At 41.2% G+C, this 60,948-nt stretch overlaps 1 long non-coding RNA gene across 4 annotated transcripts; it reads right to left on the bottom strand.

The window, feature by feature from the left end:
- Window positions 1-302: 302 nt before the first annotated feature.
- On the bottom strand, window positions 303-10,834 carry LOC103627046 (uncharacterized). 4 transcript variants are annotated; one of them, XR_002262374.3, is made up of 6 exons: window positions 9,646-10,834; window positions 2,694-8,680; window positions 1,832-2,494; window positions 922-1,743; window positions 784-846; window positions 304-704 (listed from the first exon to the last, which is right to left on the bottom strand). It is a non-coding gene; the product is annotated as an uncharacterized lncRNA (long non-coding RNA). The 4 variants fall into 4 exon arrangements; XR_002262376.3 differs by having other exon boundaries at window positions 784-1,743; XR_004849587.1 differs by having other exon boundaries at window positions 303-704; window positions 784-1,743; window positions 1,832-8,680.
- Between the last annotated feature and the right edge of the window lie 50,114 nt (window positions 10,835-60,948).

Below are 60,948 nucleotides of genomic sequence, written 5' to 3'. Positions count from 1 at the left end.
TAAGAGGATGCAGAGTCTTACTCTAATGTTTTTCTCTTTCCTTCATCACCATCTTACACCAAGAATTATGCATCATGTCATCATACCATTACACATCATAGCATTATGCATCATATTTTGCATCAAGTATCAAGTGAGAAGAAGGGGAGTTGCTCCCTTCATGTGCATATGAAAAAGAATTCTGAAGCAGCCTATTAAAAACGAAATAGACCAAACCTTTTGGTTTTATACATGATTTTTGAGAAATTATATAATGGAGGTAGAATGGCAAAGAAGGGGACAATGCTTCTGCTCCAGCAGCTGTAATATCTACGGTACTACACAACCTTCGACTGGAGAAGTTTTCCTTTATGAAGCGTGAAAAGAAGGGAATGTGTTTTTTCGCCTTCGGCTAAAAAATAGTATGTATATTTATTTCACGCTACATAAAGGAATAAAGTATAAATTGCAATTACTTGAACAATACAATTATTTTTACATAAACCAAGACATAAACTTTAAAATATTTTTACATACTTCCTAGACATAACATAGAGTTTTTACAACTCATTAGTCTTCCTTCAGAACTTTCTCAGCAGCCTCGTTCAGCAATGCATTGACAACTTCGTCTATTGCTGCGTTCACCGCCTTTAATTCATCCAGTATTCCCTTTAGTGATGGATCGGCTTCAGGATCATACTGTTATGGTGGCGGAGAAAGGTCCACTGCACAAATAACATCCCATTGAGAATTACAAAGGTAAAGTAATTATAAAGTCAAAGTTCAGCAGCTGAAGACACGAACCTATTCGTCTTTTTAGCTCCGCAGCCTCTTTGGCCTTCTTGGATTCTACCGAAGCCGATGAGTCTGAGAAAATCAAAATAGAGAATTAAACAAAAGGTAAACTAAAAAATTTAGTAAAAATTTTATATCTGAAATAACCTATTCTTCATTCTGTTTGATAGCTTTGTCTGCTATCTCTTTTCCACCATTAAGCCAAACTTCGGAATAAAACTTTCCTCCAAAAGCGGTGGCTTCGGCAGAGGGTTCTTTTATATCTTTAGCTGAAACTACGAAATCTGGTTGAATTACAACCTTTGCATGTTCACAGCGAGCCTTCTCAAGCAGTGATACTACCCCGCGGGCCCCTACACAAGAGCAAAAATCACCTCGACCAGTGTGGACTTCATCAAAAGCCTCAATTTCGTCGTCCATCCATCTAGTTGCCCCTTCAGCATCACTGTGGATAAATTTTTGGTCATTTGAAAATGCACCAACGTTGGCGAACATATTCTTCAGCTTATCACAGCACTGCACGGCAACAGAAAAACTTTGCTCTTTTGACAACTGAAGCTCATTAACGTTCTTCTAAACTCTGTTCCACTCAGTTTCGGCTATTTCACGTTTTTCCTTTTCAACTTCCAAATTCTTGTTAAACTCATCAAGCTTTTCTTCTAGCCTTGATACTTCAGATTTGTGTAGTTCTACATGGGCTGGCAGTGCAGATTCTAGATCTACAATACGCTTCGAATCAGCTTTCTTTTCTTATTCTAGTTTTGTAACTATCGAACTCTCTTTGGAAAATTTAGCCAGCTCAGTCTGGCTTTCTTTTTGTTTGATGACCAAAGAAAGCAAGATTTTATATTTCTCAATAGCCTCGTGCCGAAGGTTTATTACTTCTGAACGTAAATTTCCGAAGGCTATTCGAGTGCTTTCATCTTTAGCATCCTTCTGTGCTTTTGATGCTTTGCTCAGAATAAGCCCCTGGCGACAGTAAAAAGAAAACGAGTAAATAATATAGAAAAATACTCAAAGTAATCACCGAAGATAGAAGAGAAGAGTGAACACAAACCTTTAAATTATTATATGCTAAGCAATACGCAAGATGATCCTTCGGCATTGTGGATAGCCCGAGCTCAAGCTTCAGATAACCCATATTGTCCATCATCTCAATTCTCAAGACATACATCAATCACTTTATTATCTAGGAGACAGTATAGATAACCATCTTCATCATTGCCCTCGTATACTAAGGAACCTCGATGATACCTCAGCTCTCGAGCATAATATTGCACTTCGGCAATTTGTTCTTTAATCAGTTGTTTCCCCGAAGCATGGTGAATAATGTATTCAAGATCTTTATGTGATGCCACTTCGGGTGTTGGCAGCACTACTTTCTCTGGTAGGCTATCAGATTTCTGTCTTGGCAAAATGGATCCCGAAGGTCCATCTTCACCCAAGTAATGTCTACGTTGATAGTCATCTTCAGTTCATCGACTATGTCCCTAGAAACCTTTGGTGGTACAAGCGACACTATCTTCATAGGCCTCATGATAGCTTCTAGCACATTAGCCATTCTTTTTCCTTTCTTAGGAGTTTCTGCCAGGGCAGATGTCACCTTCGACTGCTCTTGCACCCCCATTTGCTCTTGCACCTTCAGGAGTTCTGGCGTCTTTGGCTCCATGTCAGCCCTGGATATTTCGACAGATGATTTCCTCTCGATCTTCTCTTGCTCCTGTTCAAAAGTTCCAAAGTATAATAAGAATGTCAACAAGTGTCACACCCGGGTTTTAGGGGTCCAAAGCCCGGGCGCGAACATAAACACCAGGTGTGCTGGGACCAAGTCTCACACATATGATGCATAGTGGCACAGGATCGAATGTCACATCTTTACTATATAACAGGAGTTCTATACAAAATAATTAAATAATTACATCATATGAGGAAACGATCCAGCAACCCAAAGTTGACTGGGAGACGACGGCCTAGACCACTCACGAACTCATCACAGCATCCTCCATGCGCCTCATCCTACGGTACCTGTTCTTGACCTGTGGGGGGGTGTGAGACAGCAAGAGTGAGCTCACATACGTTCATCGCTCAACAAGTTGTGGGGAATAATGTGCATGAACTCGCCAAAGGTGGGAGCTCACATGAAGTGTAAGGCTTTACCAAAGAGGATGGTTAGAGCTGAGCATTGCTTTTAAAGTTGGTCAAAATTTTATTAGCAGTTACTAAGTATAAGTAAATACCAACCCAATTAAATAGTAGAAACAAAAGTAACAACATCACCTGCGATGCAATGCATATGACAAATTGAATTTAAGTTCCATAAGTTAATCATGTGAGTGTCCGAGCTGCTCATGACCGTGAGCACGGCTAGTATACCAGTTTTACACTCTGCAGAGGTTGCGCATCTTTACCCACAAGTCATGTTACCCATCTGCCAAGGGATCGCGACTTCCCATACACCTCTACCGAGGAGGCGAGGCAGGGTAACACTACGAGGCCTTTACAAAGTTCCACTAGCTTCAGAAAACCCGCTACAGTTTATAGGAAGCTCCAATGCAGGAATCCCTTGCAGGACCGCCATCGCAGCAAAATCCTCCCGAGGGCCTCCCTACACTGACCACTCCCCTACTGCCCTTGCCCCTTTCGGGTAAGGTAGTCTTCCACTAGCTTTCCTAATTAATCGGCCAAGGGCGTCCCATTAAACCCTTGTGGTAGCACTGTTTTCCCGGGTGGTTCTCCATGTTCCAATTAACATAATGATCTTATCATGAACAATAAATAATAAACATATAATAAAAGTGTAATCATGAGTAATGTATCTTCATACCCAAAACCACATAAAGCACTAGCAAGTACTACCCAAAAAGTTCAGTGGTAACAAGGTATAAAGATAGACAAACTAGGGTAACCTATTGGGTCCCATCAAAATTAACCTATGCAGATCATTATGATTAATCAGAACATGAGTAGGTAAAAAGAAGTGATCAAGGGCACAACTTGCCTGACACTTGAGATTCCAATTACCAGGGTAATTCTTCGGATCCTCGTGACCTCACGCTAGTCGTAGCAATACAAACAGACATGGTATGGACAAAATTAACATCACACCAAACATAAGAACAAAACTGTGTAATAATCTACGCGTTTCTGCGAGATCGTGGGAACGAGAATCACTAAATTCGGAGCTACGATTATGAAGTTATGGTTTATGGAAGATAAATGTGATTTAAAATGTTAAACTATATTATAAATTGGTTAATATACATCATATGAGTTCAAATAGTTAAGTAAACTTTAATCCAGATTATAACCTGTTTATAAATCATATTATAGTAAAATTAATTACTGATATATCATCCTTGGATTAGAAGAGTTAGTCTACTAACCATAAGTTAAATAAATATCAAAGTATAAAAGTACCTGATATGCTACAAATAATGTTATTACTGCTTAGAAAATATTTTTATGAAACCAATGCAATTTGAATGGACTAAAACGGAGTTAAGATGTATTAGTTATGATTTCCCGAAGTCTTTATGTGCTTGGTACAAAATTAATTAAGTGATCAATTCTAATGTGGCTTCCATGTTAAAACAGAGTTACTAGGTGATAAACAATATTATTATAAAATTAATGCAATTGGAATGGGTCAAAAATGAGTTAAAATGAATTAGTTATGAATTAACCAAGTTTATGTAATTGTTTTCATTCTAGAAATCATTTTCTATTTTACATCTTGTATTCCTCCAACGATTATGGACCGCGGACATAAAAATCCGAGAGCACAGGGGCCATTCTGAAAATATTAGGACTTAAGTTTAATACCTTAACACTACCTCTAGTCTGCGGGTTAATTCGTACAATCTACAGGGGCTCTTTAGCAAATAGGCAACGGCGAAGAGGTACCGGGGACCCAAAGCCGTTGGATTAGATCAAATGGACCAGATTTAATGAAACACAAGCCACTCACAGCCCCACGATTTACGATCTACGGCATTGGATAAGTCCGAGCGAAACGTTACCTCGCCATATGATCAGAGCCATACATTTCTTGATCAACGGTCCATGAGTCATCTTCTTTCTTCCCTTTCCACCGGTCAGACCCAGCGATGCCAGAGCCTATGGTGGCGGCGCATCCATCCCCGCGATGGCGCCCAGGCTGAGGCTGGTATATACCTCATGGTGCGCTGGTGACACCCATGGTCCCCGATCCGGTGCGGGGCTCACAACAAGCACAATAGGGAGGGTCTCGCCGCGGCCATGAAGAGGACGAGGTGGAGCCACCACCGCATAGTCTGCAACGAGGTACGAGCCCAGTAAATGCTGGATAGTCGACGGAGACCCCAGCACGCTGGTCGGGGCAACGTATGGCTCCGACGCGCCTTGAAGATTACCCACAATGGCTTCCTGACCACCGCTGCAAGCATAGGTTCAACGGCGACGATTCTTCTCTCTCCCTCTCGATCCTCGCTGCCCGCGGCGGTAGAATTGCTGAGTCGAGGCTGGCTATACGTGTGCACCAGGGTCTTCATATTTATACCCGCGAGAGGATGCCGAGGTGAAGGAAAATCCTATAAGAATCCTAACAAATCAGGCGATTGTTACGGGATCCGTAACAATTCATGTGCGCAGTGCCCTTTCGTTTGCTGACGAGAGGATGATGGTTCTGGAATGTTGCCCACATGCCAACGAGCTACGAATCAGTATGGCTTATGTCATGGCTGACCCCATGATGATGCGATCAACAGCTAGAGAATGAATAAAAAGGAAAAAAAAAGAGCAAGAAGCGTGGGCTATATATTCCAATAGCTTGACGTGCTTGGTGCATGAAATAGGGCAATCTGGCCCAACCGGCCTACATGTTTCTCTTTTTTTTTTAATTTCAACTTCAAGTTTATGTTAAATTTTAAACTTAGGGTCAAATACACCAACGAAAAGATCAACATAAATGCAAATATGTGTGTGTGTATATATATATATATTTGTATTATTTACTTTATTAATTGATTACACAAATGTTTTCAAATATGAATACCGCACATATATTATTTATTCCAAGAGAACATCATTTTAAATGTATAGACAATTTAAATGTTTATTCAAAATTTCCATAATTATTACTAATTCATTTTAAGAGAAGTTATTTTCAAATTTCTATTGGGAGATACTTTAGTTTGATAGAATTTGCTAACCCCAAAATTAGGATTTTAGGTGTTACAAATTCTACCCCCCCTTAAAAATAATCTCGCCCTCGAGATTAGTAAGAAAAGGGATATAGAAAGATTGGTTTGCAATTGAGATTTTAGGTTCAAAATTTAAGGGTCTTTTTTTTGATTCTTTAATACTGATTAGCAGGTGACTAGAAAAGCATTAGCATCTTTTATTTCTAGCCATCTAGTAGACAAGATTTGGTTAGAGCAAGGATAGGTTGAGGCAAGAAAGGCAGGGCAAGAAAAGACTTCATCTTGGATGGTGGATCTTGATTCATCTGAAGTTCTGAGTCTATTCATATCCTTTCTTGTCGAGTTTGACCTTCTTCTTTCCTTTGGTCGTGGTATGATCATCCGAGTTAGGGATATGTAGTTAAGATAACTGTGGGTAGGATAGATTTCATGGGGTAGGTTGGTTAGAATCTCTGTTTTGTTGTTAGGTTGATACAGAGGGGTTATGCAACCATTTGACGGGTAAGGTAGTTACATATGGTTAGGTAGTTGTATATGGCCAAGTTAGTCTGGGGCACCAATTTTAGGTTAAGTCATGTTTATAGAAATAGGGTCTAATCTATGTCACCAGGGTTGACTAACCTGTTAAGTAATTCAATATAGATTGGGTCATATTATATTAGTTGGGTTCTGGATTAGCTTGGTATGGCAAGATTAGACTAGATAAGCTCTAATATTTTTTTGTGGGTTAGATCGTAGTTGTTACTATAGAATGGGATAAATATGCTTATTAGGGCAAGATGAATCCATAAGGATAAGGTAGAATCTCTTTCTTTTTTTTAGATCAATTAGATCTATTAGGATGACATGAAATCTTTTTCAAGATAGGATGATTCTATTAAGGCAATAGAGTATCTCTTAAGATAAGGTAAATCTATTAAGCTAGATTAGGATAAGTTAGGATCTTTTGGGAGGAGATGGATCTATGAGTGTAGGATAGAATCTTTTAAGATGAGATAGATATTGTTAGGCTAGATACTTTAATGAGAGATAATCTAGTTTGTCTAGTTAGTTTATAAGTATTATGTATATGCAGATGTAATTGTGGACATTACTCCACAATCCATCACACTCAATCAAAGATCCAAATCAGACGAGTATCATAAGAACAAACATTCAAGCATGCAAATATTTATATAAATATAGTTTTGTTGTGGTTCCTATGAATAGGTCTCCTACTCCAAAAAGTCACTTTAGATACAGGACTTCAAAGTGTGAAATCCACATTTGTCGTTAGAATGAAAAGGTAAGAATAATCAGAGTAAAGCGGAAATAGATGAGAAAAGATTAAGAAGAGTTTAGAAAGAATCTGAGTAGCAGAGGTAAGTAGAAAATGGTTGTCCAGTTCTATCTAGGTTTCGTCCTACAGTCAACATTCCTCTGATACCACTTCTGTCACACCCGGGTTTTAGGGGTCCAAAGCCCGGGCGCGAACATAAACACCAGGTGTGCTGGGACCAAGTCTCACACATATGATGCATAGTGGCACAGGATCGAATGTCACATCTTTACTATATAACAGGAGTTCTATACAAAATAATTAAATAATTACATCATATGAGGAAACGATCCAGCAACCCAAAGTTGACTGGGAGACGACGGCCTAGACCACTCACGAACTCATCACAGCATCCTCCATGCGCCTCATCCTACGGTACCTGTTCTTGACCTGTGGGGGGGTGTGAGACAGCAAGAGTGAGCTCACATATGTTCATCGCTCAACAAGTTGTGGGGAATAATGTGCATGAACTCGCCAAAGGTGGGAGCTCACGTGAAGTGTAAGACTTTACCAAAGAGGATGGTTAGAGCTGAGCATTGCTTTTAAAGTTGGTCAAAATTTTATTAGCAGTTACTAAGTATAAGTAAATACCAACCCAATTAAATAGTAGAAACAAAAGTAACAACATCACCTGCGATGCAATGCATATGACAAATTGAATTTAAGTTCCATAAGTTAATCATGTGAGTGTCCGAGCTGCTCATGACCGTGAGCACGGCTAGTATACCAGTTTTACACTCTGCAGAGGTTGCGCATCTTTACCCACAAGTCATGTTACCCATCTGCCAAGGGATCGCGACTTCCCATACACCTCTACCGAGGAGGCGAGGCAGGGTAACACTACGAGGCCTTTACAAAGTTCCACTAGCTTCAGAAAACCCGCTACAGTTTATAGGAAGCTCCAATGCAGGAATCCCTTGCAGGACCGCCATCGCAGCAAAATCCTCCCGAGGGCCTCCCTACACTGACCACTCCCCTACTGCCCTTGCCCCTTTCGGGTAAGGTAGTCTTCCACTAGCTTTCCTAATTAATCGGCCAAGGGCGTCCCATTAAACCCTTGTGGTAGCACTGTTTTCCCGGGTGGTTCTCCATGTTCCAATTAACATAATGATCTTATCATGAACAATAAATAATAAACATATAATAAAAGTGTAATCATGAGTAATGTATCTTCATACCCAAAACCACATAAAGCACTAGCAAGTACTACCCAAAAAGTTCAGTGGTAACAAGGTATAAAGATAGACAAACTAGGGTAACCTATTGGGTCCCATCAAAATTAACCTATGCAGATCATTATGATTAATCAGAACATGAGTAGGTAAAAAGAAGTGATCAAGGGCACAACTTGCCTGACACTTGAGATTCCAATTACCAGGGTAATTCTTCGGATCCTCGTGACCTCACGCTAGTCGTAGCAATACAAACAGACATGGTATGGACAAAATTAACATCACACCAAACATAAGAACAAAACTGTGTAATAATCTACGCGTTTCTGCGAGATCGTGGGAACGAGAATCACTAAATTCGGAGCTACGGTTATGAAGTTATGGTTTATGGAAGATAAATGTGATTTAAAATGTTAAACTATATTATAAATTGGTTAATATACATCATATGAGTTCAAATAGTTAAGTAAACTTTAATCCAGATTATAACCTGTTTATAAATCATATTATAGTAAAATTAATTACTGATATATCATCCTTGGATTAGAAGAGTTAGTCTACTAACCATAAGTTAAATAAATATCAAAGTATAAAAGTACCTGATATGCTACAAATAATGTTATTACTGCTTAGAAAATATTTTTATGAAACCAATGCAATTTGAATGGACTAAAACGGAGTTAAGATGTATTAGTTATGATTTCCCGAAGTCTTTATGTGCTTGGTACAAAATTAATTAAGTGATCAATTCTAATGTGGCTTCCATGTTAAAACAGAGTTACTAGGTGATAAACAATATTATTATAAAATTAATGCAATTGGAATGGGTCAAAAATGAGTTAAAATGAATTAGTTATGAATTAACCAAGTTTATGTAATTGTTTTCATTCTAGAAATCATTTTCTATTTTACATCTTGTATTCCTCCAACGATTATGGACCGCGGACATAAAAATCCGAGAGCACAGGGGCCATTCTGAAAATATTAGGACTTAAGTTTAATACCTTAACACTACCTCTAGTCTGCGGGTTAATTCGTACAATCTACAGGGGCTCTTTAGCAAATAGGCAACGGCGAAGAGGTACCGGGGACCCAAAGCCGTTGGATTAGATCAAATGGACCAGATTTAATGAAACGCAAGCCACTCACAGCCCCACGATTTACGATCTACGACATTGGATAAGTCCGAGCGAAACGTTACCTCGCCATATGATCAGAGCCATACATTTCTTGATCAACGGTCCATGAGTCATCTTCTTTCTTCCCTTTCCACCGGTCAGACCCAGCGATGCCAGAGCCTATGGTGGCGGCGCATCCATCCCCGCGATGGCGCCCAGGCTGAGGCTGGTATATACCTCATGGTGCGCTGGTGACACCCATGGTCCCCGATCCGGTGCGGGGCTCACAACAAGCACAATAGGGAGGGTCTCGCCGCGGCCATGAAGAGGACGAGGTGGAGCCACCACCGCATAGTCTGCAACGAGGTACGAGCCCAGTAAATGCTGGATAGTCGACGGAGACCCCAGCACGCTGGTCGGGGCAACGTATGGCTCCGACGCGCCTTGAAGATTACCCACAATGGCTTCCTGACCACCGCTGCAAGCATAGGTTCAACGGCGACGATTCTTCTCTCTCCCTCTCGATCCTCGCTGCCCGCGGCGGTAGAATTGCTGAGTCGAGGCTGGCTATACGTGTGCACCAGGGTCTTCATATTTATACCCGCGAGAGGATGCCGAGGTGAAGGAAAATCCTATAAGAATCCTAACAAATCAGGCGATTGTTACGGGATCCGTAACAATTCATGTGCGTAGTGCCCTTTCGTTTGCTGACGAGAGGATGATGGTTCTGGAATGTTGCCCACATGCCAACGAGCTACGAATCAGTATGGCTTATGTCATGGCTGACCCCATGATGATGCGATCAACAGCTAGAGAATGAATAAAAAGGAAAAAAAAAGAGCAAGAAGCGTGGGCTATATATTCCAATAGCTTGACGTGCTTGGTGCATGAAATAGGGCAATCTGGCCCAACCGGCCTACATGTTTCTCTTTTTTTTTTAATTTCAACTTCAAGTTTATGTTAAATTTTAAACTTAGGGTCAAATACACCAACGAAAAGATCAACATAAATGCAAATATGTGTGTGTGTATATATATATATATTTGTATTATTTACTTTATTAATTGATTACACAAATGTTTTCAAATATGAATACCGCACATATATTATTTATTCCAAGAGAACATCATTTTAAATGTATAGACAATTTAAATGTTTATTCAAAATTTCCATAATTATTACTAATTCATTTTAAGAGAAGTTATTTTCAAATTTCTATTGGGAGATACTTTAGTTTGATAGAATTTGCTAACCCCAAAATTAGGATTTTAGGTGTTACAACAAGACATTTTAGAGTTGAATTAAAATTAAAAATCATTACCTTTGAAGGCAAAGTACACACAACCTTCGTCTTGCTAGCTTCAACAGCCGGCAAGGCAGGCAGTTCTGCTGCTCTCTCCATATAATATGACCTTGGCCGGTGGGTTAATTTTTTTTACTTTCTTTTGTTTCGGCGCAGCAGAAGAAGTCTTCAACACACTTTTTCTCTTTAGCCCCTTTTTCCTAGCAGGGAAACAGTAATCAGGGTAAATAAACCCAATTGCCTCAAAAACTCTATTTAATCTTCTTCTTCCTTGGGAACCAAATGCAGCATTCATAGCTTTGTCCTCAGCCTTGGTATAGGCCCCTAACAACTCATCACTAGTTGCTTCGATGGCGTCTAGCCATTCATCGTCTGGTTCACCGAACTGATTTCTGTAATGTTAAGTATACCTCAGATATATCAAACTACTTCTTTTAGCACTTTGACTCGAGCCAGCCCCAGTGTCCTTTGGCATTTCCCAATCAGTAGCTAGGGGCCATACCTTAAAGGCTCTGTGTTCCTGCACTAAGTCTCTAGTACTGATGTAGCTACACACAACGTTAAACACTATCAGGCAAGCTTGGGATTTTTTTGTGTTCACAATAATTGGTCTCTTTATTCTGAAGCAGGATTGGATAGACCACTGGATCACATCCATAATATCACTTCTCTTATCCAAGTCGTTCTTCACGTAAACCACTGCTTCATCCATGAGCCTAGCCATTTTTTCTGAAAAGTTGTCACGGGTTGCCTAGCATCTAACCGGTATACAAAGGTATAACAACCAAAGTTATTGTGGTACTGCTCTTTCCTAGTAGCCTTCGTTTGATAGGACACTCATGGATATTGCAAAAGCAATCGACATCTGGTTCCAGTCCTTAGCTCCTTATTGACCAGATGAAGACTCTAACTCTAATTAAAGCTTCAGGAGTGAGTTGATGAAGAAATATTTCAAACTTTTTTAGGACTTCAACCAACATCTTGTTCAGGGGGAAGCATAGCCCGACTTTCATAAAGCTTCGGAAAACTACCACTTCATCTTTCTCGGGAAGAGGAACAGAATGGTGTTTTCTCCTCCGAAACTCACTATAGATACATCATGAAAATACCTACCCTTCATGGCCTCAATATGCCCTTTCTTCACAGTAGATTTCCCAAAGTTCACGTGACTTGGCCTCCATGACCGATCTTCGGCATCTTCATTACCACTATCAACATCGAAATCTTCTCTGTCTTCAGAATCATCAAGCAACCCAGCCAGAATCTCATTTGTTATCTTTTTAGTATTGGACCTTTCCGTAGCTTCATAAAATCTAGCCAGAGCAAGATCCTCACTTTTCTTACCTTCAGCCATCTCGGTCTAGACTAAAGGAGCAACCGAAGCTAAAAACAAATGCAATTCAATGGCATAAAAAGCAGCAAGGAATCTCAATAGTATGTTAAAATATTTTATGATGACCGTCATATTTAAACATGAAATACCACTCCAAAGTGGCCCCCACAACTCAGAAAGTTTCGCTATTCTAGCGACAGGAATGTGATTTTCGAACCTTCAGCATAAGGCCTTCGTCCATTTCATAGTTTGTGTTTGTTACAAAGAAACAGACTAATACTACAAGGGGCTACTGTTGAGGGCCTTCGTCTGTCAAAGGTCCTCAAAAAACACGTTTAACCATTGGCTGTAAACATGTTATTAAGTGTTGCAGGAGCTTCAGCGACGAAACACCTTCAATGCAGAACATGGAGAAGGATGAAGAAGCTAGCTTCGTCATAACAACACAAGGAGATGATAACAGGAGAAGGTGTTTTCCTGAATTTGAAGCTGAAGGTAAAATTGTAAATTCATTATATGAAAAGGGAGAAATGTGATATTAAGATTTCTAAGAAGAGTCAACATGTTCAACTGCTTTACGTTCCTTGTATATTCATCTATATATACTGTTAAAATGATCTATGTAATTAAGATCCCAACCTTCATCTTCGAAGGAGTTATTCCGAAGGAATAGCTATTTTGGGACGAAGGTTGTTTATCTTTTTAACATTGTGTTGTCTTGTTTTCAACTATGGCTGACTAATTAGAAAAGCTGGTGGAGGACTACCTTACCCGAAAGGGGCAACCATTGTGTTGTCTCAGGACGATCATGCTGCGATAGCTTTTTTGGATGAGGGATTCCTATATCACCCCCTTTTTGCATAAACCGTAGCGGGTTTTCTAAAGCTAGTGGAACTTTATAAAGGCCTCATAGTGGATACCTAGCCATTCACCTCGGGAGTGTTTAAGGGCCTTGCAAACCCTGGCTAGACAAGATACACGACTTGTGGGTAAAGGTCACAACCTCTGTAGAGTGTAAAACTGGTATATCAGCCGTGCTCCTGACTCAGGACTCCCGCATGATTAACTTATGGAATTAAACTTAATATATCATTTGCATTGCATTGTTGGATTTATTATTAATTGTGATCTCCTATTTAATTGGGATGATATCTACTTATACTTAGTAACTGCTAATAAAATTTTGACCAACTTGTTAAAAGCAATGCTCAGCTTTTACCATTCTCTTTGGAAAGCCTTACACTTCATCTGAGCCCCCACCGTAAGTGAGCTCATGCACATTATTCCCCACAACTTGTTGAGCGATGAACATATGTGAACTCACCCTTGCTGTATTCACCCTCAGGTCAAGAACAGGTACCGCAAGATGAGGAGCATGAAGGATGCTGCGATGAGTTCGTGAGAGATGTAATACCCAAAAATGTATACAAAGACAATAGAGTTGATCTCCTTATTCTGTGTGCCATATATTTATCATAACAAGAGCATACATATAATTGAGAGTGATTAATTAAAATAAATGACACTAAAATGGAATATGCATCATGTTGAGGTTTTATTTGGTGTGCAGTTGGTGACAATATAAAAATAATGTAAGAAAAATATGTTAAATATCCAAGTTTGAATTTAAGCTCTAAAGGAATCCTAAGATTTGAGAAAACAGAAGCATTAATAATCACAAAATAAATATTAAAGTAGATAAGTTAACCCCATGCCATGTTTGCGTTAGACATTTAATATTAAAATAAGCGTATCACGAAGTTGAATTTAAATGGGAATTCAATTTGGGAATTTGAAAATAAAAAGGAAAAGAAAAACCAGAAAAAAGGAAAAAAATAAAGAAAAGAATTGCGCTTGGGCCTAAATCTTCACAACTCGGCCCATTACCCCCTCCTAACTTTTCTGTACGTGGCCCATACCGAGAACCATACACGGTGTGCGTATGACAAGTGGGCCCTACTTGCCAGGACTCCTCTTTAACACCGAGTACACTTCCCATCTTCTTGCTCCGCTGCGGGCCCACACCTCAGTCTAGGCTATCCGCGCGCGCTGCTCGTGCGTCTCACGGGTTGGTGGGCCAGGGTCGTCAGCCCCAATGACGTAACTACTAGCGAACCTGCTGCTGCCACTTTTACCGCCGTCCGGGTCTCACGCCAATTGACTAGGCTCGGATGGGGCGATAAGAGCTCGACCACGGGTACCTCGAACCTCCTCCGCGCCACCTTCTTAGCAACCAGCACCGAGAGAACGCGCCTGAGAAGAGGAAAGGAGTCGACACCACTCACCACGGTGTTCTAGTGCCTGCGCCGGTGATTGGTGGCCATGAAGGGACCGTGGGTCCTCGACATCGTGCACGGAGCGTGTGTGTGGAGAATCGCCTCCGGAGATCGTTCTGGGCGTCCAGGATTGCTCGCCGGTCCGAGCCCCACCGCCGTGCCGCGAGACGTCGGCAATAGGACTATGCGCCACACAATGCCTCGGTAAGAAGCCCCTACCGTACTCACTAGTCCCCTAGCTACGTTTGGCACCTCGCGGATTAAGGATTCCGGCTGCTGGGACCACTCTGCTACTGGCCGGTGATGGCGCCACCGTGGGAGACTAGCGCCGTCGCCGTGCTTGGCCTGTAATTAGGGTGTGTGATCTCGGCCATCGATCCGACGGTGGATGGCTGAGATTACAAGCTTGGGTACCAGTTCGGTTGCGCCTGATTTGGTCCATACGATCCGGATCGGACGTGCAGTGTTGATGCCCGTGAATTTAAATCCGTGACGTTAATCTTGGATCCAACGATGGAGTACGAAGCGAGTGCGGGATCAACCAGATTTAATCTAGGGCCTAGTTTATAGGTCGAACGGCCAAAAGCCCGTCATACCGTTTTGGCTGATTAAATTGTAAAAGAGCCCCTCTAAGATCCTTAAAACAACCCGCGGTCTACATCGGAGAGAGACTGAGTCTGGGGAATTTTTACAGGTTAGAACCCGAGCTTTTTATTAATTGGTGCCCAGTCCAGAGAGTTATAAAATCAGAATAATGAATAAGAAAATGAGTTTTCAATATGAAAATAATTCCTAGAATTTGTATAATTCATAGAAAATGCATATTAGGTCCAAATTGATTCATTCCAGTTTCTAAAATTTTGTAATAATATTATTTATCACCTAGAGTCTCTGTTTTGACATGAAAATAGTAGTAAAATTAATTTCTCAATTAATCATATATCAAGCACATGAAACCTTTGGAAATTCAAAACTTAAAATCTATAACTCCAAAATTAATGATTCCTATTTTTAGGATCTTATTTTAATTAGTAGATTATTATTATGTATTTTGTTTACATGTTTGGTGTGATGTTAATTTTCTCTATATACTGTGCTTATTTGTATTGTGGTGAGTAGAGGAGCCAGTGGCTGAGGATCCAGAGGTTCAGTATAAAGAAGTTGCTGAGAAGGAGCTCATTGAAGGCAAGTTGTGCCCTTGATCACTTCCTTTTTACCTAGTCATATTCTTATTAATCATAACGATCTGCATAGGTTAATTTTGATGGGACCCAATAGGTCACCCTAGTCTGTTTATCCTTTTTACCTTGTTTACCCCTGAATCACTTGGGTAGCTTTGCTATAGCTTTATATGGTTTTGGGTTAATATTTCATTACATCCATGTTCCAATTATTCTGTTATGTTATTTATGTTCATGATAACATTATGTTAATGGGAACATGGAGAACCACCCGGGAAAACGTGCCACCACAAGGGAGGAATGGGACCCCTTGGCTAACTAATTAGGAAAGCTATTGGAAGACTACCTTACTCGAAAGGGGCAATGGCAGTAGGGGAGTTGCATGCAGGGAGGTTCTTGGGTTGATTTTGTTGCGATGGCGGTCAGACCGGGGATTCTTGCAACTGCTCTTCCCATAAACTGTAGCGGGTTTTCTGAAGCTAGTGGAACTTTGTAAAGGCCTCGTAGTGTTACCTTGCCTCGCCTCCTCGGTAGAGGTGTATGGGATTGGCCGTCACTTTGCAGATGGGTAACATGACTTGTGGGTAGAGGGTACAACCTCTGCAGAGTGAAAAAACTGGTATACTAGCCGCGCTCACGGTCATGAGCGACTCGGACACTCACATGATTAATTTATGTAACATAAATTCAATTTGTCATTTGCATTTGCATGGGATTATTTGTTAATTTTGTTCTATTATTTATTATGGTTTGGTATTTACTTACACCTAGTAACTGCTAATAAAATTTGACCAACTTATTAAAAGCAATGCTCAGCTTTAACCCTTGTTGATGATCAGCCTTACACATCACATGAACTCCCCCCCTTTGGTGAGTTCATGCCCACTAATTTCCCCACAACTTGTTGAGCTATGATCATGTGTGAGCTCACCCATGCTGTCTCACACCCTCTCATAGGAGAAGAACAGGTGGTTCAAGAGGAGCCACACAACGAGGAGTTTGATCTGATCTAGGTGGCGTCTCCCAGTTGACTTTTTGGCACCAATGATGGATTTAGTTCGTTTTATATTTATCTTTTATTTTTGAAAGACTTCCGCAATGTAATAAGTACTCTGAAGTTATTGTGACATTTATCTCTATACACTCTGTTATTATATATGTTGTCTTCTTTGGCGCATGTATGAGATGCACCCGACTTGTTCCTTAGAACCAGGAGTGACAGAAGTGGTATCCGAGCAAATGTTGACTGTAGGACGAAACCTAGATAGAAATGGACCAAACCCTTACCTACTTACCTTACTCTGATTCATTCTATACTTATCTTATCTTGATCATGTCTCACCTTTTGCTGTCATACTCTGATTACTCTTATATTTTTCCACTCTAAGACAAGATGGGTTTCACACCTTGGAATCCTACATTTATGACATTCTTAAGAGATAGGGAACCTAAGATGAATTTAAAACTATTTTCTCTATTTAAAAATGTTGGTTGATTGTTCTGATGATAAATGCCTGATTTTCTTCTTTGATTGATTGAGATATTATAAATGGACATCTTAGCATGTACCACCATAAGGTAATGAATTAGCTTTGGTAGGTAAAACATTAATCTGCTTAGCTAATAAATCCCCCATAGTAACATGCCTTGTAATTACCTGCCTTGTCTACAATCCTTTCTCTCTTATCATATGTTTCTAACTCAGATGGTCAATACCAGGAAGGGTGGTGGAATAGATCTACCTCCTAATCGACACACTAGGAGGATATTTAGACAACCACAACCACAACAACCTGAGATGGATCCTCCACAGCCTCCACCAGTCAGAGCTGATCCTGCAGTTGCAGCCTAGATGCGGATAATGCAACAGATGGCAGACACCATGGCGGATATGCACGCGCAGATGCGGCAGGAACACCAGGAGATGCACCAAGAGTGAGAAGAGATACGCTAGGAGATGCGCCAAGAGCGAGAGGAGATACGCCAGGAGAGAAGTGTGCAACATCAACAACAGCAAGCACAACTGCCTCCACCCCCACCACCAGTTCCACCCCGAGATAAGCACCGGGAGTTCATGAGCCATAAGCCACCGACGTTCGCTAGTTCTCCTGATCCACTGGACGCTGATGATTAGCTGAAGTCTGTAGAGAAGATGTTGAATATTGCCCAGTGCTCTGGCCGGGAGAAGGTTCTATATGCTTCTGGTCGTCTGATAGGTCCTGCTGCTGATTGGTGGGATTCATACACTGCTGCCCACGATGCTGCTGATACTATCTGTTGGGACCATGCTTCATCGCCGAAGGTCCTGCAGAAAGAAACAGCTGCGGCTGAAGCTGCTCGTACGTGACGACGAAGGTATCATTCATGAAGCTTCGGGATTACAACATATCCGAAGATGAAGGGTCGAACCGACTTAAAGATAGAATGACCTTTTAGCCTATAGGGGTCCGAGTCATTGTTGTAAACTTTTATGAAGGGCATGATTGTAATTCCTCACAGGCTGTGTCCTGTGCCTATAAATAGTGAACAATATTCCTTTACTGTTCACACATTCCTGTAATTGCAAGTGCATCACTCGGGAATTATTGCTTGTCAAGGCGAAGGTATAAACATACCTTAAACATTGTATTCAAACATTTTAGATTCAGATAATAAAATATATGAATGATGCCATTTATCTCCAACATATTTATCTTTAATGTTCTACATTTTACATCGCTTTATATTATCTTTGTTACCTTCGTAATATTATGTTTGTGGCCTTCGTCCGAAGATCATTAAACCCTTAAGGAGATAATGCTTCAGCGGACGAAGGGCATTTGATATTTAACATCTTTTGTGTTGCCTTGTTCTTGATTCGAAGCATTTGAGAACAAGTCCCCAACATTGGCGCCCACCTCCGGTCAACTCGCTTCCACTTTTTTTTGAGCTAATGGCTTCGTTCAACGATCAAGCTGGAGCTGCTTCGGCTCTGAAGCTGGTACTCCCCATAACAGGCGGTTCATGCTCAGAGCCAGCTAACAAGAAGCAGAAGAAGGAGGCGCAGAGAAGGGTATAGCATGTCGGGGTGCAAGGCCCCTTCATCAAGTCAAGATGGTCTCACATTCCAATTACCTTCTCTCAAGAAGATCTTCAACTCAAGGACTACCCACACAACGATGCTATGGTTATCTCTTGTGTGATCAAAGGATTTCTGGTCCATAATGTTTTGGTTGATACAGGCAGTGCAGCAGATATCATATTTGCTAAGGCTTTCAGACAAATGCAAGAGCCCGAAGACAAGATCCATGATGCTACGCACCCTCTTTGTGGCTTCGGAGGGCGGCAAATTGTAGCACTTGGGAAGATTACCATGCCAGTAACCTTCGGATTTGTCAACAACACAAGGACTGAGCAAATTGTGTTTGACATTGTTGACATGGAGTATCCTTATAATGCTATCATTGGTCGTGGTACTCTCAATGCCTTCGAAGCAATTCTTCATCCAGCTTACCTTTGCATGAAGATACCTTCGGACCAAGGGCCCATTGCTATTCATGGAAGTCAGGAAGCTGCCAGAAGGGCCGAAGGAAATTGGACAGATTCAAAAGCAATCCATAACATAGGTGGAGCTGAAGCCTGTGAGCAGTACAAGTTCAGAAGGGAAAAAGCTGCTTCGGCTGATCAGCCGAAGCCCATGCTCTTATGTGAGGATATAGCAGAGCAGAAGGTACTATTGGGATCTCAATTGTCCGAAGAACAGGAGAAAACCTTGATAAGGTTTTTGTTCAACAACAAAGATGTCTTTGCTTGGTCAGCTAATGATCTTTGCGGAGTTAACAGGGATGTTATTGAACACTCACTTAATGTTGATCCATCATTCAGACCCAGGAAGCAGAGGCTTCAGAAGATGTCTGATGATAAGGCTGAAGGTGCTCGGAATGAAGTGAAAAGACTCCTCAGTGCCGGAGTTATCAGAGAGGTAAAGTACCCAGAATGGCTGGCTAACATTGTTATGGTAAAGAAGGCCAATGGTAAATGGAGGATGTGTATCGACTTTACTGATCTCAACAAGGCCTGTCCGAAGGACAAGTTTCCATTGCCGAGGATAGATTCCCTAGTTGATGCAATAGCTTCATCAGAGCTCATGAGTCTGTTGGATTGTTATTCAGGCTATCATCAAATCTGGATGAAGAAGGAGGATGAGCCGAAGACCAGCTTCATAACCCCTAGTGGAACATATTGTTACCTTCGGATGCCTGAGGGGCTTAAAAATGCTGGAGGAAGCTTCAGTAGAATGACAGCGAAGGTTCTCCATTCTCAGATAGGCAGGAATGTGCTAACTTATGTTGATGATATCATTGTGAAAAGCACGAAGCAAGATAATCACATTGCTGATCTGTAGGAGACCTTCGCTAATTTTAGACAGGCTGGTTTAAAGCTGAATCCAGAAAAATGTGTCTTCGGAGTGAAGAAGGGGAAATTTCTTGGTTGTCTAGTTTCAACAAAAGGAATTGAGGCTAATCCAAACAAAATCGAAGCTATCCTTCGAATGGAACCACCAAGTACAAATAAGGGGGCTCAAAGATTGACAGGAAGACTGACATCTCTCAACAGATTCATATCTAGATCAGCAGAGAGAAATTTACCATTTTTCGAAGTGCTGAAGTCAGCCGAAGTTTTTCAATGGGGACCAGTCCAGCAGAAAGCCTTCGAAGAGCTAAAGCAATATTTGATTGACCTAACAACACTAACTCCACCAACGCCAGGGGCTCCTTTGTTATTATATGTGGCAGCTTCGCACTCAGCGGTAAGTGCAGCACTCATTCAGGAGAAGCTTGAAGGCCAAGTCAAAAAGCAGGCCCCAATATACTTTGTATCCGAAGTTCTTAGTTTATCAAAGAAAAATTATACAGAATTGGAGAAGGTACTGTATGCTGTTTTGATGGCCTCCAGGAAGCTTCGGCATTATTTTCAAGCTTATAATATAATTGTTCCTTCTTCACAACCGTTGAAGGATATTATGAGAAACCAAGAAGCTACTAGAAGGATTGGAAAATGGGCTGCAGAGCTCAATGAATTTTGTATTGATTATGTGCATAGATCTTCGATTCAGTCCCAAGCGTTGGCAGACTTCATTGCTGACTGGACGCCAGGGGCTCAGGAGGAAGAAACGAATAAAGATGCCGAAGCATGGACAGTGTTTTGTGATGGATCTTGGGGAACCTTCGGAGCAGGAGCAGCTGCTGTGTTGGTTTCACCTTCCAAAGTTAAAACTTGTTATACGGCAAGACTTGATTTCAGTTGCACAAACAATATTGCTGAGTACGAAGCTCTGCTCTTGGGTCTTCGGAAGTTAAAGGCAATGGGAATCAGAAGGGCCATTCTTAAAACTGATTCCCAAGTTATTTCTGGTCATATTGACAAGAGCTATAAGGCAAGAGATCCGAAGCTTGAAAATATTTAGATACAGTCTGAAGGATTGAGGCTTCCTTTGAAGGATTTTCTGTTAAAAACATTCCTCGTGGAGAAAATGAATATGCTGATCTATTAGCCAAGTCAGCAGCACAGGGGCTGCCTTTACCTTCAGAAGTATTTTTCGAAACAATAAAAGCACCTTCGGTCGAGCTTCTTGAAAGAGCGGTCCTCAACATATCCCCTGTCTATAGTGAAGATTGGAGAACTGAAATCATCTCTTTCCTTCAGGGTAATTTTCTTTTGGAGGACGAAGCTTATAACAGGAGGATAGAAGCAAGAGCTCGACCATATGTCATTATAGAAGGGGAATTATACAAGCGTGGGGTCTGTTCCCCGTTGCTCAAGTGTTTATCCAGAGCCGAAGGCATAGAATTGATGAAGGGAATACATGCAGGCCTGTGCGGATCTCATATTGGATCTAGGCCTTTGTTGGGAAAAGTTTTTCGCCAAGGATTTTATTGGCCAAAAGCAGCTTCGGATGCAGCGGAACTAGTGCAAAAGTGCGAAGGTTGTCAAAAATGTGCAAGAGATCAAAAACAACCTTCGTCTCTAACTCAGTTAATACAACCCACTTGGCCGTTGCAAAGATGGGGCCTTGATTTTTTAGGTCCGCTACCACCAGCACAAGGAAATTTAAGATATGTTGTAGTGGTAGTGGAATATTTTTCTAAATGGGTTGAGGCAAAGCCTTTAGCCACAATAACTTCGGTCACTGTCCAAAAGTTTTTCTGGCAAAACATTGTTTGTCGCTTCGAAGTGCCGAAGGCCATCACTGTGGACAATGGAACGCAGTTTGACTCCGAAGCTTTTAAAGAGTTTTGTGACCAAATTGGCACAAAGATCCATTTTGCGTCAGTTTGACATCCAGAATCAAATGGACTAGTCGAAAGAGCTAATGGGATCATAATGACAGGAATAATGAAGTCAATCTTCAATCAGCCCAGGGGAAAGTGGCCAGAAGAATTAATCAAAATGGTGTGGAGCCATAACACAACAGCGTCAAGATCAACAGGCTTTACACCATTCAAACTATTGTTTGGTGACGAAGCAATAACCCCGGAAGAAGCCAAAGCAGGATCAATAAGAACAATAGCTTCGGCAAAAGGCGAAGATGAAGCTGACTGCTCTATGGAAAAAGATGCTATAGAGGGGATCAGGCTTCAGGCTGTGGAAAACATCAATAAATACCAAGCCGAAACAATAAAATTGTGTGATAGAAAGGTTCGGTTGAAGAACATTAAGCCAGGGCATTTGGTGCTTCGAAGAGTGGCCAACCCAGACACAGTAGGCAAATTACAGCTGAAGTGGGAAGGCCCTTTTTTGGTAGTATCTTCGTCAAGACCCGGTTCTTACAGATTAAAGGATATGGACGGCAACGACATTCCTAGATCGTGGAATGCGGATGAGCTTCGGCGATATTATGTTTAGCTTGATGTAATTTTTTCTATTCTTTTTTGTGGCACCCTTTTCCTTTCCAAAGGGGGAGAAAGGTTTTTAATGGGGCCACAACATGTAATTTTCCTTATTTCAATTCTATAAGAGTGATATCCCCCAGAAATGTAAATGTAAATGCAAAGGAAAAAGGAAAGAAAACAGGGAGAAGCTCAAAAGTCGTTCCTAAGGGAATGCAGAGCTTACAGCGAAAAATAAACGCTGATTCCGCTGAAAGTAAAAGGCGAAGAAGCTCCTAAGGGAGGCTTACAGCGAAAAGTCAACGCTGATTCCGCTGAAAGTAAAAGGCGAAGAAGCTCCTAAGGGAGGCTTACAGTGAAAAGTCAACGCTGATACACCGAAAAGTAAACGGTGAAGCTGAAAAGTAAACGGCCAAAAGATTTGAACCATTCCCAAGGGGATGAAGGGCTATGATTATGGTTTTTGAGTATGTGTTTTGATATTCATTTGCATGATACATTACATCATGTCATTCGCATTCATAAACATTCATTTAGACATATATAGAATCATCATCATACCACACAAAAAAGACAGATGCTTCGGCAAATGAGTAAAAATTTCGAAGAAAGAGAAAATTTTTCGTGCTTCGTTGTGTACGAAAAGAAGGGAAGGTGTTTTTCGCCTTCGGCTCAAAAAGAGAAGTTTCGTCCACAGCAAAGCTGATTGTACACGGATAAAGGAGACAGAATATATTACAAGGTATGTACAAATTTACATAAGTTTTTTCCATAGTGATATTACAAAGATCCCTTCACAATTTTTTGTAGGAAAGTCTATTATAGCAACTATCAAGCTTCAGCTTCGTCATACTTCAGCTTCGTCGTCCTGTACATATTAAGGAGCAGAATAAGAAAGGTGCAAATTTCAAGGAGAAGGTAAAAGTAACAAATATAAGTTTCTTACCGGCTTAAGGTGACTTCGAGCTTCGTCACCAGCCATCCTTCGCCCGCCATTTACCCAAATCTGGGTCATGAATCTATTCCCGATGCTTCGGGCTAGGCTCGGGATATCAATCAAGTCTGCTTCTGACAAGCTAAAGTTTGGTCTATTCACAATTTTCCCATGAGTGCAGCCGGCCTTCAGAAAAGCGGCAGCTGTGCCTCGAGAAGCTACCAGGGCGCAGAAATCGGCATGCCCCCCAATAACTTCGTCAAGAGCATCAACCTCGCCTTCAATATGTTCCAAGGTGCTGGGCAGGTTTTCGGCTGAAGGTTCGACTCTTCGGTGGTCCCGGCTTCGGCCCCGGTACCTTCGGCTTCGGCCCCGGCAGCTTCGGCCTCGCCGGTTTCAGCTTCAGTGGTTTCCACTGCGGTAGCTTCGGCTGCGGCGCCTTCGGCTTCGGCAGTCTCGGCAAAGGCAATTTTTGACACCGTCGCCGGTGGCGGCGTCTGATGGATCACATCTGTCACTTGAATGATTCTCCGTTTTTTGGCTTCGTAGGACTTTCTGCTGCCGAAGTTTTTTTGTCCTTCTGAAAAAACTTTGTCAGTTCCGGTGCCAGCGGACTTAGCTTGACAGGCAAAGATTCAGTCATTACCTTCAAAATTTCTTCTACTTCGGCAGCAGAAGGTGTCACAGACACTTCCTCATCTCGGACCAATTTCTCTAGTTCTGGAGACGCAGGCTTCGGAGATACAACTTTTCTCTTTCTTAGAGCAACTACTTTCAGTTCAAGCTTTTCTTTCTTCTTTTTTGGTTGATCTTCGTCGTCTTTAATTAAAGTGCTAGCCACTCGTTTTCTTTTCTGCCCTTCGGCACCCTTGTCTAGCCACTCGTAGTCAGGGTATTCAAAGCCTATAGCATCAAGCACTCTGTTTAGCTTTCGTTTCGGCCGGGTGTCGAAGGCTGCTGTCATCAATTGATCTTCTTTTTTAGAATAATTCCCAAGAATTTCAGTACTCATTACTTCGATTGTTTCGAGCCATTCTTGGCAGGGTTCTTTAAAATATTTCTTGAACTTGTAGTGGTACGGCAGGCGGACAAGTTCCCCCTCTTTCTTCTCTTTTTCGAGCTTCGGCATAGCCCATTCCTTCATAGTTGGAAATATTTTGAACAACAGAAATTCCTGCACAAGATCTCTAGTGCCAATGTGCTCAGCAATAGTCCTGAATTCAGCCAACGCGATTTGAGTTGGACCTTCTGGTGTCATATTGCAGTGGGGTCTGGTCTCTCCGAAGATCAGTTCAAGCGGACTCTGTGCTAGCTTCTCCTTGTCATCGTCAACTTTGACGTAGAACCATTCTGATTTCCAGCCTACCGGCCACTTGCTTCGGTAGCTGATCACAGGAAATTTTGTAGTCTTCCGATAGGCAAAATTATAACAACCAAAATTTTCATGTAACCCATCTTTTCTGGCCTTAGTTTGATAATGTAGCTCGTGTACCCGGCAGAAACCTTCGGCAAATGGCTCCACCCCTGGCTTCGGAGAGCCCAAATATAAACACTAAGTCTGACAATAGCATTAGGAGTTAGTTGATGAAAATAGATACCAAACTTCTTTAGCACATCGACAATCATCCTATTCAAAGGAAATCTCAAACTAGCTTTGAGGAAACTCTTGAAAATGACTATTTCATCTTTTTGTGGCTTCGGGGTAGTTTCTTCTCCACCGAAGCGAACCACCTTCTTCTCATCTTCGCTAAAGTAGCCCGATTTTACCATCTTCGGGAAATCAACCTTGGAGATGGTTGACTTTCCGAAATCCAGGTGGCTAGGCTTGCTTGGTATTGCGATATTGTGATCATCTTCAGAATTAGTCTCTTCAATATCTGCTTGTTCTGCTTCGGCAGCAGGGGTGTTCTCCGATGTCACCAACCCAGATCGCCTCATTGCTTCCGAGATAGGGACAGTTTCCGCAGCTTCGGCTTCGTCTCCTTCGCGCTCAGCTCTAGCAGTAGAGCGCACTCTAGCCATTTGATTTTGAATATCTTGAAAATTGCTCGGAAATTAATAACTTTTCTACTGAAGCCCTTCTTCTGACGAAGCAGACGCTAAACTAGAGCTTCGTTCGAATGCGAAAGTCAAGCTTCGGCTATGGTTAAAAATTTTGGCAGCAAAACAGTGCAATAGCAATGAATGCTGTGGTAACTTCACACCTACCCGTCTGTTTATATAGTGTTGCAGGAAAGAAGGTGAATCGTCAGGATTTTTACACCAAGAAAACAGTTGCTCGCACCCGCTGAACGGTGGGCCGCAAAAACCAGAATAGTGAACTTGCATGGTGGAATCGCTACGTGCTCGAAAACTGTATCGTTTCTCGACAACGAGCTCAGGGAAGGTGTTTTTCGGACCTTCGGCTTCCTGAAGCCTAAGATACTTTTTTCACGGATCAAGCTCGTTACGAAAAACGATCTAGCACCGCGAAGGGGCTACTATTGGGACCATGCTTCATCGCCGAAGGTCCTGAAGAAAGAAACAGCTGCGGCTGAAGCTGCTCGTACGTGACGACGAAGGTATCATTCATGAAGCTTCGGGATTACAACATATCCGAAGATGAAGGGTCGAACCGACTTAAAGATAGAATGACCTTTTAGCCTGTAGGGGTCTGAGTCATTGTTGTAAACTTTTATGAAGGGCATGATTGTAATTCCTCACAGGCTGTGTCCTGTGCCTATAAATAGTGAACAATATTCCTTTACTGTTCACGCATTCCTGTAATTGCAAGTGCATCACTCGGGAATTATTGCTTGTCAAGGCGAAGGTATAAACATACCTTAAACATTGTATTCAAACATTTTAGATTCAGATAATAAAATATATGAATGATGCCATTTATCTCCAACATATTTATCTTTAATGTTCTACATTTTACATCGCTTTATATTATCTTTGTTACCTTCGTAATATTATGTTTGTGGCCTTCGTCCGAAGATCATTAAACCCTTGAGGAGATAATGCTTCAGCGGATGAAGGGCATTTGATATTTAACATCTTTTGTGTTGCCTTGTTCTTGATTCGAAGCATTTGAGAACAAGTCCCCAACACTATCACATGGGCGGAATTTTCTACTCAGTTCAGAAACTACCATATTCCCGCTGGACTGATGAAGATTAAGAAGAAGGAATTTCTGTCGCTGAAGCAGGGGAGCATGTTAGTCAGCGAGTACCATGATAAGTTCATCCAGCTATCCAGATATGCACCGGATGAAGTCGCTAAAGATGAGAGGAAGCAGGAGCACTTTATTGAAGGACTCAATGGACCTCTGCAGTATGCTCTAGTGGCACATACATTCCCATCATTCCAGAGGCTGCTTGACAAGACCCTAGCTATTGAACACAAGTGTGTTCAGCTGGGAGATATGAAGAGGAAGGCCATATCCCACGGTCAGGGAAGCAGCAGCGTTCGTCCTCACTACAGTTTACCCCAGGGTACACCAGTCCGCACTGGAGGAGGCAAACGCCCAGCTCGGCACTCACCTCAGGGGACTCCACCGACTCGTCAGGCTATCCCCACTGGCACCCCGACGAAATTTTCAGGACAGAGTGCAGGCACTACTTGCTACAAGTGTGGGAAGACTAGACATTATGCAAATGTTTGCCCACATAGGATTGCTACTACCCCGGTTCAGAACAAGTAGTAGACTCCGAGATCTGGCAAAGGATTCTCTATTTCCAGGGTTAATCAAGTCATCACTGATGCTACTCCTGATGGGGATGACATCACACTTGGTATGTTTTACATTAATGCAATTCCTGCAACAATATTTTTTGATTCTGGTGCTACACATTCATTTATGTCTGATCGATATGCCAACACAAATGAGTTACCACTGAAAATCATGAAAACATCAATGATAGTAATTACACCCAAAGGGCCAGTTGAGGCAAATCATATGACACATAAATTGACATTGACAATTATGGGAAGAGAATTTGAGGCTACCGTTATAATATTAGAGGCAAGCAGCATAGATCTAATCCTTGGTATGTCATGGTTAAGAAAGGCAAAGGCCATTATACACTGTGGTAGGGGTACAGTAGAACTCACCAGCACTTAAGGAGAAAGATTTGACATTGAAATTACAATAACTACCTCTACCAGACGTGCGACATTCTTCATAGATATGGAGTTTGTTGGTAACAACATCCTTGTGGTTAGGGATTTTTCGGATGTCTTTCCAAAGGAGTTACCAGGGCACCAGATAGGGAAGTGGAGTTTGTCATTGATCTCTTACCTGTGACTGCTCCTATTTCTAAATGGCCATACAGGATGTCTGTAGAAGAGTTAAAATAACTTAAGAAGCAGTTAATGGAGTTACAAGAAGCTGGGTACATTCGTCCGAGTTCCTCACCTTGGTGAGTGCCGGTTCTGTTTGTACAGAAGAAGGATGGATCACAAAGGATGTGTGTGGACTATAGATCCCTTAATGATGTTACTGTGAAGAACAAGTATCCGTTACCCCACATTGAGGATTTATTTGATCAGATGAGAGGTGCTAGGGTATTCTCGAAGATTGATCTCCGATCGGGTTACCATCAAATGAAGATTAGGCCTTCTGACATTCCCAAGACGGCTTTCTCAACCCGATATGGTTTATATGAGTTCACGATTATGTCATTTGGACTAACTAATGCACCAGCTTATTTTATGAATCTGATGAATAAGGTGTTGATGGAGTATCTGGACAGATTCGTCGTAGTATTCATCGACGATATTCTTATTTATTCCAAGAGTGATAGTGATCATGAGGAACATCTGAGATTGGTGCTACAGAAGCTACGAGATAATCAACTCTACGCCAAGTATAGTAAATGTGAGTTCTGGATCAACGAGGTGCCATTCCTTGGACATATCATTTCTAATGGTGGGATATCAGTGGATCCTGCTAAAGTCAAGGAGATCATGGCGTGGAGCATACCCACTATAGCTACAGAGATTCAGAGTTTCTTCGGACTTGCAGGCTATTAACGAAGATTTATTGAAGGATTTTCTAAGATAGCTAAGCCTATGACCTCGCTTCTAGAGAAGGGAAGAGAGTTCAAGTGGGACTCAAAGTGCCAAGATAGCTTTGATTAATTAAAGATGAAATTGATGTCTCCCCTAGTGTTGGTTATGCCAGATCTACAGAAGGATTTGACATTTATTGTGATGCATGTGGCTAAGGCTTGGGATGTGTGCTTATGCAAGAAGGACACGTGATTGCCTACGTGTCTCGTCAGTTGCGGAAACATGAGTTGAACTACCCCACTCATGACTTAGAACTGGCAGCCGTAGTGCATGCACTAAAGATATGGAGGCATTATATCATGGGAACCAAGTGCCAAGTATACATTGATCATAAGAGTTTAAAGTATATATTCACTCAGAAGGATCTCAACCTTAGGCAACGTCGTTGGTTGGAGCTTATTAAGGATTATGATTTGGAGATTCACTATCACCCGGGTAAGGTGAATCTGGTTGCAGATGCCTTGAGTCGGAAGGAACACGTCCATGCAACTATTGTTGCCCAGATACCCAATGAGATTGTTGAGGATTTTAGGAGACTTAACCTGGGAATGGTTGCACATCCTGAAGGAGTCACTATTGATGTGGAATCTACCTTGGAACAAGAAATTCGTAAAGGTCAGGTTGGTGATGCTAAAATACAAGAAATCAAGGATCTTATTACTGAAGGTAGAGGTCTGGAATTCATGGAGGATGAGCAAGGCACAATATGGTTTAAGGACCGGATATGCGTTCCTGGTATTGATAGCCTTCTTGAGACTATACTAAAGGAAGCCCATGATTCTTATTACTCTATTCACCCTGATAGCACTAAGATGTATCAGGATCTGAAGCAAAAGTATTGGTGGTATGGATTGAAGAGAGATGTGGTTGCACATGTGGCTAAGTGTGATGTGTGTCAAAGAGTCAAGGCCGAACATCAAAGACCAGCTGGATTACTGCACCCGCTTAAGATACCCGAGTGGAAATGGGAAGAAATTGATATGGATTTCATTGTTGGACTACCCCGCACTCCTGCAAGGTATGACTCTATTTGGGTGATTGTGGACAGACTGACGAAAGTGGCTCACTTCATACCTGTGAGGACTAATTACACGGGAGCCAAGCTAGCAGAATTGTATATGACTCGGATAGTTTGTCTACATGGAGTGCCTAAGAAGATCGTGTCGGACCGAGGATCACAATTTACTTCTCGGTTTTGGAAGAAGTTGCATGAGTGCTTGGATACACAGTTGAATTTCAGTTTAGCCTACCATCCTCAAACTGATGGGCAGACCGAGAGGACTAACCAAGTGTTGGAGGATATGTTAAGAGTCTGTGCTCTTAAACATGGTGGTAGTTGGGATAAGAGCTTACCATATGCGAAGTTCTCTTACAATAATAGCTACCAGGCCAGTTTGAAGATGTCACCATTTGAGGCTCTATATGGCAGAAAATGCAGGACTCCACTGTATTGGGATCAAACTGGTGAACGACAGTTCTTTGGCTCTGAAATTATACAAGAGCCAGAGGAACAAGTACGAATGATAAGAGAGAATTTGAGAACTGCACAATCAAGGCAGAAGAGCTATGATGATACCCGGAGAAGACTACTGGAGTTTAAAGAGGTTGATCACGTGTATCTGAAGGTGTCACCAATCCGGGGTATGTGAAGATTTAAAGTTAAAGGAAAGTTGTCCCCTCGCTTCATTGGACCTTTCTTGATCTTAAAGCGAGTAGGAGAAGTTGCATATCAACTAGAACTACCCGATCATCTTGCGGATGTACATGATGTCTTCCACGTGTCACAAACTGAAGAAGTGCCTCAGGGTACCTGAAGAACAGCTACCGATGGAGGACCTTAGTGTTCAAGATGATCTGACTTATATAGAATATCCTATCAAGATTCTTGACACTTTGACTCGAGTTACAAGAAATAAAGTTATTAAGATGTGCAAAGTGCAATGGAGCCATCGTGGAGAAGATGAAGCTACTTGGGAGAGAGAAGAAAAGCTTCGCATAGATTTTCCCCATCTTTTCCCTGGTCCTTCCTAAATCTCGAGGACGAGATTCTTTGTAAGGGGGTAGGATTTGTAATACCCAAAAATGTATACAAAGAGAATAGAGTTGATCTCGTTATTCTGTGTGCCATATATTCATCATAACAAGAGCATACATATAATTGAGAGTGATTAATTAAAATAAATGACACTAAAATGGAATATGCATCATGCTGAGGTTTTATTTGGTGTGCAGTTGGTGACAATATAAAAATAATGTAAGAAAATATGTTAAATATCCAAGTTGGAATTTAAGCTCTAAAGGAAATCCTAAGATTTGAGAAAAGAGAAGCCTTAATAATCACAAAATAAATATTAAAGTAGATAAGTTAACCCCATTCCATGTTTGAGTTAGACATTTAATATTAAAATAAGCCTACCACAAAGTTGAATTTAAATGGGAATTCAAATTGGGAATTTGAAAATAAAAAGGAAAAGAAAAACCAGACAAAAGGAAAAAAAATAAAGGAAAGAATTGCGCCTGGGCCTGAATCTTCACAACTTGGCCCATTACCCCCTCCTAACTTTCCTGTACGTGGCCCATACCGAGAACCATAGACGGTGTGCGTATGGCAAGTGGGCTCTACTTGCCAGGACTCCTCTTCAACACAGAGTACGCTTCCCATCCTCTCACTGCGTTGCGGGTCCACTCCTTAGTCAGGGCTATCCGCGCGCGCTCCTCGTGCGTCTCACGGGTTGGTGGGCCAGGGTCGTCAGCCCCAACGACGTAACTAGTAGCAAACCTGCCGCTACCGCTTTTACCGCCGTCTGGGTCTCACGCCAACTGACCAGGCTCGGATGGGGCGATAAGAGCTCGGCCGGGGGTACCTCGGACCTCCTCCGCGCCACCTTCTTAGCAACCAGCACCGAGAGAACGAGCCTAAGAAGAGGAAAGGAGTCAACGCCACCCGCCACAGTGTTCTAGTGCCTACGCCGGTGATTGGTGGCCAAGAAGGGATGGGTCCTCAACATCGTGCACGGAGCGTGTGTGTGGAGAATCGTCTCCGGAGATCGTTCTGGGCGCCCGGGATTCCTCGCCGGACTATGGTGCCACCGTCATGCCACGAGACGTCGGCAATAGGACTCTGCGCCATGCAATACCTCGGTAAGAAGCCCCTACCGTACTCACTAGTCCCATAGCTATGTTTGGCACCTCGCAGATTAAGGATTTCGACCGTCGGGACCGCTCGATTACTGGCTGGTGATGGCGCCGCCGTGGGAGACAAGCGTTGTCGCCGTGCTTGGCCTGTAATTAGGGCGTGTGATCTCGGCCATCGATCCAGCTGTGGATGGCTGAGATTACAAGCTTGGGTACTGGTTCGGTTGCGCCTGATTTGGTCCATACGATCCGGATCGGACGTGCAGTGTTGATGCCCGTGAATTTAAATCCGTGACATTAATCTTGGATCCAACGATGGAGTAGGAAGCGAGTGGGGGATCAACCAGATTTAATCTAGGGCCTAGGTTATAGATTGGATGGCCAGAAGCCCACCATACCGTTTCGGCTAATTAAATTGTAAAAGAGCCCCTCTAAGATCCTTAAAACAACCAGCGGTCCTCATCGGAGAGAGACTGAGTCTGGGGAATTTTTACAGGTTAGACCCTGGGCTTTTATTAATTGGCGCCCAGTCTAGAGAATTATAAAATCAGGAAAATGAATTAGAAAATGATTTTTAATATGAAAACAATTCCTAGAATTTGTATAATTCATACAAAATGCATATTAGGTCCAAATTGATCCATTCAAGTTTCTAAAATTTTGTAATAATATTATTTATTACCTAGAGTCTCTGTTTTGACATGAAAACAGAAGTAAAATTAATTTCTCAATTAATCATATATCAAGCACATGAATCGTTTGGAAATTCATAACTTAAAATCTATAACTCCAAAATTAATGATTCATGTTCCTAGGATCTTATTTGAATTAGTAGATTATTATTATGTATTTTGTTTACATGTTTGGTGTGATGTTAATTTTCTCTATATATTGTGCTTGTTTGTATTGTGGCGAGTAGAGGAGCCAGTGGCTGAGGATCCAGAGGTTCAGCAGATAGAAGTTGCTGAGCAGGAGCTCATTGAAGGCAGGTTGTGCCCTTGATCACTTCCTTTTTACCCGGTCATGTTCTTATTAATCATAATGATCTGCATAGGTTAATTTTGATGGGACCCAATAGGTCACCCTAGTCTGTTAATCCTTTTTACCTTGTTTATCCCTGAATCACTTGGGTAGCTTTGCTATTGTTTTATATGGTTTTGGGTTAATATTTCATTACATCCATATTCCAATTATTCTGTTATGTTATTTATGTTCATGATAAGATCATTACGTTAATGGGAACATGGAGAACCACCCGGGAAAACGTGCCATCACAACGGAGGAATGGGACCCCTTGGCTAACTAATTAGGAAAGCTAGTGGAAGACTACCTTACCCGAAAGGGGCAAGGGCAGTAGGGGAGTTGCATGCAGGGAGGTTCTCGGGTTGATTTTGCTGCGATGGCGGTCAGGCGGGGGATTCTTGCAAGTGCTCTTCCCATAACTGTAGCAGGTTTTCTGAAGCTAGTGGAACTTTGTAAAGGCCTCATAGTGTTACTGTGCCTCACCTCCTCGGTAGAGGTGTATGGGATTGGCCGTCTCTTGGCAGATGGATAACATGACTTGTGGGTACAGGGTACAACCTCTACAGAGTGAAAAAACTGGTATACTAGCCGCGCTCACGGTCATGAGCGACTCGGACACTCACATGATTAATTTATGTAACTTAAATTCAATTTGTCATTTGCATTTGCATGGGATTATTTATTAATTTTGTTCTATTATTTATTATGGTTTGGTATTTACTTACACTTAGTAACTTATTAAAACAATGCTCAGCTTTAACCCTTGTTGATGATCAGCCTTACACATCATATGAACTCCCACCTTTGGTGAGTTCATGCCCACTGGTTTCCCCACAACTTGTTGAGCTATGATCATGTGTGAGCTCACCCTTGCTGTCTCACACCCTCTCATAGGAGAAGAACAGGTGGTTCAATAGGAGCCACGCGACGAGGAGTTTGATCTGATCTAGGTGGCGTCTCCCAGTTGACTTTTTGTCGCTAAGGATGGATTTAGTTCGTTTTATATTTATCTTTTCTTTTTGAAAGACTTCTGCAATGTAATAAGTACTCTGAAGTTATTGTGACATTTATCTCTATACACTATTATATATGTTGTCTTCTTTGGCGCATGTATGAGATGCACCCGGCTTTGTTGCTTAGAACCGGGTGTGACAGAGATCTAGGCCGTCGTCTCCCAGTCAACTATGGTTGCAGAGGATTGTTGTCCTCATATGATGTGATTATTTAGCTATTTTGTACAAAACTTCTATTAAGTAATATATATGTGACATTCATTTCTGTACCATGAGTCATCATACGTGTGAGACTTTATCCTAACACACATTCGAGACGCGCCTGGGTTTGCCCTTAAATCTGGGTGTGACACATCATGCGATCATTTAAGATGGCGTAGGAATCATGGGATATTGTGCTTTCCCGTAGCACAGATTGTTCACATTTTGGTGGATATGTGAGAAAGGTTGATATATGTAGGGTTTTAACATGCACATATCATGTGGTTAGGGATCACCAGCTGGGTATATACGATTTGAATCATTGTTGCTCCTCTATGGAGACTTGACCCTCTAACCACTCATCGTAGTAACAACTCGGACATAGAACAAGAAATAATGAGATTGGATGCTTATTCAAGTAAATGATTTAGATTAGGAGCAAATGTAGATTTTCTAAGAACTTAATCTTGAGCTAAAATATGGAAAGTAAGGATTCATCTTGTAGTAAGCTTTTATGCAAAAGAGTCTTTGATTCTTGCTTAGCCTTACCTTGAATCCCTAAGCCTGCATTCCCTTGGAGTCTTTTCCTTTCGTCGGATAAGTCTTGTTGAGTACTCTTGTACTCAGGGTTTTATCCCACCTTGCTGCAGGTGAAGGGCTAGATCTGATATGGATGGTGGCTAAGTGTTGGTGAACTCGACCTTCTTATATAAGTATCTCGTCTATGTTTCTTTCTAAGGATTGTAATTTGAGCTAGCAATGTATTTCAAACTTATGGTTGTATTTATATATTCAAAGTTGTAGTACTTTTGAATCAAATTTGTACTCTCTCTAATATTGCAATTTGTAAACTCATCGTAATATTTCTTCCGCTGTAAAACCCTAGTATGTGATTTGTGTTTACTTAATCTTGTGATCTTCATTGTAAGTGGATTTTCTGAGGTTAATTAAGATACTCGAACAGATTCTTTTAAGTTATCTGGTACACATGGATAGTCATCTGAGGTCATCAGGACAAGGACATGTGCATGTGGGCCATATAATTTGGAAGGTTGTGCCACAACTGGTATTAGAGCAAGGTTAAGTATAATATGGTCACATACATACTTTTAAAACAAGGTTTTGGTTGTGAAAAGTCTATTTTCAACTAAACATCTTTTGTAGTTTTAAAAGTCTTCATATTTGATAAAATATAATACTAGTGACATCCTCTTCTAAGCCCTAAACTAAGGACTAGCAGGTGGCTTAATTAAAAGTACTAACTTGGGGGTTACATGCATACATATTTTCATTTTATGGATGCCATTCAATTGAATGGTAATGTTTGGTTCATTTTGCTTCTATGCGTAGGTAAGCGTGAGTTGTGAGAGCATGATCCTCCAACCATCTGTCTAGGGAGAGCTAATTTTGGTTACTGGAATATTTACATATTGCACACATGTATATATGAAAGTACTTAAATGTGGGTGTATTTAATTTCTTGGGTAGTTTGGTACTACATATGTGTATATGGGTATACATGTATGAAAGTACTTAGAGTGTAATGTTACATTCTTACAATGTCACACCTATATTCAGGTAAGCAGGTAAACTTACCCCAATTGGTTGTCCTATGGTTAAGGTGTGGCAGGGGCACCTATGCTGGCCAAGCAAGCTTAATGGTGGCACGAGCCTCCATATAGCGATATATGGAGTATAATCGATAGGTTGTTTTTATCTTTTAAATATAAATGTTGCATCATTGGGATGGGCTGCAATAAAATTTTTCTAGAGGTACAGTAACCTCAAATGCATATGTGTAGTTGACGACTAGCTATATACTAGGAGGTACATACGATATGCCACTGACATAGAACGTGATTGCCACCGTAGATTGGCAAAAATTAATGAGGACGAATAGGACGTGCATGCATCATGACATACAGCCTTAAATTAGACCCTCATGTAGCAGTTTGAGTGAGCGTTTCATCCACCCTACTCAACTACATGTCTTTACTTTTCTATGCTGCACTTTCCAATATGAGGATTTGTACTAGAAAGGATCATGGTGCTGATACTTCTCAGAATAACGTTAATACATCCAATCCATCTTTGTTATCAACTTTAGATGATGTTGTGGCTTAGCTTGCAATGTGAGCACTGTTCTTCAGAAAGTAGCCTAGCATACATCGTCAACTCAATATGGTCATCATGATTTAGATACTGTCAACATCTATAAAAAGTTTCTTAGCACTCAACCACCAGTCTTATCTAGAGCTAAAGATCCGCTAGAAGCATAGGACTAGCTTTGTAGCATTGAGCAGAAGTGTGGACTCATTCGTTGTGATGACGAACGTAAAACTCAGTGTGCAGCACAACAACTCCAAGGTCAAGCTGGAGCCTAGTGGACAGAATACCTTGCAACGCTATTAGAGGAACATCAAGTTTCTTGGGTTGTATTCTGTGAAACCTCCCGAGCACATCATATCCCGATGGGTATCATGGAAGTCAAACTTGAGGAATTCATTAACCTACAGCAACCTGAAGGGGATATTGCTATGGAATATTTGGAGAAGTTTAATCGTTTGTCCCATATGCCTCTGAGTATGTGTATACAAATAAAAAGAAGAAGCATTGGTTCTTACATGGTCTTAACACTAGGCTTTAGACACTGCTCGTAGCGAGTGAGGCTGTAAGTTATAACGAGGTGGTCAATCTATCTATTTTGGGTGATGATAAGCTTCATCTTCGGAAAGAGATGAAAAAGAGAGAAAGAAGATTGCTAAGGAATCATATGGTAGTATCGATTGACGTCGAAGGATTATTTATCAACTTGTTTATTATACTCATTCTTCTTCACCTCAGTTGCCAAGTCTGTAGCAGTGATGTGCCAGACATGTTGTTGTTCCTTTTATCTCACATCTGTTGGATGCCTCAGGCAACCGTCCTAAAAACAATACAATCAACACAAACCCATGTGATAACTTCGTTAAGTCAGGGCACACTACCTAAGATTACAGTTTCCATAAGCTAGTGGCTAAGGAATAATCTTTGATGAATCCACCTCAGAATAACCAGTAGATCTTGGAAAGAAAAATAGGGATGTTCATAATAAACTGAGGAAAGTTAATCTTACTCATACGAATGCTATTCCTGAGGGTGCTCCAGTTATGATGAGTGTGTTTTCTATTGCCAATGTATAGCTATTATTGATACGCTGCAACAGAAAGTATAGTTGGATTCACCTAATGATAGTTCTAAGTTGCTTATTTGGTTGTGAATGGGAAATAGGGTCAAACCTTTTACTATAAATAATTTTGGTGGTTGAATGCCCAACACAAATATTGAACTAACTAGTTTGCTCTAGATTATGTATTCTATAGGTGCATAAGGGTTCAACACAAACCACTAAAAGAACAAGTTAGGGTTCAAAAGAAAGGAGCAAAAGAAAACGAATAGAACCCTGGTCTGGCGCACCGGACTGTTCGGTGTGCCACCGGACAGTGTCCGGTGCACAGGGGCCGTACAGTCTGAACTCTTCACCTTCGGGTTTCTTAGGCACCGCTCCGCTATAATTCACCGGACTGTCCGGTGCGCCAAGTGGAGCAACGGCTACCAGCGCAATGGTCGTCTGCAAAAGTGTGAACAGTGCGTGAACAGTGTGCGCAGAAGGCAAAGCAGGCGTCAGAGGCGCACCGGACAGTGAACAGGACCTGTCCGGTGCAGCATCGGACTGTCCGATGCGACATGAAGACAAAGCTCCAACGGTCGAAACCGCCAGAACCCTAATGGTAGGGTGACGTGGCTGGCACACCGGACTGTCCGGTGTGCCCATCGACAGACAGCCTCTCCAACGGCTATGAGGTGGTTGAGGGCTATAAATACCCCCAACTACCACCACTCCAAGCATCCAAGTTTTTCAGACATCTCATTCAATACAAGAGCTAGTGCAATCAATACAAGACACAATTCAAAAGAATCAAAGCCTCTCCAAGTCCCAAATTCACTCCAAACTCCTAGTGACTAGAGAGAGTTTTGCTCGTGTTCTTTGAGCTCTTGTTCTTGGATCGCTTTCTTCTTCCTCATTCTTGTTCTCTAAGTGACTTGTAATCAAAGCAAGAGACATCAAGTGTGTGGTGGTCCTTGTGGGGTCTAAGTGACCCGTTTGATTAAAGAGAAAGCTCACTCGGTCTAGGTGACCGTTTGAGAGAGGGAAAGGGTTGAAAGAGACCCGGTCTTTGTGACCACCTCAACCGGGAGTAGGTTTTCAAGAACTGAACCTCGGTAAAACAAATCACCGTGTCATCCGCTTTATTTCTTGATTGATTTGTTTTTGCCCTCTCTCTCGGACTCAATTTTAATTCTAACGCTAACCCCGGCTTGTAGTGTGTGTTTTAAGTTGTAAATTTTAGATTTCGCCTATTCACCCCCCTCTAGGCGACTTTCAATTGGTATCAGAGCCCGGTACTTCATTAGAGTCTAACCACTCAAAGTGATGTCGGGAGATCACGCCAAGAGGGAGATCGTGACCGACGAAAAGGCCACAAGCCACGGGAAGGCTCCATCGAGGGAGTCCGGCAACAAGCTAAAGGAGGGATCACCTCCTCACAAGTCGCATCGGAGCGGCAACAAGAAAAAGAAGATGAAGAAGGTGGTCTACTACGAGACTGACTCTTCGTTGCCATCCACCTCCGGCTTCGACGCGCCGTCCGTCACTTCTAAGCGCCATGAGCGCTAGAAGTTTAGTAAGACCCCCCTACGCTATCCTCGCATTTCCAAACGCACTCCTTTACTTTCCGTCACACTAGGCAAACCACCAGTTTTTGATGGTGAAGATTATTGTATGTGGAGTGATAAAATGAGGCATCACCTAACCTCACTCCACGCTAGCATATGGGACATTGTTGAGTTTGGAGCGCAGGTACCATCAGTGGGGGACGAAGGCTATGATTCGGACGAAGTCGCCCAAATCAAGCACATTGATTCCCAAGCAACTACTATACTCCTTGCCTCTCTATGTCGAGAGGAGTATAATAAGGTGCAAGGGTTGAAAAGTGCCAAGGAGATTTGGGACGTGCTCAAGACCACGCACGAAGGAGATGAGGTGACCAAGATCCCCAAACGGGAGACGATCGAGGGGGAGCTCGGTCGATTCGTCCTCAACCAAGGAGAGGAGCCACAAGCTATGTACAACCGGCTCAAGACCTTGGTGAACCAAGTGCGCAACCTCGGGAGCACAAAATGGGATGACCATGAAACGGTCAAGGTTATTCTTATATCACTCGTATTTCGCAATCCTACTCAAGTTCAACTAATATGTGGTGATCCTAGATACAAGCTAATGTCTCCCGAGGAAGTAATAGGAAAGTTTGTGAGCTTTGAATTGATGATCAACGGCTCCAAACAAATCATCAACTTGGAGCAATGCGGCACCTCCACACCTGAGGTGCAACCTGTCGCATTCAAGGCGACGGAGGAGAAGAAAGAAGAGTCTACATCAAGTAGGCTCCCCATTGACGCCTCCAAGCTTGACAATGAGGAGATAGCGCTCATCATCAAGAGCTTCCGTCAAATCCTCAAACAAAGGAAGGGGAAGGACTACAAGCCCCGTTCCAAAAGGGTGTGCTACAAATGTGGTAAGCCCAGTCATTTTATCGCTAAATGTCCTATGTCTAGTGATAGTGATAGGGGCGACGACAAGAAGGGAAAGAGGAAGGACAAGAAGAGATATTACAAGAAGAAGGGCGGCGATGCCCACGTATGTCAGGAATGGGACTCCGATGAGAGCTCCATCAACTCCTCCTCTGACGAGAACGCCGCCAACATCGCCGTCAACAAAGGCCTCCTCCTCCCCAACGGCCACAAATGCTTCATGGCAAAGGACGGCAAAAGGAAGAAGGTAAAATCTAGAGCCTCCACAAAATACACAACATCTAGTGATGAGGCTAGCTCTAGTGAATATGAGGATGATTTGCTTACACTTTTTGCCAACCTTAACATGCAACAAAAAGAAAAATTAAATGAATTGATAGGAGCTATTCATCAGAAGGACGAACTTTTGGATAGCCAAGAGGAATTCCTTATTAAGGAAAAATAAGAAGCATGTTAAGGTAAATAATGCTTATGCTCAGGAGATAGAAAAATGTAAAAAAATGACTAATGAGCTGAGAATGTTAATTTCATTGCTAAGGTTGAAAAATCAAATGTTTATCATGATTCAATTGTCAATCTTAAAAATGATAATGCTAGTTTATTTGCTAAGATTGATAAATTGAATGAATCAATTTCTAGCCTTAAAGTTGAGAATGATAAATTAATTGCTAAGGCTAAAGATTTAAATGTTTGCAATGATTCTATTTCCTGTCTTAGAGATGAGAATGCCATATTACATGCTAAGATAGAAGAATTAAATGCTTGCAAACCATCTACATCTATTGTTGATCATGTTTCCATTTGCACTAGATGTAGAGATATTAATGTTGATGCTATCCATGATCACCTAGCTTTAATTAAACAACAAAATGATCACATAGCACAACTTACTGCAAAAATTAATGGGCATGAGATAGAAAATGAAAAATTTAAATTTGCTAGAAGCATGCTCTATATTGGGAGACGCCCTGGCATTAAGGATGGCATTGGTTTCCAACAGGGAAGCAATGTCAAAATTAATGTCCCTAAGAAATTGTCTAACTTTGTTAAGGGCAAGGCTCCCATGGCTCAGGATAACGAGGGTTACATTTTATATCCTGCTGGTTATTCTGAGCACAAGATTAGGAGAATTCATGCTAGGAAACCTAATAATGTCACTCACCATGCTTTTATGTATAAAAATGAGGCTTCTAGTTCTAGGCAATCAACCCATATCAAATTGCCTAAAAAGAAATCTCCTACTGCATCAAATGAGCCAATTATTTCATTTAAGACTTTTGATGCATCCTATGTGCTAAGTAACAAATCAGGCAAAGTAGTTGCCAAATATGTTGGGGCCAAACACAAGGGCTTAAAGACTTGTGTTTGGGTGCCCAAGGTGCTTGTTTCTAACATCAAAGGACCCAAGACTGTTTGGGTACCTAAGAACAAGGCCTAAATTGTTTTATAGGTTTATGCATCCGGGGGCTCAAGTTGGATCATTGATAGCGGATGCACAAACCACATGACAGGGGAGAAAAGGATGTTCTCCTCCTACGAGAAAAACCAAGATCCCCAAAGAACTATCACATTCGGAGATGGAAATCAAGGTTTGGTCAAAGGACTTGGTGAAATTGCTATATCACCTGACCATTCTATTTCCAATGTTTTTCTTGTAGATTCTTTAGATTACAATTTGCTTTCTGTTTCTCAATTATGTAAAATGGGCTACAACTGTCTTTTTAGTGATACTGGTGTTACTGTCTTTAGAAGAAGTGATGATTTAGTAGCATTTAAGGGAATGTTGGAGGGTCAGCTATACTTAGTTGATTTTAATAGAGCTGAACTCGACACTTGCTTAATTGCTAAGACTAATATGGGTTGGCTCTGGCATCGCCGACTAGCCCATGTTGGAATGAAGAATCTTCACAAACTTCTAAAGGGAGAACACATTTTGGGACTAACAAATGTTCATTTTGAGAAAGACAAGGTTTGTAGCGCATGTCAAGCAGGAAAGCAAGTTGGTGCCCACCATCCACACAAGAACATAATGACAACGGACAAGCCGCTCGAGCTACTCCACATAGATTTATTCGGCCCGATAGCTTACATAAGCATCGGTGGGAGTAAGTACTGTCTAGTAATTGTGGATGATTATTCTCGCTTCACTTGGGTATTCTTTTTGCAGGATAAATCACAAACCCAAGAGACCTTAAAGGGATTCTTGAGATGGGCTCAAAATGAGTTCGGATTGAGGATCAAGAAAATAAGAAGCGATAATGGGATGGAGTACAATAATTCACAAATTGAAGGCTTTCTTGAGGAGGAGGGCATCAAGCATGAGTTCTCTTCTCCCTACACACCTCAACAAAATGGTGTAGTGGAGAGAAAGAATAGAACAATACTTGACATGGCGAGGACCATGCTTGATGAGTACAAGACACCGGACCGGTTTTGCATGGAAGCAATCAACACTGCTTGCTACTCCATCAATCGGCTCTACCTTCATCGAATCCTCAAGAAGACATCTTATGAACTCCTAACTGGTAAAAAGCCCAATGTTTCATATTTTAGAGTCTTTGGTAGCAAATGTTTAATTCTTGTTAAAAGAGGTAGAAAATCTAAATTTGCTCCTAAGGTTGTAGAAGACTTTTTACTAGGATATGATTCAAACACAAGGGCATATAGAGTCTTTAACAAGTCCTCTGGACTAGTTGAAGTTTCTTGTGACATTGTGTTTGATGAGACTAATGGCTCCCAAGTGGAGCAAGTTGATCTTGATGAGCTAGATGATGAAGAGGCTCCATGTGTCGCGCTAAGGAACATGTCCATTGGGGATGTGTGCCCTAAGGTATCCGAAGAGCCCACACAAGCACAAGATCAACCATCATCTTCTATTCAGGCATCTCCACCAACCCAAGATGAGGATCAGGCTCAAGACAATGAAGATGAAGATCAAGAAGGTGAGCCACCTCAAGAGGAGGACAATGATCAAGGGGGAGATCAAGTCAATGAGGACAAGGAAGATGAGCAAGAAATACAGGGTCAAAGACCGCCACACCCAAGAGTCCACCAAGCAATTCAACGAGATCACCCCGTGAACTCCATCCTTGGCGACATTCATAAAGGGGTAACCACTAGATCTCATGTTGCTCATTTTTGTGAACATTACTCTTTTGTGTCCTCTATTAAGCCATACAAGGTGGAGGATGCACTAAGAGATTCGGATTGGGTGTTGGCAATGCAAGAGGAGCTCAACAACTTCACGAGGAATGAGGTATGGCATTTGGTTCCACGTCCTAATCAAAATGTTGTAGGTACCAAGTGGGTTTTCCGCAACAAGCAAGATGAGCATGGTGTGGTGATAAGGAACAAAGCCCTACTTGTGGCTAAGGGTTATTCACAAGTCGAAGGTTTGGATTTTGATGAAACTTATGCACTCGTAGCTAGGGTTGAGTCAATTCGCATATTACTTGCCTATGCTACTTACCATGGCTTCAAGCTCTATCAAATGGACGTGAAGAGTGCCTTCCTCAATGGACCAATCAAGGAAGAGGTCTATGTTGAGCAATCTCCCGGCTTTGAAGATAGTGAGTACCCTAACCATATGTATAAACTCTCAAAGGCGTTTTATGGGCTCAAGCAAGCCCCAAGAGCATGGTATGAATGCCTGCGAGATTTTCTAATCACTAATGGCTTCAAAGTCGGAAAGGCTGATCCTACTCTCTTTACTAAAACTGTTGCAAAAGATTTGTTTGTATGCCAAATTTATGTTGATTATATTATATTTGGGTCTACTAACAAATCTACTTGTGAAGAGTTTAGTAGGATTATGGTTCAAAATTCGAGATGTCAATGATGGGGGAGTTGAGATATTTCTTAGGATTCCAAATCAAGCAACTCCAAGAAGGCACCTTCATCAGCCAAACGAAGTATATTCAAGACATTCTTAAGAAGTTTGGAATGTAGGATGCCAAGCCCATCAAGACACCCATGGGAACAAATGGGCATCTCGACCTCGACACGGGAGGTAAATCCGTAGCTCAAAAGGTATACCGGTCCATGATAGGATCTTTACTCTATTTATGTGCATCACGACCGGATATTATGCTTTCCGTATGCATGTGTGCAAGGTTCCAAGCCGACCCTAAGGAAGTTCACCTTAGGGTCGTGAAGCGAATCATGAGATATTTAGTTTACACTCCTAAGTTTGGGCTTTGGTACCCCAAGTGATCCACCTTTGATTTAATAGGATATTCCGATGCCGATTGGGCAGGGTGTAAAATTGATAGGAAGAGCACATGAGGGACTTGTCATTTTCTGGGGAGATCCCTAGTGTCTTGGGCTTAAAAGAAACAAAATTCAGTAGCCCTATCCACCGCCGAAGCCGAGTACATTGCCGCAGGACATTGTTGTGTGCAATTGCTTTGGATGAGGCAAACCCTTAGGGACTATGGCTACAAATTGAGCAAAGTCCCTCTCCTAGGTGACAATGAGAGTGCTATCTGCATGGCGGAGAATCCCGTTGAATACAGCCGCACTAAGCACATAGACATTCGGTATCACTTTTTGAGGGATCACCAATAAAGGGGGATATCAAGATAGCCTATATTAATACCAAAGAACAATTAGCCGATATCTTTACCAAGCCTTTAGATGAGAAAACCTTTACCAAACTTAGAAATGAGCTAAATATACTTGATTCTAGGAATTTTGATTGAAACATTGCATACATTGCTCATTTATATACCTTTAATCTTATCTCTTTCATTTGCCACGACTAATGTGTTTCCAAGTGTATTTTTATGCTAAGTCGTAGATTGAAAGGGAAATGGAGTACTCGACGAAGACAAGGCCTCCACTCCACTCTATCGGTATCATTTATCCTTCGTCGTCACTCCACAACACTCTCCAATTTGGTATAATCTTTCACTCATATGTTGTTTACCAAAGGGGGAGAAAATATAGAAATGGCTCTCAATGTCTCCGTTTTTGGCGATTAATGCCAAAGGGGGAGAGAGTATTAGCCCAAAGCCAAAAGACCGCACCACCACCAATTTCAAAGTTTTTAAATAAGTTTTCAAATTGGTATCTTAACGTATTTGATCTTGTTCAAGTTAGTATTTACAAAAATTGGTAAAACCCTCTTGAACACTAAGAGGAGAATTTCATTCAGGGGGAGTTTTGTTGTAGTCAAAGGAAAAGCATTTGAAATAGGGGGAGAAATTTCTAAATCTTGAAAATGCTTCTTGTAATCTTTTTCATATACCTTTGACTATTTGCAAAAAGGCTTTGAAAAGAATTTCCAAAAAAAATTGCAAAAACAAAACAAGTGGTGCAAAAGTGGTCCAAAATGTCAAATAAAAGAAAGCAATCCATGCATATCTAGTGAAATTATAAATTGGTTTAATTCTAAGTAACCTATCCACTTACATTATGCAAACTAGTTCAATTCTGCACTTATACATTTGCTTTGGTTTATGTTGGCATCAATCACCAAAAAGGGGGAGATTGAAAGGGAAATAGGGTCAAACCTTTTCCTATAAATAATTTTGTTGGTTGAATGCCCAACACAAATATTGAACTAACTAGTTTGCTCTAGATTATGTATTCTACAGGTGCATAAAGGTTCAACACAAACCAATAAAAGAACAAGTTAGGGTTCAAAAGAAAGGAGCAAAAGAAACCGAATAGAACCCTGGTCTGGCACACCGGACTGTCCGGTGTGCCACTGGACAGTGTCTGGTGCACCACCGGACAGTGTCTGGTGCACTAGGGGCCGTACATTCTGAACTCTTCACCTTCGGGTTTCTCAGGCGCTGCTTCGCTATAATTCACCGGACTGTCCAGTGTGCCACCGGACTGTCCGGTGCGCCAAGCGGAGCAACGACTACCAACGCAACGGTCGTCTGCAAAAGTGTGAACAGTGCGCGCAGAAGGCAGGGCAGGCGTCAGAGGCGCACCGGACAGTGAACAGGACCTGTCCGGTGCAGCACCAGACTGTCCGGTGCGACATGAAGACAAAACTCCAACGGTCGAAACCGCCAGAACCCTAACGGTTGGGTGACGTGGCTAGCTCACCGGACTATCCGTTGCGCCCATCGACAGACAGCCTCCCCAACGGCTATGAGGTGGTTGAGGGATATAAATCCCCCCCAAGCACCACCACTCCAAGCATCCAAGTTTTTCAGACATCTCATTCAATACAAGAGCTAGTGCAATCAATACAAGACACAATTCAAAAGAATCAAAGCCTCTCCAAGTCCCAAATTCACTCCAAACCCCTAGTGACTAGAGAGAGAGTTTTGCTCGTGTTCTTTGAGCTCTTGTTCTTGGATCGCTTTCTTCTTCCTCATTCTTGTTCTCTAAGTGACTTGTAATCAAAGCAAGAGACACCAAGTGTGTGGTGGTCCTTGTGGGGTCTAAGTGACCCATTTGATTAAGGAGAAAGCTCACTCGGTCTAGATGACCGTTTAAGAGAGAGAAAGGGTTGAAAGAGACCCGGTCTTTGTGACCACCTCAACGGGGAGTAGGTTTTCAAGAACCCAACCTCGGTAAAACAAATCACTATGTCATCCGCTTTATTTCTTGATTGATTTGTTTTTGCCCACTCTCTCAGACTCGATTTTAATTCTAATGCTAACCTCGGCTTGTAGTGTGTGTTTTAAGTTGTAAATTTTAGATTTCTCCTATTCACCCCCCTCTAGGCGACTTTCAGGTTGCCGACTCCTAAGAGAGTAGTTGAAAGGGTGTATGGAGTCATAGTAAAAGAGGTGAAAGATATACCTATAGCTAGGGGATTCCAGATGTGTTTCCCAAAGATTTACCAGGCTTATCTCTAGAATGAGACATGGAATTCATGATCGAATTATAGTCAGGCACCACACATATATCCTAAAGGTTGTATAGAATGCCTCCTAAAGAAATAGTAGAAATGAAGAATCAGTTGCAAGAATTGCTCGATAAAGGTTTCATTTAGCCAAGTTCATCACCTTGGGGTTGTCCTATCATCTTTGTGAAGAAGAAATATCAAACACTCATGTTATGTGTTGATTACAGACGACTTAATGAGGTGACCATCAAAAACAATTTTTCTCTTCCTCACTTTGATCTTCTATTTGATCAACTCACTAAAGCTAAGGTATTCTCCAAGATTGACCTTAGGTCGGGTTATCACCATATTAGAATTCATCCTGAAGATACTCCTAATTCCAGTTTCACTACCCGATATGGTCTTTACGAATATTTGGTTATGTCCTTTGGTCTGACCAATGCTCTAGCTCACTTCATTTATCTAATGAACTCTGTGTTCATGCCGAAGCTCGACAAGTTTGTGGTTGTCTTCATTGATGATATCTTAATATACTACAAGACCAAAGAGGAACTTGTAGAACATCTACGCATCGTTCTAACATTCCTAAGAGAACATCAGTTATATGCCAAATCTAGTAAATGTGAGTTTTGACTTGATAAAGTTCAATTCCTTGGTCATGTCATATCTATCGAGAGTGTTGCTATCGACCTTGGCAAGGTCAAAGATATTCTTGATTAGAAACCACCAATTGTTCATCATGTCCGGAGTTTCTTTGGAATGGCAGGTTATTACCATCGTTTCATTCTAGATTTCTCCAAAATAGCCAAGCCCATCACAGAGCTACTCAAAAACAATGTCAAGTTTGTCTAGTCACTTGGGTGTGACAAAGCTTTTAAAATGCTAAATAAACTATTGATTACAGCGCTAGTGTTAGCCCAACGAAATATTGAGAAGTCTTTTGATGTATATTGTGATGCCTCAAGCATTAGCATTGTGTGTGTACTGATGCAAGAAGGTCGAGTGATTGTCTATGCTTCTCAACAATTCAACCATCACAAGGAGCATTATCCCCCCATGATCTTGAGTTAGTTGTAGTTGTTCATGCGCTCAAGATTTGGCATCATTATATAGTAGGTAATAGTTGCCTTATCTATACCATCACAAAAGTATAAAGTATATATTTACCCAGTCTATATCGAACATGAGGCAGAGAAGGTGGCTCAAGCTGATCAAAGATTATGATCTAGATGTTCATTACCATCCTGGCACAACTAATGTGGTTGTGGATGCTCTTAGCCTTAAATCTTGGTGTGACTATCTTTTGGCAAAATATTTAAATGATACCTTGTGCCAAGAGATGGAGAAACTGAATTTGGAAATAGTTCAGAATGAATTAGTAGCTAATCACTCTCTTGAATCAACTATCCAGGGCTAGATTATTGATGCTCAAAAAGTGAACAAGGGTATAGCTCATATCAAAGAACGAGTTGAAGCAGGAATGGCTACGTGTTTTAGTGTTGATGAAAACAGTGTTCTTTGGTTCTAGAACCATTTGGTAGTTCCAAAAGTACCTGAGTTGCATCAACAAATTCTTAATGGAACTCAATTGTCCTGGTACTCCATTCTTCCGGGAAGTAATAAGATGTATCTGGATCTAAAATAGCGGTTTTGGTGGACCAAAATGAAGATAGACTTTGCTCGCTATGTCTCCAAGTGCGGTATCTTTCGGGCCATTGCAACCTTTACATATTCTAGTTTGGAAGTGGGAAAATATCAATTTGGACATCATTGTCGGTTTACCGAAGACCACAAAATGGTATGATTCTTTCTAAGTAATTGTTGATCGTCTCACCATGTTAGTGCATTTCTTGCCACTCAAAACTTTATATCTAGCAAAGTTTTGGGGCCTTATTCTCCCAAAGATCCTCAAAACACTAACTTAACAGTTACCTTTTAGCATGTTTGAAGTGTAATAGGAAGAATTCCTAAGAACAACATTGACTAGAGCCATCGCAATTGCGGAGACAAAGGTACCATCTTTAGACTAATGGCGCACATGTGTAGCAGATGATGCAAGCTGGAGATATATGAAGTCCTCAAGGCTTGTTCAACAAGACAACTAGAGGAAAAGAAGATGTTACCCTTATGTTTCTCACTAGCTCAAATGTATAGGCTTAAGGGCATGATTGTAATTTTGCCAAAGCTGTACCTCACAACTACAAAAAGAGGAACATTGTCATGCATTGTCCATGCTTTTGGACAGAGAGAACCGAATCTCTTTGCCCACAAAGCTATATTTCTTTACCCTTTTCTTGTAATTCTAAAGAATCAAAGGTACATCTGTAATCTTTTATTAATCAAGCATAAAGGAGGAAAGTAATGTCTTGTGAGGTTAAAACATTTGCTACATCTTCTTTATTTTGCATAGATTTTCCCTTAATCTCCTCACTTTATTTGTTTGTCTTTTACATATTCATCCTTTATTCAATTAAAGGATGAAGATGAAGCTTAATCTAATTGTGTTGCCTTGTTTTTGATATCTTGAAGGTATCAAAAGCGAGTGACAAACATTGGCGCCCATCTTCGATGAACACATGACTACCACAAGGAGCTTTGTCATACCTCCAAAAAAGACCACAGTCATTGCTTCTGTTCTCACTCCGTTTGATCCAAATCAAGGTGAAAACACACTTCTTCAGGATGCAAGAAACCAGAAGAGGAAGGTCACTGATGCCCACTAGAAGATGATGAACTCGATCAAGAAATCTGTAACCTCGAGACTATCCACTAGCAAGTTGAGAAATACAGAGAAAAAGCTTCAGCTTTCTCAGCTTCAAAAGCGAATTGATGAAGCATCTGATCAAATGTGTAATATTAGGCAACACAACAATAAGTATGAGTACCAATACCATCAAAGGGGTCTACGACATGAAGGCCATAACCAGGATGATCTTCAGCACGAGGATTATTCATGTGATGATTTTCTCTACGATGATGCTTCTCCATTGTCCATGGAACTATAGGCCATGCCACAACCGTCATTGTACAAACCACCCCAGCTGCCAATGTACAACAATCATTCAAATCCAAAGCAATTTCTGATGAGTAATGAAGCCACAGTGTCATCATATGGTGGCAATACGGTAGTAACGGTGAAATCATTTGTCATGGCAGTCATAACTATCGCTTAGACATGATAATCTTCCCTTTGGCCAGGTAGAGTGGCCCCATGGTAGAAGGTTAAGGATATGCTCCTCACAAGCTTCTAGGGTTTTTATTCTAAGCTCATTGCTGCTCAGGCCATGTTCTAAAGCACCCAAGATCATGATGAGTACCTTCAGGCCTTTGTCCGAAGATTCCTTTGGCTTTGAGCTTAGGCAACAATGGTCCCAAATGAAATTGTCAGTGAGGCGATAATCAAGGGCTTCGTCCAAGTCCGGCTATCCAATACTTTGCTAGAAAGCCTCCTCAATCCTTAGAAAAGTTGCTTCAGAAGATGGATGAATATATCAGGGTAGATAATGATTTTTGTCAAAGAAGGGAAGAAGCTCAAAGGTACTCCAAGATGACCAGGGGCTTCAGAGGAAGGTTCCATCGGAAGCATATAAGAAACATCCATAATCCAAACCAGCACAAAGACAAGCCTAGTCAATCTCAAGCACAACAAGGCCAACCCCAAGAGTCCAAAACCTAGCAACAATCCTCTCATAGCAACTTCCACCAACCTACTCCAAGAGGCGGGAAAGGTGGTTGAAGCTTTGGAGGAAGATTCAACGCTCAACCAAGAAAGTTGTTCTTCCTTTTCTGTGTGGACAACAAGGGACAAACAACAAAGAATTGCTAGGTGACCATACAAAAGCAGAAGGAACTTGTTGAAGTCTCACACCCGGTTTTAAGGGCAAAATCGAAAGCATAGCATATGTGTGCTAGGATCTATTTCCACACATATGTTGATGTCACAAGTGTAGTATATCAAAAGAATAATGCATAAAAGCGTAAATAAAGATTATAATAACATATTACACTTCGAACTGACTTAATGTACATCGAAACATGGGCATCCTTCCATAGGAAGATGACGGAGGGAATCACTAGACTAGCATCCACCAAGATGACCATCATAATCTTCATTTGCAAACTTCTGATCAAAATTAAGCAAGGGTGAGCTCACTTATGATGGGGGCTCAGCAAGTGGGGTGAAAATGCAAGGTTAACAAGGTAAGGCTAAAGTTTAATGTGGTTAGCATTTTAGTTGTTCAACATGTTATTATGAACACCTAATTACTAAGTATAAGTATATACCAAATCTATATTAAGCATAAGCAATATTCATCAACATAAATAATCACCAACATAAGCTCAATCCACATGAGCAAAATAGAACACCACAGGAGGCTCAATCACTTGAGCGAACCACTTAAGCATACCACTTAAACAAAATAGATCATGATTTATTTCCATCTTCATGTTCAATTATCAAGTGAGGTTCCATGCTTCTCGTAACCGTGAGCATGGCTAATATATCAGTTTTACACTCTACAGAGGTGGCACATCATTACCCATGAGTTGAGATTCCCTTCTAGCCCGGGTTAGCTAGACACATATTCACTTCTAAGGTGAGTGGCTAGGGTCTCACTATGAGGCTTTTCCCTAGAGTCCTCATTATGCTGATGTTGGAAATGGTCACTACATAGAGTCATCTGATGTAATCTAACCTTGTACTCTAGTATGCAGGGTAAAGTTTGGGAACTATGACTGTATCCAATCTACCTGAGCTGGAATATAAGTGCATGGCAGATGCCCCATCCCTGTCGACCAAGACAAACAACCAACATAAGGCTTTCCTAGTTATTTAACCAAGGGCGTCCCATACCACCCTCATGGTCGCATTGTTTTCCTAGGTGGTCACTCTATGTTCCAATTATCATATATGATCTTGTTTAAAATCGAGGCATCCACAATAGCAATGATAACAATAACATGATCTTTGGAACAATAATATCATTAACGAGTGACTGCATAAAGTTAAAGTAGTGTACAATATCCAGGTTTGGTCAAGGAATACGATTGGAATGGTTAGGTGTATTTGAATAGGTAAGCCATCAAATTATGCATATCATGAATGTAAACTAGTTATCATGTGTTGATTAGGTTCAAACAAAATATGCAGGGGGAGAAGTCCACTTGCCTTGCTTATCGAAAACTTGAGGTTCTTCCACGGGATAGATCTTGATTCTCAACTATTGGATCAATCTCTAAACACCACACGAACAAACAATAAGAAACAAACACCACTCAATAACATACACCAACCATCATACACAAGCTAAAAAGATAGCATGATGAAAAGAGCATTTTACTTTCAAAGTCAAAAGCAAAGGTTATAACAAAAATGCGCTTGTTTGCAAAAGGTTCGGTTTATATTTTATAATACTATACTTAAACATGAGAATACGTTAATTAGAAATATATAAACATTGGGTGAACCATTTTAATCTTTTACAAAAGTCATACGTTGTATGTCTAAGATTAAGAATTCATAAAATACATTATAACATTATTTAACCTTTTAGAAAAGATATATGTTATATATCTAAGGGTAATGAGTTACGAAACACATTATTAATTTATGAAGAATTATGAAACATATTATAAAACATTTATTCATAATGAACTTTAAGATATAAGCCTAACTATGTTTTATGTAAAAAGGTGATTAAACCAAATATTATCCTTTTATTTTAATTAAGGAAAACATGGCCTATGTTTTATGTAAGAGATAATGAAACAATTAATTATCTTCACCTTCATTAGGAAAACATGTAACCTATGTTCTTAATAAGAAAGCTATATTTAAAGTCAATATATAAAGTGACATTTTAGTTATAAAAGGAACTTAAACACTAATTACTTTATTTTATCCATTAGGGAATAACTAAGTGATTTAAATAACAAATATGGAGTCAGTTTGATGGACGGATTAATCATGCCTAGAAAACTAATTAAGTCATTTTAACATTATTAGAAAACTCTATTCTTTCTTAACGGGTATAAACAATATTCATACCTATAAACATATAAAGCTTTTATTAGAAAACTAAATCATATTTTGTGATGAAGATAACTAAATAAATGTCTTTCTACTATTTTAACTAAGAAAAGTGTGGTCTACTTTTTTAACATTTTATTTAAAAACTATATTCATGTCCAATATACATAATTCTAATTAATATATATATAAATTGACGAAAACACTAACTAAAATGATAATCACAAAGTTATAAAATTAACATAAACATATCTAATTAATTTGGATTCAGTTTATAAAAAAAACAAACGTCACAAGATTCAAACAATATAATGCGTAGATGGGAGGGTAAAATGAAAAAAAATCTTGTCTTCTACCTTTGATGAGCAGGCACGAGGGAGAAGCAGGGCACATAGACATCGCACAGGGGCAGCCAACCGGCGCGGGCAGGAAAAGGACGACTTCGGCGCGAGAAATCAGCACGACATCGTCGATGCTTTCACAACGACGAGTTGTGGCTCGACACAATGTTAGCACAGCTGTTGGGGGCTTTCCTCTTCCGAAGGTCCTCAAAAACATGTCTAACTATATGGTTTCAGTGTAACATAGACTGTTATAGGTAGCTTCGACTTTGGGATGAAGGTTTTCTCTCTCTGGTGTAAGCATGCGTGACATGAAGTTGCAACCCGAAGGCAGAACGGCGAAAGACGAAGCTGTGGCCGAAGGAGCTTCGACATAATATGATGACGAAGGTGGAAGATGAAACCGACTTAAGGGAGAAAAGACTACTTAGTCCCTGATAGTTTGCCTTATGATTAAGAGTAGATGTCAGGGACATGGGTGTAATTTTGTCTGGGCTGCGTCCCATGTCTATAAATAGATGAACAGTAACACTGTATTGTTCACGTTGGATTGTAATCACTCTCGCATTTTCAGCTTCTGGCAAGCCGAAGGTATTAATGTAATGTTAATATCATTGATGTTTATTCATGTTTATAAAATAAGAATATAAATAGTCTAGTGATTCGTAATGAATATTCATATTCTTTTGTGTTTCATGTATCCTTATTTATATTCGTTCACTGAGATGATGAAGGTATACCCTTCATGACCTTCGTCTGAAGATCATTATATCCCAAAGGAGATAATGCCTCGAAGGACGAAGGTCTTTACTCATTAACAATTGTGTTGCTTTGTTCTTGATGTATAGCATTCAAGAACAAGGACCAACATTGGCGCCCACCTCCGGTGAACTCAATCGACCACCTTCGGCAAGCATCGACTTTCGCAATGCCGTCGAAGAAGACAATGGTGCTAGGGGCTGCCCTGCAGCCACTGGACACTAATCAGGAGACGCTGCGAGAAGCTAGGAGCCAGAAGAGGAAGGCTACTAGTCCAACACCTTAGGAGGAGGAGCTAGATCAAGAGATCAGGGATTTGGAGACTATCCACCAACAGGTGCAAAGGAAGAGGGAAAAGATGCTTCGGCTCGTTGACCTTCAGAAGAAGATAGATGAAGCTACTGAAGAAATGCGTCACCTCACTTAGGGTGACCAAGACCGAAGGCCCCAACACAGGGAGCTTCGCCAAGCCAGCCTATTCAATGATGATGAATGGTACGATGACTTTCATCATGACAATTTTGCTTTTGATGATGCTTCTCCCTTGGCAGCAGAATTGTAGGCTACCCCGTGGCCGCCGTCATACAAGCCACCTCATCTCCCCATGTATGACGGGCACTCAGACCCGAAGCAATTCCTGATGAGCTACGAAGCAACCATATCCTCATATGGGGGCAATACTGCAGTCATGGCAAAGTCCTTCGTCATGGCAGTCAAAAGTGTGGCTCAAACTTGGTACTCCTCTCTTCTGCCAGGGACAATTACGTCATGGCAGAAGCTAAAGGATATGTTAGTGACCAGCTTTTAGGGTTTCCAAACGAAGCTGGTCACTGCCTAGGCTCTCTTTCAGTGTACGCAGGACCAGGAGGAGTATTTACAGGCGTATGTCAGAAGGTTCTTGCGGCTGAGAGCTCAAGCACCTACAGTGCCCAATGAGATCGTCATTGAGGCCATGATCAAGGGGCTCTGGCCAGGCCCTATGGCGCAATACTTTGCAAGGAAGCCACCACAAACTTTGGAGAAGCTTCTCCAGAAAATGGCTGAGTACATCAGAGCCGACAATGATTTTCGGCAAAGAAGGGAAGAAGCCTACAGATACTCTAAAATGGCCAGGGGCTTCGAAGGGAGATTCCACCAGAGGCATGTTAGGTCAATCCATAATGCCAGCTCAAGTGACGACAGGGGAAACCAAACCCAAAGGCAGCAGCACAGCTCCCAATCATCAAGGGCACAACAAAGTTCTTTCAGGCCACCAGCTCCAAGAGGCAGAGTGATGCGTCATGATGCCCGATCTTCACGATGTAGGATCAATCTTCAGATAACTAGCTTCGAAGAAGCCAAGATAACTTGCTGCAAGCAGCGATAACTAGTGCAACCTGACAAATAAAACTCGAAGCCAACCACCGTCTTTAACCGGCAGCCTGAATCGAGGATTCGCCCAACCACACTCTCAAATAACCAACCAACACAGCCTACAATCAATCGAGAAGACCTTGAAGGGAGTAGGAGCACCAATTGGGAGCGGATGAAGCCGCCGCTTCTGCAATCCCACGAAGGAATTCACAAGAGCAAAGGGGTAGAGATCACTCTCAATATTTGTTAGCACACAGCTGAACAAAGGGTTCTGTTTTTGATTATCATAAGCTGCCTTACATCATAGACATAGGGGGGTATTTATACTAGTAACAACCAGCCTTAGCGAGGTATAAACACGAAACAAAAGTATTTTCACGTGCTAATGTGAAGGAGCCTCTTCGGGAGATCTGCAGAGCTGAATTCCGCGTGGTTGTTTGACTTCTGCGCAGTCTTCAGTATTTTGATAATAACTTCTTCTAGAAATCTCCAAATGATGTGGGGCTGGATGCGTTGGAAAGCTAACTTGATAAGCTTTTTCACCATGTATAGCATGCTTAATGAAACTTCGTAGAATGATGCAGTTTAATACGAAAACTTGGTCATCAAACAGACTGTTGACCTTCTGACCAGTCAGCACTAAAGTAGGTCGACTGCCTTACTGGTAGATTTGATTAAGTCGGCCTTAGAAGCAATGGAAACTAGACTTCAAGAGCTTTCCAAAAAGTAGTTATGGGCCTTCATAGCTTTTGGGAATCAAAAGATATGGCTGTTTCTTCTAGAAGGTTCTGTAGCCCTAGACTGACTCGGACATAGCTCTCCTTGTTGATTCGCCCTTGATATGTTTTGTCCTTCCTCTTTGGTGAACCTAAGTAATATCAACATACACGACTTAGGTAGCATAAAGTTCTCATTAGTGTTTAATTGAAATTCATAAAGTAGCGTGTGCACCTCTTGCTGTAGCTTCTTAGCTCGGCTACGTGTAATTGGTCCATCAAAGACTTGGGTTGGTGATGATGTTGGTTGTTCTTGAGTTGATGTAGCTTGATTTGGGGGTTGTAATATGTTGCTTAATGGCATGGTCATATCATCCTCCTCCCCTTGAAAAGGAGTCGTCCTCGACTCTGAAGTGTCTTCACTTGTATATGGTAAGAGGTCAGCAACATTGAACGTGTTGCTCACGCCATAACTTGGTGGAAGATCTATCTTGTATGCATTATCATTGATCTTGGCAAGAACACGAAATGGACCATCCCCTCGTGGCATCAATTTGGATTTGTGCTGCTCAGGAAAACGCTCCTTGCGGAAGTGAATCCAAACCAAGTCGCCTGGTTCAAATAACACTTTCTTCCTATGCTTGTTCATGCTTGTAGCCTTGCGCACTGCTTTGAGCTCAATTGCTTCCTTGGTCTTCTCATGTATCTTTTTTATATATGCAGCACGCTTGGAAGCTTCCATATTGGTTCTTTCCTGCAATGGAAGGGGCAACGAATCTATGGGAGCAATAGGTTTGAACCCATATACAATTTCGAAGGGGCATAAATTAGTTGTAGAATGTACTGCTCTGTTATAAGCAAACTCCACGTGTGGCAAACATTCCTCCCAATCCTTCAAGTTCTTCTTTACCATTGTTCGCAGCAGCATTGACAATGTACGATTCACCACTTTAGTTTGGCCATCAGTTTGGGGGTGGCATGTGGTGGAGAACAAAAGTTTAGTCCCAAGCTTTACCCACAATGTCTTCCAAAAATAGCTCACAAACTTCACATCACGGTCAGATACGATGGTCTTGAGCACTCCATGTAGCCTCAAGATTTCTCTGAAAAACAAATTGGCAACATGTGAAGCATCGTCGCTCTTGTTGCATGGGATAAAATGAGGTATTTTTGAAAATCTATCAACCACAACAAAAATAGAATCTCTCTTTTTTCGAGTCATCGACAGTCCTAAAACAAAATCCATGCTTATGTCTTCCCAAGGAATTTTAGGAGCGGGTAAAGGAGTATATAAACCATGAGGGTTCAATTTTGACTTAGCTTTGTGACAGGTGACACAACGCTCCACAAATCTGATGACGTCTCTCCTCATCTTGGGCCAATGGAAATGATCACTGAGCATTTCATAAGTCTTCTTTTGTCCAAAATGACCTGTTAGACCGCCTCCATGTGACTCCTGCAATAACAGCAATCTAACCGAAGAATTTGGTACACTAAGTTTGTTAGCTCTAAACAAAAATCCATCATGTATATGATATTTTTCCCAACCTTTTCCATCTTTACAGTGATTGTATGGTTCTGAAAATTCAGGATCATCATTATACATTTCTTTCAAATATTCAAGACCCAAAACTTTTACCTCTAGTTGATTCAACAACACATTCCTTCGAGACAAGGCATCAGCGACCACATTGTCCTTACCTTTCTTATATTTCACAATGTATGGAAATGTTTCGATAAACTCAACCCATTTGGCATGGCGACGGTTCAGTTTGGCTTGCCCTTTCAAATACTTCAAAGCTTCATGATCGGAATGAATAACAAACTCTTTTGGCCGTAAGTAGTGCTGCCATGTTTCAAGCGCTTGGACCAAAGCATACAATTCTTTGTCATACACAGAATAATTTAATTGAGCACCACCCAATTTTTCACTAAAATATGCTATAGGTTTTCCTTGTTGCATTAAAACTCCTCCTATCCCAATCCCACTAGCATCACATTCTACTTCAAAAGTTTTAGTGAAATCAGGAAGAATAAGTACAGGTGCTTCAGTCAAACGTTTCTTCAATTCTTGAAAAGCATCTTCTTGGGAGTTTCCCCATTTAAATTCAACACCTTTCTTTGTCAATTCATTTAAAGGGGTAGTGATGTTACTGATATCTCGCACAAATCTTCTATAAAAACCAGCAAGACCATGAAAACTTCTTACTTGACTTACATTCGTTGGAGCTGGCCAATCCTTGATGGCTTTCACCTTGGATTCATCCACCTCTATTCCTTTTGCTGAAACAACAAAGCCAAGAAACACAACATGGTCTGTGCAAAAACTGCACTTCTCAAGATTAGCAAATAATTTCTCCTTTCTAAGCTCATCTAAAACTTGTTGAATGTGTTTCACATGTTCATCAAAAGACTTGCTGTAAATTAGAATATCATCGAAGTAGACAACAAAAAATTTTCCAATGAAAGTTCTTAAGACATGGTTCATTAATCTCATAAAAGTACTAGGAGCATTAGTCAACCCAAAGGGCATCACTAACCATTCATACAACCCAAATTTTGTTTTAAATGCAGTCTTCCATTCATCTCCGGTTTTCATTCTTATTTGATGGTATCCACTTCTCAAATCAATTTTAGTAAAAATTGTGGAACTACTTAATTCATCAAGCATATCATCTAGCCATGGAATAGGATGGCGATAGCGAATGGTAATATTATTTATAGCTCTACAATCAACACACATCCTCCAAGATCCATCTTTCTTAGGTACTAAAATCACAGGAACAGCACATGGGCTTAAGCTTTCACGAACAAAACCTTTATCAAGAAGTTCTTGTACTTGCCTTTGTATTTCCTTAGTTTCTTCAGGATTGGTTCGATATGGTGGACGGTTAGGAAGTGCAGCTTCTGGAATAAGATCGATTTGATGCTCAATCCCTCGAATTGGAGGTAGTCCAGCCGGTGTTTCTTGTGGAAACACGTCTTCAAAGTCCTACAAAAGATCAGCCACAATACTAGGAAGAGATGTTATGTCGTTAGGAGAAATCAAAACATCTTTGTTCACAAGTACAAAGAGTACTTGATATGGGTTGTTCCTCACTTCTCTCAGCTCAGATTTTGTGGCTAGCATAACTAGATGTTCTCCCTCTTCCTTCCTTTTATCTCTTGTATTTGGCTTGTAGCACTCGCTCACCGAATTGTGGATGGCACTCAATTTCTTTTGCTCTTCTCCTCCTCTACTTGCTGCACTAATTTCAGTTTTCTTTTGTAAATGTTCAGCCATGAATTGTTGAGGGGTCATAGGCTTGAGTACAAACTTTCTCTCTTTCAGATCTAGCGTGTATTGATTTGTTCTTCCATAATGCTGAGAATATCGGTCATATTGCCAAGGTCTTCCTAGCAGCATGTGACACACAGACATGGGTGCAACATCGCACTCCACTGTGTCAACATACTCTCCAATCTTGAATGGAACTTTCACCTTATAACCAATCTTGATATCTCCCGATTCATTCAACCATTGGACATGATATGGATGAGGGTGTCGCTGTAACTTCAAACCAAGCTTTTCAACCATCTCACGACTTGCAAGATTATGGCAGCTCCCTCCATCAATGATCACCTTTACTACTTTATCTTGCACTTTTGCTCGCGTTTGAAAAAGATTATGTCGCTGTCCAATTTCAGCTTCTTTCATTTGAACGCTCAAGATTTGTGTAACCACAAGAGTAGTACCATGCTCAAATTCACATCCCATATGTTCTTCAGATTTATCAATGTCATCTTCATTTCCTGCTTTAGCTTCCTCTTCACTAGCTGATGTATATTCTCCATCATCAGTCACAAGGATCACACAATTATTTGGACACTCCTTTATGACATGACCACGACCTCCACACTTGAAGCACTGAATACCACTACTCTTGGCTGTTGAACCCACTGATGTTGAAGTGGATGCTGCTGGTTTATAACTCGTGTTTGGAGCAGCACCGTTCTTTCCATTAGAATTGCCTTGAATATTGGATCGCAAGCCTCGAGTTGAACCTTTTGTTGCTAAGGATGCAATAGTAAACCTTGAGATCGATTTGCTTCCTCCAGTCATGGTTCGTGCACCATATGACAAGGGCTTGCTGCTCTTAGCATCTTGTTGCAGCTGGCGTTCAGCTTTGGTGGCTTGATGTACCAAATCAATAAGACTTTGGTACGGCTGAAACTCAATAATACGCTGAATGTTGCGGTGTAACCCAGCCATGAAACGTGCAATGGTTTGCTCTTCGTCTTCATACACATTGGCTCTTATCATGGCCTTCTCCATCTCCTTATAGTACTCCTCAACAGAGAAACTTCCTTGCCTCAAATTCTGCAATTTATCAAAAAGATCACGCTGATAATGCTTTGGCACAAAACGAATTCTCATTTCTCGCTTCATCTCTTGCCAAGTAATAATAGTGTCCTCTCCATCTTCTTCACGATCACGAAGAAGTTGCTCCCACCAAATCAGAGCATATCCTTCAAACTCAAGAGATGCCATTGCAAGTTTCTTCTCCTCTGAATAATTATGTAGGCGGAAGATTTTCTCCACCTTTAATTCCCATGTGAAATAATCTTCAGGATCAGATCTACCATCAAATTTTGGCATGGTAAACTTAAGCTTCCCAAATCTCTCTTCTTGGTTGATGCCTCTATGATGACGACGATAGCGACGTTGGGACTGATCATCATCCCCAAATTCAGATTCTTCATTGTCATTATTTCTTCGATTCTGGCCTCTTCCTCTACCATGTGCAGCACCTTGATTTCTCCTCCCATGTTCACTTGCTCTTCTAGAATAATTTCCTTCACCTTCTTCCCCATCTTCATCATGGTTTCTTACACCGTCAGGGAGTCGACGACGACCTCTGATTTCAGCCATAAGTGTCTGAAGATCTTGTGCCAACAGATCTTGCTTGGCTTCTATGCTTTGTTTGAGCTCATTGAATTGTATCATGGTGACACATTCTTCAATCTCAACGTTGGGATCCATCTTCCTGCGAAATTAGTGGCGACAAGGCAACAAATATAGGTGGAATATGAAGCTATATAGAATCTCACAACCTCACCACTCTTACCAACCAAAGCACTTATGAGTTCCCTACGGGTTGCAAGAAAATGTGTGGTGGTAACAAGAAAGTGGTGGTTAAGTGAATACAAGACCAGAGTACCGATTACGATGGCTTATATGTGGAGCTTGGTGGGGAATTATAAACAAGGGATGCAATCTGAATCCTAGTTGTTGTAAAGTTAAATAACCATCCAACTAGAAGTTCCCTGCCTAGTGCTGACCACAAGATACAAGTGATGTAAATAGATCAAACACACGCGTAAGAAATTTCAGATTTGATGCAGACAAGGAGTATGATTGGAATGCAAGTGTTGCAATCA

The sequence above is a fragment of the Zea mays genome, chromosome 5, assembly GCF_902167145.1.
Source record: "Zea mays cultivar B73 chromosome 5, Zm-B73-REFERENCE-NAM-5.0, whole genome shotgun sequence".
Classification (NCBI taxonomy): domain Eukaryota; kingdom Viridiplantae; phylum Streptophyta; class Magnoliopsida; order Poales; family Poaceae; genus Zea; species Zea mays.
This window is presented reverse-complemented; position numbering and strand designations above follow the sequence as displayed.